This window comes from Bos mutus, chromosome 27, assembly GCF_027580195.1.
Source record: "Bos mutus isolate GX-2022 chromosome 27, NWIPB_WYAK_1.1, whole genome shotgun sequence".
Lineage (NCBI taxonomy): Eukaryota > Metazoa > Chordata > Mammalia > Artiodactyla > Bovidae > Bos > Bos mutus.
Genome location: NC_091643.1, coordinates 16,288,208 through 16,349,155, shown reverse-complemented (window position 1 = coordinate 16,349,155; position 60,948 = coordinate 16,288,208). Strand labels below are relative to the sequence as shown.

At 44.6% G+C, this 60,948-nt stretch overlaps 3 protein-coding genes and 1 non-coding gene across 5 annotated transcripts in view; 2 read left to right on the top strand and 2 right to left on the bottom strand.

The window, feature by feature from the left end:
- The first annotated feature begins 5,265 nt into the window (after positions 1 to 5,265).
- On the top strand, positions 5,266 to 16,579 carry MAK16 (MAK16 homolog). The gene is made up of 10 exons (XM_005893733.3): positions 5,266 to 5,384; positions 7,661 to 7,710; positions 7,803 to 7,912; positions 8,018 to 8,082; positions 8,279 to 8,430; positions 9,154 to 9,208; positions 11,958 to 12,032; positions 12,769 to 12,882; positions 13,857 to 13,922; positions 14,091 to 16,579. Exons 1-10 carry the CDS (start codon positions 5,370 to 5,372, stop codon positions 14,283 to 14,285), a joined length of 897 nt encoding a protein of 298 aa, XP_005893795.1. The 5' UTR covers positions 5,266 to 5,369; the 3' UTR covers positions 14,286 to 16,579.
- Positions 14,701 to 25,937, bottom strand: TTI2 (TELO2 interacting protein 2). Its single transcript, XM_005893731.3, has 7 exons — positions 24,935 to 25,937; positions 23,639 to 23,825; positions 22,956 to 23,048; positions 18,230 to 18,417; positions 18,013 to 18,156; positions 15,767 to 15,929; positions 14,701 to 14,914 (listed from the first exon to the last, which is right to left on the bottom strand). Exons 1-7 carry the CDS (start codon positions 25,579 to 25,581, stop codon positions 14,810 to 14,812), a joined length of 1,527 nt encoding a protein of 508 aa, XP_005893793.2. The 5' UTR covers positions 25,582 to 25,937; the 3' UTR covers positions 14,701 to 14,809.
- Positions 25,938 to 26,296: 359 nt separating this feature from the next.
- Positions 26,297 to 26,401, top strand: LOC138986005 (small nucleolar RNA U13). Its single transcript, XR_011462956.1, has one exon. It is a non-coding gene; the product is annotated as a small nucleolar RNA U13 (small nucleolar RNA).
- A 21,944-nt stretch (positions 26,402 to 48,345) lies between these two features.
- Positions 48,346 to 60,948, bottom strand: part of RNF122 (ring finger protein 122) — a 17,925-nt gene continuing 5,322 nt past the window's right edge. The window contains exons 2-6 of one of the 2 annotated variants that reach the window (XM_005893730.3): positions 57,648 to 57,804; positions 51,918 to 51,963; positions 51,631 to 51,672; positions 49,970 to 50,049; positions 48,346 to 49,482 (exon numbers count right to left, since the gene is read on the bottom strand). In XM_005893730.3, coding sequence (XP_005893792.1) covers positions 49,368 to 49,482; positions 49,970 to 50,049; positions 51,631 to 51,672; positions 51,918 to 51,963; positions 57,648 to 57,804 — 440 coding nt within the window. In that variant the 3' untranslated portion in view covers positions 48,346 to 49,367. Of the gene's footprint in view, positions 49,483 to 49,969; positions 50,053 to 51,630; positions 51,673 to 51,917; positions 51,964 to 57,647; positions 57,805 to 60,948 lie in introns of both variants that reach the window. The other variant, XM_005893729.3, reaches the window with a different exon arrangement.

The following is a 60,948-nucleotide window of genomic DNA, read 5'->3' as shown; positions in this document are numbered from 1 at the left end:
TTCCCAACGGTTCCCTGTTTTCACATCTGCCTCCATATGAAGCCAGGGTGATCTTTTCAAGTCATAAATCAGATCAGGCCCATATTCTGCTCGAAAAATACGGCCCGGGAAGATTCCACATGCTGAGGGACAACTAAGCCCATGCACCACAACTACTGACCTGGAGCTCTGAAGCCCACGAGCCGCAACTCCTGAGCCCACGAGCGGCAGCTACTAAGCCTGTGTGCTCTAGACCCCTCGTGCTCCGCAACAAGAGAAGCCACGGCAATGAGAGGCCCATGCACTGTCACTAGAGAGTTGCCCCCACTCGACATAACTAGAGAAAGTCCTCGCCCAGCAACAAAGACCCAGAGCAGCCAAAAATAAAGAAATAAGGAATTTTTAAAAAGAAGGGCAATCTCTTAACTGACTATGAGAAGACTTAAGGGACAGATGCGACATGTTGAAAAGTTCTAACAGCGGTGTCTTAAGTCAAATTTCTATTAATACTAATTGCAGTGATAATTCATTCCGTAACTTTTTCTTTACACACAGAGCTTTAAGATTATAGGACATTACAAAATAAAACTATTTAAATGTATAATAATATTTATGGTAGGGAATATGATAGGATAAAATACCAAAAGAAATAAATACTCAGGAATAAATTTAACCAAGAAAGTGAAAGATTTGTACACTGAAACTGTAAGACACTGATGAAAGAAACTGAAGAAAATGCAAATAAATGGAAAGATATTCTGTGCTTGTGTTTTGGGAGAATTAATATTGGTAAAATGTCCATACTACCAAAAGAAATCTATAGATTCAATGCAATCCCTATCAAAATTCCAAATGGATTTTTCACAGAAATGGAACAATCCTAAAATTTGTATGGAATCACAAAGACTCAGAATAGCCAAAACAATCTTGAGAAAGAAAAAAGCTTGAGGCATCATGCTTCCCAATTTCAAACTATATGACCAACTTATAGTAATAAAAGACAGTATGTTATTGGCTTGAAAACAAACACACAGATCAATGGGACAGAGTAGAAAGCCCAGAAATAACCAGTGCTTATACAGTCAATTAATTTACAACAAAGAGCAAAGAACACTGAATGAATAGAGGACTGTCTCTTCAATAAACAGTGCTGGGAAAACTGGCAGCCACATTCAAAAGAACAAAACTGGACCACTGTCTAACACCATGCACAAAAACCAACCCCAAATAGACTACAGACTTGAATGTAACACCTGAAATCATAAAATTCCTAGAAGAAAACATAGGTAGTAAGCTCCTTGTCGTCAGTCTTGGTGCTGATTTTTCAGATCTGACACCAAAAGCCAAGGCAACAGGAACAAAAATAAACGAGTCCACATTAAACTAAAACGGCTTCTGCATAGCAAAGGAAACCATCAACAAAGCAAAAAGGCAAGCTACTAAAGGGGAGAACATATTTGCAGATCATATGTCTGATAGAGGGTTAAGATCCAAAATATATTTTTAAAAACCTCATACGACTCAGTAGCAAATAAAACCCACAAACAATCTGATTAAACAATGGACAGATCTGAACAGATAATTTTTTTCAAAGACATACAAGATGGCCACAGATACATGAAAAGATGCTCAATATCACCAGTCATTAGGGAAATGCAGATCAGAACCACAATGAGGTATCTTTTCACACCTGTTAGAATGGCTGTTATCAAAAAGACAAGAAATAACAAGTGTTGGTGAAAATGTAGAGAAATGCTCAGTGTGGAGAAATGTTCAAGAACCCTTGGACACTGCTGATAAGAATGTAAACTGGTGCAGCCACCATGAACAGTATGGAGGTTCCTCCAAAATTTAAAAACAGAACCACTTATATGATCCAGTAATTCCACTTCTGGGTATTTATCCAAAGAAAATGAAAACATTAACTCAAAAAGATAGATTCACTCCCATATTCATTGCAATATTATTTATAAAAGCCAAGATATGGAAACAATCATGTCTACTGCTGGATGAATTTAAAAAGAAAATGCAGCATATGTACATACATATATATGTACAATGGAGTATTATGCTATGCTATGCTAAGTCACTTCAGTCATGTCTGACTCTGTGTGACCCCACAGACAGCAGCCCACCAGGCTCCCCCGTCCCTGGGATTCTCCAAGCAAGAACACTGGAGTGGGTTGCCATTTCCTTCTCCAATGTGTGAAAGCGAAAAGTGAAAGTGAAATTGCTCAGTCGTGTCCGACTCTTAGCGACCCCATGGACTGCAGCCCACCAGGCTCCTCCATCCATGGGATTTTCCAGGCAAGAGTACTGGAGTGGGGTGCCATTGCCTTCTCCGACAATGGAGTATTAATCAGCCATAAAAAAAACAAAACCTTGGCATTTGCAAGAATATGGATAGACCTTGAGAGCATAATGCTAAGTGAATTAATCCAGAGAAAGACAAACACCCTATGATCTTACTTACATATGGAATCTAAAAACAAAACAACAGAGCTCAGAGCTACAGAGAACACATTAGTGGGGAGGGGAGGGATGGGGTGGTGGGGTGGTGGGGTGGGGACAAAATGCTTGGAGGGGATATATATATATATATATATACTACTGCTGCTGCTGCTAAGTCGCTTCAGTCGTGTCCAACTCTGTGCGATCCCATAGACGGCAGCCCACCAGGCTCCCCCGTCCCTGGGATTCCCCAGGCAAGAACACCAGAGTGGATTGCCATTTCCTTCTCCAATGCATCAAAGTGAAAAGTGAAAGCGAAGTCGCTCAGTCGTGTCCGACTCCCAGCGACCCCATGGACTGGCGGCCTACCAGGGGTCCTCCATCCATGGGATTTTCCAAGCAAGAGTACTGGAGTGGGGTGCCAATGCCTGCTCCAGTATATATATATATATATATACACACACATATATATGTATATATACATGGCACCCCAAGGCAATAGCACCCCACTCCAGTACTCTTGCCTGGAAAATCCCATGGACGGAGGACCCTGGTAGGCCGAGGTCCATGGGGTCGCTGGGAGTAGGACACGACTGAGCGACTTCGCTTTCACTTTTCACTTTCACGCATTGGAGAAGGAAATGGCAACCCACTCCAGGGTTCTTGCCTGGCGAATCCCAGGGACGGGGGAGCCTGGTGGGCTGCCGTCTGTGGGGTCGCACAGAGTCTGACACGACTGAAGTGACTTAGCAGCATACATATATATTCAGCATGGTATGTATATGTAATAAATAGTATGGTATTGATAATTTATCACACTGTTGCAAATTTGAAAGTTGCTAAAGGAGTAAAAAGTTTTCATCACAAGAAGAAAATTCGTAACTATGTATAGTGATAAATGTTAACTAGACTTAAGGTGGTGATCCTTTTGCAACATAAACATCAAATCATTATGTTATAGTCCTGAAATTAATATGTTAATTATACCTCAGCTAAAAATATATTCACAGAACTCACCTGGTGGTGGTGAGCAGGGACAGAGTATTATACGAAACCAAACTGAAAAAAAGACACCATTTCTGATAGCCAAAGACCTATTACACAGCACATGGAACTCTACACAATGTTATGTGCCAGCCTCGATGGGCAGGGGGTTTGGGGAAGAATTAAAGCAAAAGTGAAAGTCGCTCAGTCCTGTCCGACTCTTTGCGACCCCATGGACTAAACACTCCATGGAATTCTCCAGGCCAGAATACTGGAGCGGGTAGCCTATCCCTTCTCCAGCGGATCTTCCCGACCCAGGAATTAAACGGGGTCTCTTGCAATACAAAATAAAAAGTTTGAAAAAAAAAAACCCAAACGATTTCCCCTACTGAATTCAGAGAGGGTGCTGTAGCCCAGGTGGTAAGTGTAGTCTATGTAATACTCAGCTTTTCAGTTCTTCCACATTGTTTTATACTTGATTTTACTAACCTAAAAGGGTACGTGTATTTATAGTATGACTTTCCTATGGTCTCTAAACCAGTCTTGTATAAGGCAGTAGGCTAGTGAGAAAAATCACTGTTCTTTAGGAAGCAATGTAAACCATACTTTTAACAGAGTCCAAGCTCCTACTGCTGGCTGCGAGACAGGCCAATGAATAAAAAGATTAATTGTTGAAGCAAGGAATAGCAATTTTATTTGGAAAGCCAGACAGGACTCAGGCCTTTTTTATAAAAAAGGAAGGTTAGGTTGGTTGTTGCCAACTTCTTGGTGCCAGAATCCTTTGTTCTTATAGCTGTCAAGGTGGGTCAGGTCATGATGTTCCCATGAGTGCCCAACAAGAGAAGTGTTATTTTCTGTTCTGCAACTTTTTCTTTCTTTATGAATGGGAAAGTGTTACACCTTTAAAGGTTTGATCCTTGAGAATGGGCCACCCTATATATTTCAGGCTATAGGCAACATCCTTTTAGTTATTAAGGAGTAAAAAGAGCAATGGAATACAGACGTGGGGGGGGGGGGAATCCAATATGAAGTCAGACTTGTTCTTCCCTATTGTAACACCTCTAGACCTTGCATACTCCCAAGTTTGCTAAAGGTTAAGTGACTCTCACCCAAATATCTAGAAAACTGAAGTCGGTTTTACTCTTTTAAGTTTGGCTTCAAAACCCAGTGCTATATCAATGCATTCTAACAGGGTGGTTCCAATTCCTGGTTTTCATCTGCATGCAACGAAGTTATACTATTTATGACACTGAATTATTTTATAACGTGGTATGCAAATCAAGGACCATCTTTATTCTGAAAGTGTGTCTTTGTTACTCTTCTCGTGGCCTTTCTTTTGGAAAACGGTATGAACTAGTGAAGATTTTCTTCTTTCCTTGTCAAAAGAAAAAGCGTGGAAAAAAACCTGTTGCTCTTGAAATATCTTCTGATGCATGAATTTCAAGTCAGGACCCAATTCCACACCAAACAAATGCGTGTTAAGTGCGGAAGAGAGGGTCTTACGTCCTAAAAGAACGCGTCTGAGGTCCACAGACGGGGCGAGGAAGCGACAGCCTAGCTTACCGCCCTGCACGTAGCCCGTGCCCGCGTCCAAGTCCCGGCGGCCGACTCTCCAGAGAACCGACAAACCGCGGGCTCGACAGGGGGCGCTCCTGGCGTCCCCGGTCTTCTCGCATCGGAATCGGCCGGCTCAGGAGCGGCCTCGCACGGACCCTCAGCGGGGCTGACAGTCCCAAGGCCAGCCGGGGACGAGAACCCGGCGGAACGAGCGTGTGGGGACAGTCCGGGGACTGGCGGCGAGCGTGAACGTCAGACCGCCAGGAGCCGCTGTTGCAAGGCCGTGAAATCAGAACTCTCGCGATAGGCGAGACTGGGCTTCGCGGAAGTGATTCTCCGGAAGCAGCATGGCGGCTCCCCTCAATTGATCCGGCACTACCTGGTGAACTGCTGACGAGATGCAGTCGGACGATGTGAGTCCTGATGCTCTGCCACCCAGGTTTTGCACAGGGTGTCTCGCCTGCTTTAGGAGACTCAAGAGCCCCCGTTAGCCTCGTGGGGCTCCGGAAGCGAGGCCTCCAGAGCCCTGATTTCGGAGCGTGGGGCTCTCACATGTCTACCCGGGTCCTTCGGGGTTAAGGGGACCGCTCACCGCCACCTCAGTCCCCGGGTTCGGTGTAAACGGCCCTTGATGCCTCGCAAGGGAGGCTTTCGCATGTGGTCCCTCGGAATTTGGGAGGCGGCGGGGCGAGGGGTGGGTGCCGGCGTGGGGGACGGTATGGTGAGCCTTAGACACCAAAGTTAAGCGTGCTTTTCATCCACGTGCGCGTTACTCTTCAGCCTGCTTTACCTGTATTAGGTTTTTCTTTTACCTTTGCTCCACTCTGTGCCCGCGTCATAATTTTGGAAGCATCCTAGGTTCATTCATTATTTGTATGAAATACACTCAAGCGCCTACAGTATGCCAGGCATTGTAGTAATTACTGGCAATTTGGTTGTTATTAAGCCAGGCAAAAGACCTCTGCTTTCCTGGAGCTCTGGCAGGGGAGACAGTAAACACGTGAACGAATTAAATACAACTGAAATGTGTAGTACTGCTGTGAAAGAAACACCGGGGTGATAGAGAGTGATGAGAGACCACTTCGGATCAGAGATTTCTCTGAATAGAAGATATCTAAGCCGAGATCTGAAAGATGAGAAGGAACCGCCACTCGGGGCTGAGGGAATAGTAATCAATCCAGGCCATAGAACAATATAGTACAAAGATCTGGAGGTAAGAAAGGAATGTGGTAAGGGACATTCGTGTGACTGTGTTACAGGAGTCAAGGGAAGAAAGGTAGTGAAGCTGGATGTCTTTGCGGGACAAGATCATGTAGAGTCTTGAAGGAGGTGTTTTAAAGGTTTTAAAGTGACATGACATCTGACTTGTGTTTGTGAACATTTCTGTCCTATGAAAGGAGAGAAAGAATGAAAGCAAGGAGACTACAGCGTGATGAAAGTAGGTTCCACTAAGGTAGTACTGGTCATGAAAAGAAGTGGATGGATTTGAGATCTGTTTTATTAGTGTAACTGGCAAGACTTGGTTATGGTGTGATGAGGAGAGGGAAGAAATCAAGGGGCTTTTGGATTTGAACAGGCTGTTCAGTGGTGATTCTGTTTATGGATGTGGGGAAAACTAGAGAAGGTATTCTTTTGAGAGGTGTGGAATTGGAACCTCCATTTGGACCTGCTAATGTGTTTGAGGCCTTTCAGGCAGAAATGTCAAGTAAGCAGCTGGATGTATATATGAATCTGGTGCTTAGAAGTCTGACTAGGAGATGACAGTTTGGGAGTCATCAACTTTGAGATGATATTTAAAGCCACAAGCCAGAGTTAGCTCCTGCTTTTCCAGTTTCATTTCCTCGTACCTGTTTCCTACCGCCCCTCACCAAACAGGTCCCATAAGGTTCCAAAAATGTTTCGGTCTTTAACTCTTCTTTGTGTTTTTCCCTTTAACTTCTCTAAAGCCCTTTCCCAGCTCCTGAAGGTGGCTCACTCAAAGGTTCTCAGGCGCTTATACACCCCTGTTGTGGTATTTAGCAACTACTGCTTCGTGATGTTTTGTATCTTTCTGACTAGATAGAGAACGCTCTTTAAGGACTGTACCTTCCTTCATTCAGCATGTGCTTGAGTACCTCCTGTGTGTCAGGACTTTGAAATGTCAGTGTCTTACGTAACTACTAAGTGGACATTAAATGCCGAATGAATATGGAGCACAAGAGTTAGCAGAAGATAGTAGATGATTTTCCTTGTCCTCAATGAGATAAAATCATGGAATGTATATCTAAAAACCTAGTACTGTGCAGCCTTTCACAATGGATAATGAACATATTAAGTAAAAAAGGAAAGTTACTATTATATATATATATAATATAGTTTATATATACATACTACAAACTCATATTGTTCAAAATATCCATGTAGGCATATTAGCTGGTATAACATACAACTATTTATAAAACACTAATGAAATTATATCTCTGGGCAGTAAGGTTATGGTTATTGTTAATTTGTATTTACTTTTCCTGTAAGAATCTGTTATTTGTGTAAAATAACAAATAAATCAGACTATTTTACAAAGCACTTTGTCCTCATTCCTCAGAGACTTTCTCAGTAAAGCAGGGCGCTGCCCTAGGGCATTGTTTTCTTGGATTAATGTGGTGTCTGTTAGGTGAGAGCAATTGAAATGGATTTTACTTTTGTCTTACAGGTTATCTGGGATACACTAGGAAACAAGCAATTTTGTTCCTTCAAAATAAGGTGAGTCTAGATTTTCAGCTTGAACAGAGATTCTTTCGGTTGCCCTCTTGGTAACCCATCTTATAATTTTCGTTCTTTCCCTCTTATTCTAGAACCAAGACTCAGAGTTTCTGCAGAAATGAATATAGCCTGACTGGACTGTGTAACAGGTCATCCTGTCCCCTGGCAAACAGTCAGTATGCCACTATCAAAGAAGAGAAAGGTAACTCCTCAGGTTTAACTTCATGGGAAGTACTCAGCAGCTTTTAAAAGAATGTTCTTTAGTGTCTCTGCAAATAATAATAGAAGTATTTACTGTATCCTGCAGGACAGTGCTACTTGTATATGAAGGTTATAGAACGAGCAGCTTTCCCCAGGCGTCTCTGGGAACGGGTAAGACTTGGGGTATTAAATTACCATGACCATTGATCAACAGCAAAAAGGCCACATGCTTTTTCTCCCTTCCTTGACCACATCTATCTTAAACTCCTGGAGTTTAAGGCCTCGAAGAGGCCACATGGGTGTCATTAACAGTGAAGACCTGATCATTTATCCTTGTTCATCATGCTTCCATTAATCTGTTCGACAGGTCCGGCTTCATAAAAACTATGAGAAAGCACTGGAGCAAATAGATGAAAACCTAATTTACTGGCCCCGTTTCATTCGACACAAATGTAAGCAGAGATTCACCAAGATCACCCAGTACCTAATTCGAATTCGAAAACTTACACTTAAGCGACAGTAAGTACTGATCATTCATTTTTAAGTGTCTTTGCATGCATCATATTATGAAAGCTGAGAGATGGTGAAACCTCTAGAAATGCTTTAAGTTCAGCTTTGGGTAATTTTTAATAACATGCTAAGCAGCAGCAGTTTTACCACAAATTAATATTGTGCCCTTTGATTTTTGCAGGATTTTAAAAGTGTATAGTACAACTTGATTATCCCCTTCCTGTCTGAAAATCAGCTTCAGCAAATTGTCTTTATAACCCTGAGGGAATCCTAAAATTAGAGAATCTAAAGTGAATGTTAAGAACCTCACTCTGGGTCCACTGAGAACTGATTTTTAACAGTGGTGTGAAGTCCACACAGTTAACTGTGCCTTCTTTAAGGAGTGGCAGCTTAAAGAAGCTTCACTTCTCTACATTGTGACCTGCAGAGAAAGCTAGAGATGTCACTTCCTAGAAAGTTCTTTTCTTGCAGTTCACAGAAGCATTAATCTTCAGCATTGTGAATGCCCTCAGAGATCTCAGAATGCCTCGAGAAACAAAAACAGCCATGTATGTGAAACATGTCTGTCAAATATATGTAAAATTGCTTGACTTTATAGCATTATCGAGGATATTTTAGTATATAATCTTGCTATATTGAGGTGAGCTCTACAAAATCAATTCCAGTCCTTTTTTCTTCTCATTTTTTAAATAAAGCAACATGTTTTCTGATCATGTGTTTTATTTCCCATAGGAGGAAACTTGTTCCTTTGAGTAAGAAGGTGGAGCGGAGGGAAAAACGAAGAGAGGTAACTTATTGTTCTGATAGTCACAACGTCTACACGTTCACTGAAGAGTAGGGATGTGTAAGCAGGGCTCATGAGAACCATTCAGTCACCACTGTCTGTGAACTGTTCATGCCCTGGTAACAGACAACAGTGTTAGCTGCATACGGTATCTGGTATTCTGTATCTGAAGATTATGACTCTCAGGGCCGCATAAAATGTGGGTGCTTCAGGGACATTTGTAATACAAAACAGGAGGAATACCTTCAACAGAGACCCATAGCTCCTTGTCTGAAATTTTTGAGTCAGGGATTTCAGATTTAGAATCCTGTTTTACCCATCTTATATTTTACATTTTACTCTCAGCTAATTTTGAGTATTCTGGTCACACACACTAGCAGTTGTACAGTGATATATAACAGTGTTTTACTAAATGAATTTACAGTAGGTGGAATTTTTTGAAAAAAACTTTTTAAGTAGCCTCATGCCAGTCCAGGTAATATTAGGCCTCTAAATTGAGCACTGTGCTGTGCTTAGTCACTCAGTCGTGTCCGACTCTTTGTGGCCCCGTGTACTGTAGCCCACCAGGCTCCTCTGTCCATAGGGATTCTCTAGGCAAGAATACTAGAGTGGGTTGCTGTCTCCTCCTCCAGGGGATCTTCCCAACCCAGGGATCGAACCTAGGTCTACCTGCATTGCAGGCAGATTCTTTACCGTCTGAGCCACCGGGGAAGCCCAAGAATACTGGAGTGCCTATCCCTTCTCCAGGAGGACTTCCCAATCCAGGAATCGAACCAGGGTCTCCCGTGGAGACCTGGTTGTTGGCGGATTCTTTACCACCTGAGCTACCAGAGAAGCCCAAATTGAGCTTTGGGGGTTCTGAAATTGCTGGTAAGGGATTGAGATTATTTGTTTCTCTGAACTAGTCAGCTTTGTTCCTGAAGTAGTCAACAGTGATGGTAATATTGTGCCAACCGTGGAAAATCTAGTCAGGAAATTCCAGCCTTTGTGGAAAAGAGCAGTCTCCCTGTCAACCTCATGGGACCTCACTCAGGCTGAACATTCTTACGCTTTTAAGACCCGGAATTAGGTCTTCCTGACAAGTTCACATTTTCAGTCAGTTTAAGTATTTGCTTTGCTTACCCTACATCCACAAACGTGTACCTCATCATTTGTCATATCCTATTAAGAAACAGCTTTAATAATCCTGATGCTTTGTTTCCATTAATCACATAGAGTTCTGCGTTTCAAGCCTCAGTCATTGGTCTCCAAACTTTTTTGATCACTCCATCAATAAAATTTTTGAACATTTGCTCCCCAGTATATTATTTGCAAATGTTATACATGTACACTTGTGCTGTAGATATATTTAAATAATAGTCTGTGATGTAGTGAAGGCCTAGTTCTCAGCAAAGTAAAATTTGCCTCTAAGGGCTGTCATAGGTGATAGAGCTCAAAGACAGAGAAAGGAGGGTATTGTTGAGTGCCTGCATTTCGTACTTGCTGTTCACTTTTCATTCTCCACCACCAATTATGCAGACACCTTTGTTTAAATGTGGCTAGCGAGTTTTCATCTTCCTTGTCAAAACTTTAAAAACTTCTTTATGTTACATACCACTGACAGCTATTTGTTATCTTAGAAAATGTTGACAAATCTGAACGGTGGAGGGGGTGTGTTTGTGTGTGTGTGTGTGTGAAAAATGCATGGTTCTTTAAGTTTTGAGACTCAAGTGCTAAACCATTAAATAACCAGCATATATAACTACTGCCTATCTTATTGCAAACTATTCACTATCATCTATAGAGCCACGTAACCAAGCAAACTTAACCAAATAGCTGTATGCTGCAAGAATCTGAATGAGATCACCACTTTCATACTCTTTGTGTAGTATTTTAAAGAAAAAATATTTACAGAAGTTTTGAGCATTTGGTTCCTACATCTCAGTAGATCACCCCTGAGGTGTAAGCACCCACTTTAGAGAAAAATGTAGAACATCACAATAATCTCTTCACTGCTTTGTGAGCCCCCATCTCCTTTGTAACTGATCCTGTGCACTATTCATTCTAACACAGCTTCAGAGTGTAAGGCTAACATCCTCTGAGATTTCCACTATCATCTTAATGCAGTCTTTGGGGAAAAAGGTAGATTGAGGCTACATTTTGGTTTTTATGTTTCAGTTTTGTAAAGGTAGAGATACCATGTATCATCACCTGTAAGAAGTCACTAAAGGAAGAGATTTATTTTGTTCAAGTATGATTTACAGTATTAATTTCTGCTGTACAGCAGTGCTTCAGTTACACATATATTCTTTTTCTTAATGGTTTATCACAGGATGTTTAATATAGTTCCCTGATTTATACAGTAGGAGAAGGAAGAGATTTTTTTTATCTTTTCTAACATGTTGTGTCTATGGCTTTAGAAAATGTAAATGAGTGACGGTCACTGTTCCTTTTTTGCAGCTTTTATAGTCTTGCTTCAGGATTGCTAATTTTCTGAAATATTTAAGTGTTCGTATACCAGTTTGCTTTATCAAAGACTCTTAGAATTTAATTTAGAAATCTATTCATAAAACCGTAGGAATTTTTTAAGTTGAAAGATTTCCAAGGTTTGACAAGGAAAAAAAATATCTATCTGGTTAGACAGGCAGAAGTTCCTGTTACAGCAAGAGGGAAAAGGCGATTACATCTTTCACATAAAAACTTGGTTTCTTCCCTTCTACAGGCTGAACAATGAGTACTAATGAAGTAAATGGGTTTGTTCTTTTTCTTATAGGAAAAGGCATTAATAGCTGCTCAGCTGGACAATGCCATTGAAAAAGAGTTGCTGGAGAGACTGAAACAGGATACGGTGAGAAAGCTAGAAACTTTGGGGTACCGATTTTATTTTTTAGGTGGTAATATGCTAGGAGATATGGGACTAGTTGGAAATGGGATTTATTTTTAAAGATGTTAGAAAGAGCCTTACCTCGATTTTATTCCTGGAATAAAATAAGTATCATTTTATAAAATAAGTACAAGCTCTGGCTTGTAATGCAAGCATGTAAACCACTGCAGTTAACCCTTGACACTCGAGTTTGGAGGCCTTTCCTTTTTTGCCATTATTCCCAACTCCTCCTCCAAACACAGCAATTCCACGTCTCTAAAAAGCCACACAGCTTTGATCCTCCTGCTTATTCATCCTAGTCTTTTAAGGTTCTTTAAAATGAATTTTTATTCTCTTTTGAAAAATGAATGTCACTTAAAGATACAACATGAATAAAATATGCTTTTTAACCCTTATTTCCCCTTTGTTGGTAAAACTACATTTGTTTCAATCCATGGGTTTTATATACTACTAAATTTTAACTGATCTGGCGTCCGTCCTTGATAGAAGTTACCAGTTTGGTGTTAACTGCTGATTATGTAAATTTCAAATATGGGTTTTTTAAAGACACCACTGGCTCTAGGCTTGAACATAATATAGTACTATTACTTATCAAACTAAATGTTCTTAATCACTGAGAAAAATAATATGCTGGTTGGACAGTGGTCTTGAAGCACACGGTCAAACGTGACGAAAACTGACCCGTGTTTCTTTTCTTCAGTACGGTGACATCTACAACTTCCCCATCCATGCCTTCGACAAGGCCCTGGAACAGCAGGAGGCAGAGAGTGACTCTTCGGATGCTGAGGAAAAAGATGATGAAGAAGATGAAGAAGTAAGCTTTGTCTGTCAAGCAGTAATCTGTAGGATTAGATCTATTTTTATGTAATAGAGAATATCATTTTCAGTTCCCTAACCAAAAAATAGTTAGCTGGTCACTCATTTCCTATCATTTTTTATTAATTTGGTTCAGTAGTGGCTTCTTTATTCTCCAGGTTCAGCCAATAAACCACATGTTGACAATTTAATCTTACTTGCTGCTGCTGCTGCTGCTGCTAAGTCGCTTCAGTCGTGTCCGACTCTGTGCGACCCCATAGACGGAAGCCCGCCAGGCTCCCCCGTCCCTGGGATTCTCCAGGCAAGGACACTGGAGTGGGTTGCCATTTCCTTCTCCAATGCATGAAAGTGAAAAGTGAAAGGAAGTCGCTCAGTCATGTCCGACTCTTAGCGACCCCATGGACTGCAGCCTAACAGGCTCCTCCGTCCATGGGATTTTCCAGGCAGGAGTACTGGAGTGGGGGTACCATTGCCTTCTCCGTAATCTTACTTAGTAGCCTTCTAAAATTTTTCCTGCAAGGTGACAAAGAGTCCTTATTGCCTAAGGGAACATAACATTAAGGAACCTACTGAAATTTACCAAGGGTTTAATCTTACTGTTACTATACAGGAAGTACTTAAGTGATAGTATTTTTGGGAAAGGGCAGATTTAACAAATTGATTTGCAGGAGACTCACATAGGGACACAGGTATACTTTTCCTATTAGTAATCTAGTTTTTAATATTTGAAATGAATAGTTTTAGTTGAATGTATAAAGAATTTTAACTGGTTAAAATGAGGCTGTTTTATCTCTGATGATTTAAATCAGGCATGAGAATTGATATCCCTAAAGAAATAAGTTGATTTGGTTGCCTAGTAACCATTCTCTCATTGTGTTTTTGTTACTGATGTACTTATCATGAGAATAAAACTAGATGTCTAAGCTGCATTCTCATTATGTATCTTGAACCTAATGGTGAGTTTTATTTTAGGATGTGGGAAAAAGAGAGTTTGTGGAAGACGATGAAGTGGACGAGAGTGACATAAGTGATTTTGAGGTGAGGCTCATGGGTAAAAACTGTCCTTTGGCTTCAACCAAAAATGGGGGGTGGAGGTTCAGATCACACAGAACAGGTCACTTATCTAATTTGAGTTCTAAATAGAACAAAGACAGGAGTTTGGGGAATGAATCTAGCGTCTTCTTTTTTTTCCCCTTCACGTGTTAGGATATGGATAAACTGGACGCCAGCAGTGATGAAGATCAGGATGATAAATCCTCCAGTGAAGAAGAAGAAAAAACCCTTGATGCCAAACACAAAGGCAAAACACCTCTGAAAGGGCCTTTGAGGAGGAAAAGAGCCTACGTAGAGATAGAGTATGAGCAAGAGACAGAGCCCATGGCCAAGGCCAAAACCACGTGATTTCCCTTCAGACATTTGTAAATAGGACTGAACACCTTCCTTTTTTTACATCTTAAACACATAACACTTCTGGGTTTTGCTCTTTCACAATATTTGTGTTTTTAATATTTATGCTAGTTTTGTGGGGCAAAAAATCTGGGAGGGAGTGGAGAAAGGCCTAAATAGTGAATATTTTTATAGCATTGTTACATGACATGTGCTGAAGTAACAGCTTGAGCCCGAGAAGCATAAGGGATGAGTCTGTGGGTATAAATATTTCTAAATTTAAGTGTTACCCACTCACCCCTGTTTCCTTGGCATCTTTCGCCTTGCAGGCCTCCCCCACCCCTTTATTTAGAAATGTCCAGATTCCATTTGTTCATATTCTCCTTTCCCTACTTCTGTGGGAGTTAAAAAGAAAGAAGACAAGAGAAGGTCTAAGTTATAATGTTTAGTATAAATATACCTTTTGCCTGAAATAATTCCATTTAAAACAACTGGAAGAGAAAGAAAATCCTTTCCTCTTCAGGAAAGTAATACAAGTCTTAAGTTGTGTCGCAGGGAGCTCCTTCAGAAAGCTGTTGCACTCTTCGGATGCAGTTCCCCACCTGACTGTCTTCACAGCTGCGGGGGATTTTAGCCAGGAGACCCTGAAACATGAAACCAAACAGGCTTGTTTTTTTTGATTGTTACTTCACCTTGGTGGTTCTTCCTTGGTATCAGACTCAAAGAAGGAAAGGACTGATGACACTAGGGCAGTTCACGAACTGGTGTAATGCTGGGAACTGGAAATGTGCTCCTGGCTCACGGAGCAGCAGCCTTCTACCAGCCAGGATGAAGCAGATTAGATCTAGGGCTTGAAAACTGCTTGAAGTTAAAAAGCCAAGATGAATATAGTATCCCTCAATATTTTTAGGATGTTAATTTCTTTTCGTGCTGCCTATAACTGTAAATTGAAGATTTTGAGACAATGATTTATAAATTATGTATACATGGACACCCAGCTGTTATATGAGATGGCTTGGAAAAGTAAACTTCTGTGGAATATGAGACCAAAGGAAGAATTCCCAAATGGATAAATAAAGTATGTGGAAAACATCATTGCCTCTGAAAAACTGGAAACATCTCTGTTACCTGAGTTACTTACTCTACCTAAATTATTCCTTGGTGGATGACAGACCATTATTTTAACTTTCTCTCTTCATTCAGACCACTAGAAGAGAATTTCCATTTTGCAGTCTTGATCATGATCTTTTTGCCCATTCTCTGTCCTAGCTCCAGAAGCACCCACTGATCCTCTTCCCTTTTCATCTAAAAAGTTCTGAATAGCTTTAAAGGGAGAATAAGGTATTGATCAAACTCTGCTGAAGGCTAAAAGACTCAGAGGTAGAGACTTGAACCTTCCACGTCCAATTACAGACTTGGTCAGGCACAAAACTATCACAGAAATTGCCTGAGGATGTCGAGGCCTAACCGAAACCGAGTGGTGGACTGTCCCTTACCTTCACCCGTCCCGAAGCACAGCGGTCCAGCAGAATCAGGCAGTCGGTGGCCTCTTCTAACAAGGCGCTCTTAACACACTCGGGTGTGAGGCTTGAATCCCTTGCTACATCACATATCAGTTTCAAGAGAGCCTTCAGTAAGACCACAAGTCTACAGGAGACTCTGGAATCAAGAAGAAACATGGTATTCATACTCTGAATCAGGATATTAAAACCGAAAAAGGCACCTGGGATATGAAAGCCCTCATTTCATAAAGGAAGGAACTGAAGTCCAAGTTTAAGACCATAGAGCTGGAAGCAGAATGAGACCAGACTCCAGATTTCTGAACTCCAAGCCTGTTGATTTTCTCTACAGCACACTGCCCACACACTCTGACACGCTGGCATACCCAAGAACACCTGGTTGCCCTCCAGAAGTTGGTGGTTTTACTGTTAGGAAACAGCCCTCCTGAAAAGGGAGAACTGGGCCCTCCTACCAGGGGCCTATACTTTTGGCCAGAGAACAGGAAACGGCCCACAGTTCTTTAGCTTGGATGTGGTCTTAGGCCTGGAGCTTAAAGATACAGTGAAGGAAATAAGCTTGGCTTCTGAGAATTCAGTGTTGATTTAACTTTTCTGTCACTTTAATGCTAGATCCTAGATTACCACCAGTTAGGCCGTGTCTCTATTTACTTCTGCTTTGCCTTTCTAAACATTTTTATGATGAGGATTACATAAAATCGTAAATGCGCTTAATGCCACTGAATCATACACTTGAAAATGGTAAATTTTATGTATTTTTTAACCACAATAAAAAAAACTAAAAAGCCCTAAGGAAGCTGAAAATTTTAACTTGCAGTGTGAAAATAAAAACCAACCACATTTCTGGGCAGAAATGTGACTGGGAGAAGAAAAGTGTACATCTTTCACCGTGATCTGAAAGCCACTAAGTGGTTTCCAATAACACGGGTGCTGCTCAGCGCTTCACCTGTCTTCTTTCAACACTGTCACTCCCCAGACCGCGCCCCTCCACATTCACATTTGTTTTCTGACCTCTCCACGTTTTCTTGACTTCTACTTAGTATCGGTATTGATTCAATTTCATTCATCCATCTATTCCAGTCACTTCGGAAATATCTATGTACTTGGTACTGGGCTTTCCCTGGTGGCTCAGTAGTAAAGAATCCGCCTGTCAATGCAGGAGCCTTGGGTTCAATCCCTGGCTCGGAGGATTCCCTGGGTTCTGAAGATCCTCTGGAGGAGGAAATGGCAACCCACTCCAGTATTCCTGCCTGGAAAATCCCATGGACAGGAGCCTGGCAGGCTTACAGTCCATGGGGTTGCAAAAGAGTCAGACACGACTTAGTGTCTAAACAGGTTCTGAGTAAATTTTGGAGTTCTTGGTATCCTAAAGTGATCTTCCATCTTCCTGGAGCTTAGAATCAGCAGAGGAGAGAGACAGTAAGTAAATAAATGCAAACTGGGTACAAATGTGATTCTGGAGTACATTATAAGGAGATGAGAGAATACAGTTCAGAACAGACACATACGTGTTGCTAAGATACTCGGACTCGTGCCCAATTAAGTCTTGTTATTTCATTCAGACTCACTAGAAAAAGCCCTGATACTGGGAAAGACTGAAGGCAAAAGGAGCATGGGGTGGCAGAGAATGAGATGGTTAGACAGCATCCCTGATTCAACAGACAAGAGTTTGAGCAAACTATGGGAGATAGTAAACGACAGGGAAGCCTGGGATGCTTCAGTCCATGGGGTCGTAAAGAGTCGGACACGACTAAGGAACTGAACGTTTCCTGCAAGAGAGCCTTTTGCAGACTCAATGTGTTTGGGTTCCAGCTTGCTGTTGAAGACACCTCCCTTGAGCCAGAGCTGGAATGCTAAGCAAAGGTATCGCAAATCAGCATTCTCCTGATCACACATGTTCAATGATGTGCTGGAAGGGCTCTGTTCTCAATGAGACCTAAGAAACCTAAGGGTGAACCAAGTCAAGTATGTCTACTGTAGCACTGCTCAACAGCCTTAAGATTCTAACAGGCCTTAGAGGTAGACATGTCCACCTGAAGGGACCTGAGTGTATATCGTCAATGCCACTTTCACAGTTTAAAGTCCAACTGGTATGGGAAATGGAAGGTATTCCATCTGTACAGCATGTCCTTAATACTTTGTACTGAACATACATCTGGGCAAGTTCTGCAGGGAGTATGGATGGAGTTTTGCCCCTTAGCACACCTGACTGCTGGCTGTCATACCTGGGCCAAGTATACTGCAGGAGAAGTTTTAGGGTTTCCAGTATCTTCAATCTGGCCTCCTCCTCAGGTCCATCATATACCTCCAAGTAACCAATGATAACTCGCTCCAGCCTTTTCAAGTGCCGGACAGTTAAGATCCCCAACCTGACAACAACAGAGAAGATGCGATGAAGAGTGAAGTTGAGGAGTATGGCCAGACCCAGCTGCTCAGACTCACCTTTTCACAAAAGCTGGTAGGTTTCTCGAGTAAGTCCTGCGTAAGAGAAGGCGGTGCTCGGGCTCCATGTGCGTCAGGATCAACTGCAGGACCTCATCACAGTGAGTGGTGGGTCGGGCCCCATCTCCCTTCCAGTGCTGGGCTTTCTCCAGGATGGGGAATAAATCCAGCAGACACAGGAGCACAGCCTAAGAGGAAGTAAGAGAAAGGAGCTGTAGTTCACCAGTTGGTAGTCATAACACTCAATGATTTCTCTTGCAACTTCCACTCATCTACCATCCTCAGTGTCCATGTCATAGAATCCTATTAAGTGTAATGTATTACTTTATATTTTCAAACTTTTTAAACATTCTTTATTTCCATCAGACAGTCTCAAGTTAAAATCTCCTAGGACTGTTCTTTGGAGAAGGCAATGGCACCCCACTCCAGTACTCTTGCCTGGAGAATCCCGTGGGCGGAGGAGCCTGGTGGGCTGCAGTCCATGGGGTTGCAAAGAGTCTGACACAACTGAGCGACTTGACTTTCACTTTTCACTTTCATGCGTTGGAGAAGGAAATGGCAACCCACTCCAGTGTTCTTGCCTGGAGAATCCCGGAGACAGGGGAGCCTGGTGGGCTGCTGTCTGTGGGGTCGCACAGAGTTGGACACGACTGAAGCGACTTAGCAGCAGCAGCAGGACTGTTCTTTGCTAATCTATAGAATGGAGCAGGGCTAAGACTTTAATCCAGAATTTAGGAGTCTCAGTCTATTGTCACTAAATACCTAAGTTGATAGTTACAAGTATAATATCTACTATAAGACCTCTCCCAAACAGAATCTAAGATGGCTCTATTTGTATCCACTTTTGACCTCCCTCTCTGAAGTTTCAGTGTCCATGCAATCCCTTTTAGCTCTCCCGTGATCTTTGTTTCTCTTACTTTTTAACCACCATTCCAAGAGCCCTAACCTTCCTGTCTTTTAGGATAGCCTATATTCTCAAAATCTAAAATAATATTTTAAAAAGAAAGGGGCAGGCTGAGGTAGGAGGAGGGAGAATATCTGGCCTAAAATAAGAAACAAGGTTATTTCTAACTCTAATTTTATGTAACATCTTGACTTCAGAATGGTCTTGGCACCCTTCCCCACACAATATCCCCCAGAAATTCTAATTCATTCTTTATAAGCAAATATCACCTTACCAGATCCCCTTCAGATCAGATCAGTCACTCAGTCGTGTCCAACTCTTTGCGACCCCATGAATCACAGCACGCCAGGCCTCCCTGTCCATCACCAACTCCCGGAGTTCACTCAGACTCACGTTCATTGAGTCAGTGATGCCATCCAGCCACCTCATCCTCTGTTGTCCCCTTCTCCTCCTGCCCCCAATCCCTCCCAGCATCACACTATTTTCCAATGAGTGAACTCTTCGCATGAAGTGGCCAAAGTACTGGAGTTTCAGCTTTAGCATCATTCCTTCCAAAGAAATCCCAGGGCTGATCTCCTTCAGAATGGACTGGTTGGATCTCCTTGCAGTCCAAGGGACTCTCAAGAGTCTTCTCCAACACCACAGTTCAAAAGCATCAATTCTTCGGCGCTCAGCCTTCTTCACAGTCCAACTCTCACATCCATACATGACCATAGGAAAAAGCATAGCCTTGACTAGACGAACCTTTGTTGGCAAAGTAATGTCTCTGCTTTTGAATATGCTATCTAGGTTGGTCATAACTTTCCTTCCAAGGAGTAAGCATCTTTTAATTTCATGGCTGCACTCACCATCTGCAGTGAATTTGGAGCCCAGAAAAATAAAGTCTGACACTGTTTCCACTGGTTCCCCATCTATTTCCCATGAAGTGATGGGACCAGATGCCATGATCTTCGTTTTCTGAATGTTGAGCTTTAAGCCAACTTTTTCACTGTCCACTTTCACTTTCATCAAGAGGCTTTTTAGTTCCTCTTCACTTTCTGCCATAAGGGTGGTGTCATCTGCATATCTGAGGTTATTGAGATTTCTCCCAGCAATCTTGATTCTAGCTTGTCTTTCTTCCAGTCCAGCGTTTCTCATGATGTACTCTGCATATAAGTTAAATAAACAGGGTGACAATATACAGCCTTGACGAACTCCTTTTCCTATTTGGAACCAGGCTGTTGTTCCATGTCCAGTTCTAACTGTTGCTTCCTGACCTGCATACAAATTTCTCAAGAGGCAGATCAGGTGGTCTGGTATTCCCATCTCTTTCAGAATTTTCCACAGTTTATTGTGATCCACACAGTCAAAGGCTTTGGCATAGTCAATAAAGCAGAAATAGATGTTTTTCTGGAACTCTCTTGCTTTTTCCGATGATCCAGCGGATGTTGGCAATTTGATCTCTGGTTCCTCTACCTTTTCTAAAACCAGCTTGAACATCAGAAAGTTCACGGTTCACATATTGCTGAAGCCTGGCTTGGAGAATTTTGAGCATTACTTTACTAGCGTGTGAGATGAGTACAATTGTGTGGTAGTTTGAGCATTCTTTGGCATTGCCTTTCTTTGGGATTGGAATGAAAACTGACCTTTTCCAGTCCTGTGGCCACTGCTGAGTTTTCCAAATTTGCTGGCATATTGAGTGCAGCACTTTCACAGCATCATCTTTCAGGATTTGAAATAGCTCAAAGGGAATTCCATCACCTCCACTAGCTTTGTTCATAGTGATGCTTTCTAAGGCCCACTTGACTTCACATTCCAGGATGTCTGTCTCTAGGTCAGTGATCACACCATCGTGATTATCTGGGTCGTGAAGATCTTTTTTGTACAGTTCTTCTGTGTATTCTTGCCATCTCTTCTTAATATCTTCTGCTTCTGTTAGGTCCATACCATTTCTGTCCTTTATCGAGCTCATCTTTGCATGAAATGTTCCTTTGGTACCTCTGCTTTTCTTGAAGAGATCCCTATTCTTTCCCATTCTGTTGTTTTCCTCTATTTCTTTGCATTGATCGCTGAAGAAGGCTTTCTTATCTCTTCTTGCTATTCTTTGGAACTCTGCATTCAGATGTTTATATCTTTCCTTTTCTCCTTTGCTTTTTGCTTCTCTTCTTTTCACAGCTATTTCTAAGGCCTCCCCAGACAGCCATTTTGCTTTTTTGCATTCCTTTTCCACGGGGATGGTCTTGATCCCTATCTCCTGTACAATGTCATGAACCTCCGTCCATAGTTCATCAGGCACTCTCTATCAGATCTAGTCCCTTAAATCTATTTCTTACTTCCACTGTATAATCATAAGGGATTTGATTTAGGTCATACCTGAATGGTCTAGTGGTTTTCCCTACTTTCTTCAATTTAAGTCTGAATTTGGCAATAAGGAGTTCATGGTCTGAGCCACAGTCAGCTCCTGGTCTTGTTTTTGCTGACTGTATAGAGCTTCTCCATCTTTGGCTGCAAAGAATATAATCAATCTGATGTCAGTGTTGACCATCTGGTGATGTCCATGTATAGAGTCTTCTCTTGTGTTGTTGGAAGAAGGTGTTTGTTATGACCAGTGCATTTTCTTGGCAAAACTCTATTAGTCTTTGCCCTGCTTCATTCCGTATTCCAAGGCCAAATTTGCCTGTTACTCCAAGTGTTTCTTGACTTCCTACTTTTGCATTCAAAAACACCCCAATACCACCAAACCTCGTTAGCTGCTTATTGCTAAACACCTACCGCATTTTATACAAACCTCTTTTAATAGATTACTCTGTACTGTATTTATATTTACAGTATATATATTTACATAAATGTGTCTGCAAAGGATTTCTTACAGCCAGAAACCTTGCCTGACTCATTCAATCTTGGAACCTACAATGGTTACTCAGTGGTTACACATAATAGGTTACACACAATAGGTACTCAGAGTGTACTGGATGAAACAGCAAATGACACTCACCCAACATACAAAGAGTTCCCCGTGTCTGTATTGATATAAAAGCAGCCCAGAAGGAAGGACACTTAATAAAAACAGAACTTACTCAGGAGTTCCTTGGTGGTCTAGTGGTTAGGATTCTGCACTTCCACTGCTGGGGCCAGGGTTTAAGCCCTGGTAGGGGGAACGAAGATCCTAAAAACCATGTGGCTAAAAAGAAAAAAAATGGAGGCACAGGGAAGAAAGAACCCATCTTTCTCTCTTGTTCATAAATAGGTGAGAGACTACAAAAAAAAATTTTTTTTAACTAGAACTTTTTCAGACATAAAACTGCCCCCAAGTGATATATAATTGACCCAGATGAAGCCATTTTCACTCGCCATTTGCTATCCCCATTTTCTTTTTTTAAATGTATTTATTTTTGCCTGTGCTGGACCTTTGCTGCTGCTCAAGGGCTTTCTCTAGTTGCAGACTGTAAGACTGCTCTTCATTGCAGTAAACTCACTTTTCAATGAGGCTGAGCTCTCTTGTTGCAGAGCACGGGCTCTAGGTGCATTCAGTAGCTCCAGCCCAAGCGCTCTAGAGCGCAGGCTCAGGGACTGTGGCACAGGGGCTTAGGTGCTCTGCAGCATGTGGGATCTTCCTGGGCCAGGGATCGAACCTGTGTCCCCTGCATTGGCAGGCAGATTCCTGACCACTGTACCACCAGGGAAGTCCAGCTATCCCTGTCTTTTCAACTTGTTAGTGGCTCTCAGTTATCATCCCCACCTTCCAAGAAGAGAAAAGTGCCACCAACTATTCTTATTCACATAATGCCACCTTCTCAAATTTGAAAGCTTAGACTTACCGTTATGAGCAAATCTTACAATTACCTGAATGAGGTGGTGTTCCCGTGCGTACAGGTGGTTGAAAAGGGCGTGGTAGAGGACCTGAGCCCTGTTGTACTGCAGCAAATCAGCAGCTGGCTGCAATCAGACAAATTACCCAATTAAAGCTTCCCAAGGTTGGCACAATGTTGATAAATTTTGAGACTGAACATGGTATGTGGGTTACACTACTCTGTGTATATTTCAAAAGCTCCATAATACACAGAAGCAAAAAAGTTTCCTTGAGTAATAGCTTACACATTTGGATATAATCCCTTTGAGCTTCTGAATTTTTTGTTCCTTGAAAGTCAGTTGTTAATTAGTCAAAGTCTGGTTCTTCAGTCTGACAATGGTCTGTGTTTCTTATACATATCACCTCTGAGATACAAGCTACTTGTATTCTTGCCTGGGAGATCCCGTGGACAGAGGAGCCTGGCAGGCTATGGTGTATGGGATCACAAAGAGTTGGACACAACTGAGAGACTTTCACTTCACCTCACAAGCTACTAGGTTGGTAGAGGAAAATATAGGCAAAAATATAAATTATTGAATTGAGTCACATAACAGCATTAATAGTTAATAAAAGATATAAATACAAGCAACAATAAATTGGTGATATCGTGAATGAGGAATGGCCAAGACTCAGTGTGTGCCATCAATACACATGCCAGGGAGCAGAGGTCACTCACCACGTTAAGCACAATGTGATGGAGGCAGTGGACACCCAGGATTTTGTTTTCAGTCTGATAGTCATCTGAGATGAGCAATGACGGAGGAAGTGTTCTTTCCAGATGTTGGCTCAGCCAGGGTCGAGTGACCTTTTGCAGAGTCCATGAGAAAACATATTTGGTGGCTGGGTTATTCTTCCAGGAGTCCCTAAATGGAAATGTGAAACCACATTAAGTGACATGGTGTCCTGGTGAAGCGCAAATGTATTTTCTTGGACTTGAAAAAAAAATGTCCTACATAAGATAACCCTTGATGTTATAACATACGTTTTTAAGATTTAGATCAAAGTAACTTACAGAACTTACACTAAATACATTTATTACCCAGGGCTCTGGGCCTAAAGCATATCCAAGGAGAAGTAGCCAGTTACAGCCACAGCTATGTAAACAATCTGTGGTGATGGTGGTGGTGGTTACAGTGAGAAAGTCTTGAGAAGGGAGAGAGGTGGAAAGGAAATGCCTTCAGTAACATTATTATTATTACTATAAGGGAGCAAATGATTCAACATTCAAACAGCAATTTATAACTTATAAAGTGAGTTTATATACATTACTCAACCAATCTTCAAATCCAGTCTAACAGGTAATGTTATCTTTATATTACAAACAACGAAACTGGTCCTATTCCAAAGCAATGAAAACCAGCACTAGACTACGTCAAAACTGTCTTTTAACTCCACTGTTGTTGTTTAGTTGTTGTGTCCGACTCTGCAACCCCATGGACTGTAGCCCACCAGGCTCCTCTGTCCATGGGACTTCCTAGGCAAGAATACTGGAGTTGGCTGACATTTCCTTCTCCAGATCTTTCCCACCCAGGGATCGAACCTGTGTCTTCTGCGTCTCCTGCACTGGCAGGCGGATTCTTTACCACTGAGCCAGCAAACATCACTGCCACATCTAAATAACAGCGATGAGTTTCAATAGTTTAAATTTAAACCTTACCTTTAAATTTCCAACTCCCTAACCCCACCTAACTAAAGAAAGTTAAGTCTAAATAAATAGGACAGAACTTCCAATTGCAGGGCAGTTGTCAAGAGGACTGGAAAATCGAGTACGAAGACCTAGGTTCTAATGTCGAATTTGCCACTACCTACTTAATGTCATTTATAGCAAATCACAATCTTTCTGGGCCTTAAGAGGCCTGCTATTAAACGCCCTCATCTTAGTGATGAAAAAACAAGAGTCCTTTGAGCTCTAGCCTTCTAAAATATTAGGCTGAAGCTCAAGTTGATGGCCTTTATTGGCAAGAGTACTCACTTATTCAAATCGGGTTTGAGAAGCCCCATGATCGCAGTAAATCTCCCTTTCTCGTCTTCATTTTCTCCGTGGAGGAATCCAGCCACAGAACCACACTCAGTGACCTGAAGCAATAAGGCGAGCACCTGTCCAGCGACCTCTTGAGATCTTGGGCTGGTCCACGGTTGCTCCAAGCTGTGTGTGACTGCAAAAACATAGATGGGTCCTGCCAAGGGACGGAGGCTTGTCTTCCATGCAGGGCAAACCAAGGAATTCTTGGCGGCCTCGACCTTCCTCAAGAGCTTAAGAAACAGTAACGCAACTGCCGCCGCTTTCTCCGCCACGTCGGGGTGGCGGTCACCTCTCCCTTCCGGCTCCTCGGCAGGGGCTGCATACTTCCCTAGGGCTTTTGCCACCTGCCCCAGCATCTCGGGCATTCCACGGAGCGAGGCGTCACTCCCCTCAAATAACCGATCACATTCTTTAGCTTCGAGCAGAGCAGCGAGGTCCTCAAGAGCTGCACTTCTGGCCTTGCCCCGTCGGGATTCCTGGCCGGCAAACTGGTGCAAGATTTGGGAGAAGGCCTGCCCGAGGGCGGAGGAAGACCATGCTCCGGGCAAGGAAGAACCCTCCCAAGGTGGGGATTCCCGAGGGCCGTGAGGCTCCATCCCTCAGACCGAGAACGCGGACGGAGGCGGCCGGGGATCCGCTCAGAGCGGGAGGAAAGATCACCGCGGGGCCTGGGATTCTCGAAAAGCACAGGGAAAAAAAAAAAATCAAAACGGTAAGACGTCTAGGAGGACCGCGGGGAGAGACGGTCTAACCGGCAGAAGAGTAAAGATACAAATGAAAAGATGCGGGGAAGAGGTCTCTCTGGAAGTAACAGAGTCTGATTCCCAAAATGGAGGGGGGAAGTTACTCTTGCCTTTCTGAAGACTTAAAAAAAGAGTTTAAGAAATAAACCCTGTATGCACGACATTCGCACGGCCACCGTTACCTGAAGCCCTTCCGACGCGCCTGGGCGTGTCAGGATCCGACTCAGCCAACGTCGTTGCCGCAAAGCAGAAGCCTAGCTTCCGCCATTACCGCGGCAACGCTCCGTCATTTCACGACGGATGATCGTAAAGCAATGGCGTCCCCGGGTCAAAAAGGGTGGAGCCGTGAGAAGGATTTTTGCATGTGGAATAACCCCCACCTAGATATTTTCTTTCTGTTTCCGCCTACTAAGGTAGAAACAAAAGAAATATCACGGAATGTCGGTGACGGTGATAAAATATACAGGATTTTATAGGCAAGTATAAATAAGTAAGCCCTACACCTGTCGTCCTTCGTGAAAAGTTAGTGGTCCCGTCCCTGGAGCGCCTTAATCCGCTAGTCAAGCTGATCCTTTTGTAGTTCATGAGCATGATGATTGGGTGTTCATGCTGCTGCGTGATATGTGCCTCCCTGCAAACCTTGTTACGACACTGGCACATTACCCGTCTGACGTGAACTACAAGGGTCACTTATAATTACGAGGAAGTTTTATAAACTAGTTATACCTTTGTGGTTGATGTTTTTTACATGTTTAGTACTCGCACTGTTGTTTTTATTCTGGTTTGACGTCAACTTTTGAGAGCCGTTTGGCGCGTGTAGTCGCAGTTCTGTGGGAAAACTCACCCGCAGGGGACGTTGAAGGGTCGCGAGGGTAGATTGTCAAGACGTGCTTGCCGGCCTGTGTCCCCGCTATTGTGGGGGCAGGGCCGCCACCCGAAGTTGCCGGAAAAGCGCCGGCCACTGACGCAGTGGGTTCCCGGCGTGAAGGTTAGTTCCCGCGTTTCTCAGCGGCCGGTCTGGGAATTTGCCGGGTGATTTCCTGTAATTTCCATCGTGCAGTAGGAATCCGGGGAAGCACACTCCGTTTATGCCCAGACGTGGGCGGGAGCGCGCGCGGAAAAACGCGCGGCGGACACCCGGAGGGGCGTCGGAGAGCCTCCTTGGCCGCCTCTAGAGGGAGGCCTGGGGTCCCTGCGCAAACCCACGCGGCCCCGAGGGCCGGCTTAGTCTCCGCGGTGTGCCCATCAGGTCGTCTCCGGTCTCTCGGATTCCTCAGGGTTCTGAGCCCCTAGGCTGTCCTGAGGCAGATCTCGGGGCGTGGGACGGTGTCAAGAGCAGGTTCCGATCCCCAGAGCGTGATTAGGGTGAGGGGAAACTTGAACTTTCATTCCGCCGTGGACAGGACAGTTGTGCCATCGCTCAGTTTTGTCCCGCTCTGCGACCGCATGGACTGCAGCACGCCAGGTGTCTGTCCATCACCAACTCCCAGAGCTTGCTCAAACTCACGTGCATCCAGTAGGTGAGGACATGCAACCATGTCAACCCTGTTCTCTCCTCTTCCGGCCTTGTCTTTCCCAGCATCAGGGTCTTTTCCATGAGTCCGTTCTTCGCATCAGGTGGCCAAAGTATTGGAGCTTCAGCATCAGTTCTTTCAATGAATACTCAGGATTGATTTCCTTTAGGATGGACTGGTTTGATCATTTTGCAGTCTAAGGGACTCTCAAGAGTCTTCTCCAACACCACAGTTCAAAAGCATCAAACACCCTATCTGTAGATGTTGTCTGCAATTCTTTCCTGCTTCCAATCCCCTCTTTCCCCGACCCCCACCCCCGACCTTGGCCAAAATTTCAGTAACTTCTCTGTGGGTTGTAATACTGCCTACTTAGGAATGTTATGAGAAATAAAGAAGTTAAATATACGTGGCTCAGAACAATCCCTAGTCTCTTGTAAATTTAATACAGGTGTTCTTATTGTTAAACCACAGCTTCTGTATTAACTTTTATTTCCTCCTTGTAGGGGAATTTTATGGTTAGGACCCTTCCATTCTTCCTTTCACTTGACCTTCTTTTCTCTGACCAATTGGTGGCACTGATGGTTTTCTTAGCAATATCCAACGTTGATTAAGAAGTCCTCCCAAGGGGATTCTCCCATATCAGATATTGGCCCCTATGGGAGCAAGATGGCAATCCGCAGACCATTATTGTACCCCTCATCTGCTAGACCCTGTCTGCTCTGTTCCACATTCCCCTTGTGCTAAGTGGATCCAAGTTAATTCCTTATGAGGAAAGTACTTGTATTGCAAGAGCTCACCCTCTCTGCACACTGAGTTTCCGGAGGCCAGAGACCATGGCTTTATCTCCAGTGCCTGGCACAATTTAGTCATGCAATAAATGTTTGTTGAACCCACAAGTCCATCCGCAGAGGACTGGCTGAATAGAGCACCGTACATCCACACAGTGCAGTTCTGTGCAGCTGTACAAAGGAATGAAGACCATCTCTGTGGAGGCCATGGAACCCTAGGATATATTGTTAAGTGAAAAAAAAGCAAGGCTGAGGGACTTCCCCGGGGTCCATTGGTTAAGACTGCATGTCCAACGCAGGGGGAGTGGGTTCCATCCTGGGTGGGGGAACTAAAATTCCACATGCTGTGCAGTGCCGTCAAAAAAAAAAAAAGCATACATCACATATATGTGGCCTATTTCCTAAGAAAGCTGTGGTGCATTTGCTCACATTTTTTAAAAGCAGCAATGGAAGAAGAAATTGCACACATTTTTAAAAGGGCTACTTATAAGAAGAGAACAAGGTGAAGACCATGGGTGTGGAAGCTAGACTTCTTTTGATCTACTCGGTCTTATACTCAGTTTTGACTTTGGGATCTTGTAAATATGTAATTATTTTTAAAAGAAAATAACAAAGCACTTCCCACAAAGGAAAAAAATGCCAAGAATCAAAGTATATTTTAAGTTACTGGCATAATCACATGGAAAAATAAGAAACTGACTTTAAAACTGATGATTTTGGCTATACATCCTTAGTGTGATATAGCCTAAGAACAGAAAAGAATGGCAAAAAAAACCAAGCTGCATTCAGTAACAGTAGTTGTTAGTAATAATACTGGTATTGTTATTTAGATGCTGTTGCATGTATATTTTCGGAGAAGGCAATGGCACCCCACTCCAGTACTGTTGCCTGGAAAATCCCATGGACAGAGGAGCCTGGTGGGCTGCAGTCCATGGGGTCGCTAAGAGTCGGACACGACTGAGCGACTTCACTTTCACTTTTCACTTTCATGCATTGGAGAAGGAAATGGCAACCCACTCCAGTGTTCTTACCTGGAGAATCCCAGGGACGGGGGAGCCTGATGGGCTGCCGTCTATGGGGTCGCACAGAGTCAGACACCACTGAAGCGACTTAGCAGCAGCAGCAGCAGCATGTATATTTTACTTATTTTGTGTATATAAAATAGCATAAAAGTCTTAATGTTGTTAGAAACCAGATCTTCAGTGACAGATAAAGATATACAAGTATGAAATCAATGAAGTTAGGTGAAAATTTCATAAGCGAATATTTGAATCGGCAATGGTAGTGTGATTAAAGATTAATTTTTCTTATTCTATAAAATAAATATATCCTAACTGTGTTCACTGAAAAGGCCAAGAAGTAATGATAATCCAACGGTTACGAGCAGCTCTTGTGTCCACATTCACAATTTAGAGGCCATTGTCCACTGAATAGCCAGGATTCCTTGAGGAAATGACTGATGTTAGAACTGGGGCAAGGATTGTATAAGATGAGCTTGAGGTGTTTTATAATGACAGAAAGCAAGGTAGCCATCAAATGCTACTGAAGTTATGTGAAAAGAACCCAAGAGCAAGGATGAAGGGGGACCCTTTAGCCAAAGATGGAACAACTTGGACTTAAGAAAGAATAATGACTAATGGATTGAAACACATCTAATATCCACAAGTCCATGAATTCACTTATAGTAATACTAAAAAATAAAATAAAAATCTCTCATCATTCACGCTTGTATGACCTAAGGAACCAAATCTTTATTTTAAAATTGGTAAAAGGGGAAAAAAACAAGCGTTTATTCTACTATGGATTTCAGGGTACCCAGATAGTTTGTAAGGGCAGCAAATGTCACAGAACTAGTAGAATTAGGAAGTTACTGTTCACAGCTCCTAATAAAACTCTGGGACTAGGCAACAGTCATTCGTGGCTATTGGAATTATGAAGTGGAACATTGATGGGAAACTTATAATGGCTGGATCAAGCTAACAAAACCTGAACCCACTGATTATCTTAACATCATTGAAAGGGAGACAACCAGATGCCATGTGCCTCGATGCAATGCAACAGGAAATACACACCGTCTATGAAATATTCTTGCACAAAAACTGACCCTAAATATAATCAAACCTCTAGATCTAACTTTGTGAAATGGCAAGAAACATGGAGGACACAGAAACAGATCAAAACACCAAGTCAATATGAGCAGCAGAACTAAGGATACGGGAAATTTCACAAATTATCTAGTTTCTTCAATAAGTAACTAGCACAAAGGAAATCGGATAGAAGAGAGAATTGATATAGTTTTTAGAGACACCTCAGTCAAATGCAATGTTGTATCTTCTTTTCAATAAACATATTGTAAAAAATACATTGAAGACGATTGGGGAAATTTGAGCATAGTTCTATTTCAGCGTGTTCATATAATTTGTCATCTAAACAGGGTATGTTGAAGTTAAAGGAGACACTTCTAATAGTTATGCTGGTACAAAGGTGTAAATTGGGTCTGTCCCAGGCAAATTTGATTACCCTAGTATCATACAACTTTGTGGAATTATTGTTAATTTGGTAGTGTTATTATGTTTATTTTTTAACATTAGTTTCAGCTGTACAACATAATGATTAATATGTATTGCAAAATGATCACCGCAAGAGGTCTGGTTAATGTTCATCACCACACAGTTAAATGTTTTTTCTTGTGATAAGAACTTTTAAGATGTACTCTCTTAGCAACTTTCAAATAAATAATACAGTGTTTTTTAATTATAGTCACCATGCTGTACATTACATGCCCAGAACATATTTATTTCAAACCTAGAAGTTTATTCCGTTTGACCACCTTCACGCATTTCATCTGTGCCCTTCCCTGCCTCTGGCAATCACCAATCTGTCTTGTTTCTATGAACTTTTATTTATACAAATGCTTTTATGTTTTTTTTAAATTATTTGTTAGAAAAGCAGTCCTCAAATTTTTTAGCCTCAGAAGCCTTTACACGCTTTAAAAACTATTGAGTCATACTCACAAAGATAACTGGAATCTAAAAGACTGAAAATAAATTTTGGTAAGGATGTGGAGATGGTGAAACACTCAGACAGTGGTGGTTGAAATGTAAAATGGTGCAGCTGTTGTGGAAAGCAGTTTGATGGTTTCTCAAAAAGTTAAATATAAACTGCATGGATGCGTGCATGCCAAGTCACTTCAGTTGTGTCTGACTCTTCATGACGCTATGGACTGTAGCCTGCCACGCTCCCCTGTCCATGAGATTCTCTAGGCAAGAATACTGAAGTGGATTGCCATGTCCTCCTCCAGGGGATCTTCCTGACCCAGGGATCGAACCCACATCTCTTAACATCTCCTGCATTGGCAGGCAGGTTCTTTACTACTAGCACCACCTGGGAAGCCCCCTAAATATAGAATAACAAAGAATTAATCATATGAGACCCAGAAACTATTCCTAGGTATGTAGCCGAGAGAACTAAAACATGTATTCATACAAAAACTTAGATGTAAATGTTCCTAGCAACATTATTCATAACAGCCAAAAATGAAAACAACTTAAAAGCCCATCCACTGCTGAGCAAAACGTGGTATGTACATTCAATGGAACACAATTCAACCATAAAAAGGAATGAGGTTTTGATATCTGCTGCAATATGAGTGAACTTTGAAGACATTATGTTAAATGAAATTAGCCAGACACTGAAGAATTGATGCTTTTGAACTGTGGTGTTGGAGAAGACTCTTGAGAGTCCCTTGGACTGCAAGGAGATCCAACCAGTCTACCCTAAAGGAGATCAGTCCTGGGTGTTCATTGGAAGGACTGATGCTGAAGCTGAAACTCCAATACTTTGGCCACCTCATGTGAAGAGTTGACTCAATGGAAAAGACTCTGATGCTGGGAGGGATTGGGGGCAGGAGGAGAAGGGGACAACAGAGGATGAGATGGCTGGATGGCATCACCGACTCGATGGACATGGGTTTGGGTGGATTCCAGGAGTTGGTGATGGACAGGGAGGCCTGGCGTGCTGCGATTCATGGAGTCACAAAGAGTTGGACACGACTGAATGACTGAACTGAACTGAAGGATTTCATTTATAGGAAATGTTCAGGGTAGACACATCAGTGAAGTCAGAAAGGGATTGAGGAGGAACTTCCCTGGTGGTCCAGGGGTTAAGACTGTGCTTCTAATGCAGAATGCCCAGATCTGATCCCTGATCGGGGAACTAGATCTCACATGCCTCTTAAGTGCAGCCAAAAAAAGAAAAAAAATCTGGTTGAGAACAGAGAATTGTCAGTGGCTGTTAACAGCTTTGGGGTTTCTTTTTAGAGTGATAATAATGTTTGAAAATTAGTGGTAATGGTTGCCCAACTTGTAAATATACTAAAATCTACTGAATTATATACTCTAAATGGCCAGTCCTATGGTATATGATGGAGGAGGAGATGGCAACCCACTCCAGTATTCTTGCCTGGAGAATCCCCTGGACAGGGGAGCCTGGCAAGCTATAGTCCACAGGGTTGCAAAGAGTCAGACACGACTGAAGCAACTGAGCACCATGGTATGTGAATTAAATATCAATTTAAAAAATAATTTTAAAAAGTATTGAGGATTCCAAATTGCTTTTGTTAGATAGTATTTTGATAGATATATTTTTTCTATGCAAGAAATGAAAACTGACAAAATTTTCATTGAATTGCAAAAAATATGGCAATAATAACCCCATTCATTATATGTTAACTAAAATTTATTTTATGAAAATCAATTCTATTTGTCAAGATAAAACAAAAGTCAAGAAGAGTAGAAATCTTTACTTTTTTGTAAAAAGTGAAAAAGTGTGAAAGTGCCAGTTGATGAGTCATATCTGACTCTTTGCACCCCCATGAACTGCAGCCTGCCAGGCTCCTCTGTCCATGGGATTCTCCAGACAAGAATCCTGAAGTGGGTTGCCATTTCCTTCTCCAGGGGATCTTCCCAGCCCAGGGATCAAACCCACGTCTCCTGTGTGGCAGGCAGATTCTTTACTGTCTGAGCCACCAGGGAAGCCCATATTTTTTGGTAAACATTTCTGTAAATATTTTCAGCTGTCATATCTGGTTTAATAGGAGAAAGCTGGATTCTCAGATCTGCTGCTGCATTCAGTCTGTTGCAAAACTCCAAAATACTTTCATGAAAGAATGAGAATGAAAAAGATAGACAATATATTAATATTATTATAAAAATAGTTTTGACCTGGCAGACCTCCTAATAGAGTCTTGGGAACCCTCAGGGGGCTCCAGATCATACTCTGAGAACAGCACCTGGAAATTCACACGAGAGTCGGACGCAACTGAGGCGATTGAGCACGCATGCATGAACAACTGATATCAGTTGATATATAGGATTCACATTGAAATATTTCAGAGAGGGGTGGTGGGAAGAAGTGATTGAGAGAGATGAAACAAGATGGTCATGTTGAATCTGGGTAGTGGATCATGGGTGTTCTTCTTAGCAGCCTCTCTAATGTAAGTCTGAAATCTTCCCTGATAAAAGATGTGCTGTTGCTCCTATTTTAATCAGTGTCGCTTTAAGGGCTTCCCAGGCGGCCCTAGTGGTAAAGACTCTGCCTGCTAATGCAGGAGACACAAGAGACTTGGGTTTGATCCCTGGGTCATTAAGAGTCCTTGGAGTAGGAAATGGCAACCCACTCCAGTATTCTTGCCTGGGAAATCCCACAGACTGAGGAGACTGGCAGGCTACAATGCATGGGGTCACAAAGAGTCAGGCACAACTGAGCGTGAGTGTGCGTGCACACACACACACACACACACACACACACACACACACTATTGAGCAAAAGACCTTAAAGCAGTTGGTAGGAGAGAAAACCAAGTGAGGGATTGGATAGATAAAAGTGCAAAGATGTGGGACTTGGCTGGCAGTCCAGTGGTTAAGACTTTGCCTTCCAAAGCAGAGGGTGTGGGTTTGATCCCTGGTCAAGAGCCTCCCAGATGGCTCAGTGGTAAAGAAGCCACCTGCCAATGCAGGAAACATGGGTTTGATCCCTGCATCGGGAAGATCCCCTGGATAGGAATGGCAACCCACTCCGGTATCCTTGCCTGGAGAATTACATGGATAGAGGAGCCTGGCGGGCTACAGCCCATTAGGTCGCAGAGTCGACATGAGTGAGCACACACACACAGGGAGCTAAGACCTTATATACCTCTCGGCCAAAAAAAAACCAAAACACAAAACAAGAACAATATTGTAACAAATTCAATAAAGACTTTAAAAAGTGGTGCACATTTGAAAAATAACAAATCTTGGGACTTCCCTGGTGGTCCAGTGGTTAAGACTCTGTGCTTCCAATGCAGGGGATGAAGGTTTGATCCCTGGTCAGGGAACTAAGATCCCACATGCCATTCGGTCAAAAAATAGAAATAGATACTTTTTTAAAAAGGATACACAGATGAATTTGATGAAGTTCCTGCCTTCAACAGCTTTTCATCTGCTGAGGGAAGAGCTATAAGCAAGGCATTTGAGAAAAAGTGACACCTTTAGGGGGCACCAGGCATTCTGCTCTGGGCCTCAAGCCCGATGTTTCCTCCTCACAGTCACCCTACGAGGCTGGCATCATTATCTCTGTCCTGCAGATGAGGAAACTGAAGCTTTGAAACTTCAAAGTTTAGAAACTTACCCAAGATCTCACAGTGGAAAGTGGTAAAATGCGATTAAAACTGGATCTGATAAATCCCCAAGTCTTTGCTCTTCCTGGCTCTTCCTTTTCTCTGTAGACCCCCCGGGTACCCAATCCTGGAATGTCACTACCCCTGTGTACCTCGTGAATGGGCCCCCTCGACAGAAGCCCAGGTGGTGACGTGGGGAGCTCCCAGTCTCTAGGAAAAGAACTAATAATAATGTCAACTGGACTGGTCTTTACTCTCCACCTGTCCCCTCATTCAATCTATACAACTTCATTCCTTGGAGTAGGCACGCTGTCCACGTTGCCTCCCTCTCCTCAACTCTTTCTCCTCCCCCAGCTTTTGGAAAGCAATCTGGCAACACCCCTTGAAAGAATAACTGAATTCAGTGGCAACTGTAGTCTTGAGACTCCATCAAATACAAATAACTCTATATAAGGATATGGGTTTAACACCACAAAGGAACAAGAAGGTTCCTTGTGTGACTGTTCGTAAGGCAAAACCCTGAAAACAAAATGAAAGCTCATCAAGATGCATCCTCACTGGGGAATTCCCCAGCCATTTATTAACAGAATGAAATAGAGCTAAACCAGAGGACCAGGCAGGAGGGGTTTCCACAAAGTGTTGTGCAGTGGCGAGTGTAAGATGCAAGAGATGGTATGATCTCCCAGTTATCAGACAGTGCTTTAAAGTTAATGCCTTCAGGTCTAAGAATATTTGCATAAGGAAGACATATGCCAGTCTATATCCCACAGTCTCTGCACAGATGACCATGGATGCTGACATGGGGTAAAGAAGGAGCAGAGGAAGATGCATGAGCTTAAGAGAACCAAACAGAAAGGGGAAAAAATGGCCACATCTTTTTACAAAGCTTATCCATGATGATATTTATATACTTAAGTAAAATTATGTATGAATGTGATTATGTATAAAGAGATTAGAGTTTTAAACCTTTCTTTAAGGAGAAATGGAAGAATGCAGTAAATTCCAGGGATTTTGTGGCTAAACATTTAGTAGTGCCTCTCAGGTTTTCCAAGACCATAGATCTGATGACTTAATGAAAATGAAGTTTTTGCTCCCGTTTATTAAATTAAGTGTAAAAGCTGATGTCAGAAAGTGAAGAGGAACTAAAAAGCCTCTTGATGAAAGTGAAGGAGGAGAGTGAAAAAGTTGGCTCAAAGTTCAACATTCAGAAAACTAAGATCATGGCATCTGGTCCCATCACTTCATGGGAAATAGATGGGGAAACAGTGGAAACAGTGTCAGACTTTATTTTTCTGGGCTCCAAAATCACTACAGATGGTGACTGCAGCCATGAAATTAAAAGACGCTTACTCCTTGGAAGGAAAGTTATGACCAACCTAGATAGCAAATTCAAAAGCAGAGACATTACTTTGCCAACAAAGGTTCGTCTAGTCAAGGCTATGGTTTTTCCTGTGGTCATGTATGGATGTGAGAGTTGGACTGTGAAGAAGGCTGAGCGCCGAAGAATTGATGCTTTTGAACTGTGGTGTTGGAGAAGACTCTTGAGAGTCCCTTGGACTGCAAGGAGATCCAACCAGTCCATTCTGAAGGAGATCAGCCCTGGGATTTCTTTGGAAGGAATGATGCTAAAGCTGAAACTCCAGTACTTTGGCCACCTCATGCGAAGAGTTGACTCGTTGGAAAAGACTGTGATGCTGGGAGGGATTGGGGGCAGGAGGAGAAGGGGACGACAGAGGATGAGATGTCTGGATGGCATCTGACTCGATGGACGTGAGTCTGGGTGAACTCCGGGAGTTGGTGATGGACAGGGAGGCCTGGCGTGCTGCAGTTCATGGAGTCACAAAGAGTCGGACACGACTGAGCGACTGAACTGAACTGAACTGAAAAGCTCATGTGATTACAGCTTGACTGTATTCCAACTACGTCTTTCAAGGCTTGGATGGTCTAAACATGGCTAATAACAGGATTCTGAAACACACTGTAAAATAATTACTGCTTGCGCAGAGAGACTTTTCTGCTTATAGGCCAAATAGAAAATGATAATATAATATTTAAACCCTTGAATACCCACAGAGAGTGAGGCAACCACTATATCCTTTTGTATATAAGGCTATAAAATTTTTAACATTGATTATGACTATAACTCTTGGACTAAGAATATACTAATTATTTTGAAAGTACATACATTCATAAAACCTGTAGAACAAGCACCAAATGGCTCTTAATGAACCAAAATTCTTTTGAAACAGTATCAGTTCAGTTCAGTCCAGTCGCTCAGTCTCAGTCGTGTCCAACCCTTTTTGACCCCATTGACTGCAGCATGCCAGGTTTCTCTGTCCATCACCAAGTCTCAGAGCTTGCTCAAACTCATGACAATTGAGTTGGTGTTGCCATCCAACCATCTCATCCTCTATCGTCTCCTTCTCCTCCTGCCTTCACTCTTTCCAGCATCAGAGTCTTTTCCAATGAGTTGGCTCTTCACATCAGGTGGCCAAAGTATTGAAGTTTCAGGTTCAGCATCAATCCTTCCAATGAATATTCAGGACTAATTTCTTTTAGGATGGACTGGTTGGATCTCCTTGCAATCCAAGGGACTCTCAAGAGTCTTCTCCAACACTACAGTTCAAAAGCATCAATTCTTTGGCAGTCAGCTTTCTTTATAGTCCAACTCACATCCATACATGACTACTGAAAAAAACATAACATAACATTACAGAGAACTATAAAGCAAAAGAGTCTTGTAAATATGGATTGAACCCAGGTCTCCTGCATTGCAGGCAGATTCTTTACTGTCTGAGCCACCAGGGAAGCCCATAAACACTGAACATCCATCAAAGTAACAGTTGTAGTCACATTGAAAATGTGACTAAGTGAATTAACTTTCACTATGATATGAGCCCACGGCATCTCCAATTATATACCTTTCTCCCTCCTAAAATTTAGGTTCACTTGGCCTCCTTTTTGTGCCTGTGCTCTCAGTGTAATACGTCTACAATCATTTCTTTTGTTAAGGTGGTATATGATCAAAGAACATCTTCCCCACGTGCTGTTCCTTCCACAAGGGTGTGGATCCCGCTTACTTGTTTTTCCTCGAGGACCTCGTTCCAATGGCATGACCTTCCTATGTTCCCTACTCCATCATTACCGTTAGTTTCCAAAAGGCTCACTCTGTTCCACTGCTAAAACGTCCTCCCTGATGCCGTATTCCTCTGGAGCTACCCTCTTTCTCTGCTTAGCAAAAGGTCTATTTATTTGTCTGCACCAGGTCTTCATTGGGGCACTGAGGATTCTCGTTGCATCTGTGGGGTCATTCGTTGCTGTGCACAGACTCTAGTTGTGGCTTACCACCTAAGTAGTTGCAGAGCATAAGCTTCGTTGCTCCATGGCATGTGGGATCTTAGTTCCCCTATCAGGGGTCGAACCTGCATCCCCTTCAGTGGTTAAGGTGGAGTCTTTTAAGGTGGAGTCGTAACCACTGAACCACCAGGGAAAGTCCCTCAGCGAAATATCTTACAAAAAAAAAGAAAGAAAACAACAAACCTATTCGTGTTGTCTCCAACTCCCCACTTAACATTCACTCAGATTTTTTTTCTTAAATTATGAAAAGTTCACATCTGGTTGTATCCCTTAAGTTTTTAATACTTTATAATACTTCTCTCTTTACAAAAACAAACCAAAAAAAAAGGGCCATTGAAGAAGAAGGACCATTTCTTCCTGTAAAGGGACCAGAGCTCTGAATTTGGCAGATTGCTTCTGTTTGGCGTCATTTAAATTGTTCCTCTATCGCCCCCATTTCCTGTGAAGAGCTAGTTAGATCTAGAGGCAGGACCATGGCCAGGAGCAGCCTTGGGGGGCAGGGCTGTGTCCTGACTGTATCGCAGGAGGCACGTCACTTCCCACTATTATTGATAAGAGAGAAATATCTGACATAAACTTCCTTATCAGCCTCTCCCTTGGTGGCATTAGCAGCCATAGATGATCTCTGCTTTATTAGGGGTTACAAAATGGTAATTTTCTAATTTTATTTATAATTTCACTTTGAAGATAGTGCTTTTTTTTACAAACTGAAGGTTTGTGGCAAACTTGCGTCAAGCAAGCCCATCGGTCCCGGTTTTCTAACAGCGTTTTTTTCACTTTCTGTCTCCTCATCCCCTTTTGGTGATTCTCAAAGAATTAGAAGTAAAGCCTGAAGATGGGACTGAATTGCTGCAACCTCATGAAAAAAAAAACTTTAATGGTTGAGGAGTTGCTTCCTTACGGATGAGCAAAGAAAATGGTTTCTTGAGATAGAAGCTACTCCTGGTGAAGATGCCGTGAAGACTGTTGAAATGACAACGAAGGATTTAGAACACGAGATAAACTCAGTTGGACAGAGTTTGAGAGGACTGATTCCAGAGTTAAAGAGGTGCTCCTGTGGATGGATTGCTATCAAACAGCTGTGCCTGCTAGAGAGAAATGATTCATGAAAGGAAGTCAATCGATGCGGCCCACTTCACTAATGTCTTATTTTAAGAAATTGCCACAGCCATCACAACCTTCAGCCACCAGCACCCTGATCAATCAGCTGCCATCAAGATGCCAGTCACTTGAAATAAATTTCCTTTTCTTTATGGCTATGTGACCAATTTGATATACATTTAGATCCACTTATTTCTTTTCTGTTTTTTAACAATAGCTTCTTTCTTGCTTCTCATTCACTTTTCAAGATGCTCAACCAAGCCTGCACCCCCCTAAATCCAGCAAAACTGCTCTTGTTCAGGCCGTCAGCGTCCCCTTCACAGCCAGATTCAGTGGACACTTTCACATCCCTCTTACCTGATTCCTAAGATACACCCGGCTCTTGACCTTCCTCTCCTTAGCACCATCTTCTCTTGCTTATGGGGAGCCCACCCCTCCTGGTCTCTCTCCTGTCTCTCTGTCACTCCTTTCCGGGATCATCTGCCTTTTCCTGATCTTGACAGTCTCTAGTTTCTCAGAATTCAGCAGGTGTCTTTTTTTTTTTTCCATCGCTGACCCTCTCTCCCGAGGTGATCTCATACTGCCCACAACCTTCAACACTGTGGTTTAGGGTTAGGGTGTCCAAACCCCACTGTGGATGTCCATACCCACCACTGACCTTCAGAATCACACACTCAAATCTCTACCTCCTTCTGTCTCCTTTTGTAGGTCTTGTGGGTAAATTTAATATTTAAAAAAAAAAAAAAAAAACATATTTCTTTCTTTCTTGTCTGTGCTGCAAAGCCTGAAGGATCTTAGCTTCCTGACCAGAGAGCCAGCCCATGCCCCCGAGAGTGGAAGCATGGAATCTTTTTTTTTTTCAAATGTGAACCACTTTTAGAGTCTTTATTGAGTTTGTTACAGCACTGCTCCTGTTTTTTATGTTTTGGTTTTTTCGGCCGGGAGGCCTGGGAGACCTTAATTCCCCGACCAGGGCTAGAACCTGTGACCTCTACAGTGGAGAGTCCTAATCACTGAACCATCAGGGAATTTCCTAAACTTAACATTTCTAAATTAAAATTTGAATCCTCCTCTCCAAAGCTTTTCTTTCCATCATCTTGCTCCTTTTGAGCAAGCAACCCTCCACCCACCAAGTCCTTTAGGCCGAAACCTGACGGTCATCCTGGCTGTTCCCTCCCTCCCATCTGGCCACTGGCGTTCGTTCTCATTCAGCACCGCGTCTCCATTGAACCACTACCTCAAGTCAGTCACTTCTGCGCTTAAATCCCAGTATCATAAATTAAAACTCCTCACCCGGGCCCTGACGTGATCTGACCCCTGAGTCCCTTCAGCCTCATTTTATACTGTCTTCCCCGACTTCTCACGAAGCTCTAACCACACTGGATTTGCTCTCCAATAACTCAAGCCCTGTTTAGCCTCAAAGTCCTTACAGATCCTCTTCTGTCTGGTCTTCCTCTACGTCTTGTCATTCTTCTGGTCTCAGAGGGGCCTTTCCTGGACTCACCTCCACACCCGGGCCCATTAATTTAGGAGGCACTGCACACTTTGTCGTGGTTGCTGTGTGTGTCTGTTCGGTTTGCTTTGTCTCTGTCTTTCCCGTTAGACTATAAGTGTCTTAGGAGTAGGGACCATACTGGTTTTGTGGGTTGGCGCCGGGTACAGTGGCTGGAAATGGGAGGCACTTAATATGCACTGGCAGTTGAATAAAGAGGAAAATTTTGAAATATGTACTTTTCAACATGTGACTCTAAGTACAATGATCCATATGACTTCTCTATAAGTGGCATATTCAATAGGTCTCAGCTATGTCCAGTGAAGTAAAGCAAATCTTCTTTATACAAAATAAGTGCAGAAAAAGAAAAACAAGTATCATATATCAATGCATATATGTGGAATCTAGAAAAATGGTACACATGAACCTATTTGCAGGGCAAGAATAGAAACACACATGTAGAGAATGGACATATGGACACAGTGAGGAAGGGGAGGGTGGGATGAACTGGGGGATTAGGGTTGACATATACACACTACCATGAGTAAATAGCTAGCTAGTGGGAACCTGCTGTTTAGTACTGGGAGCTCAGCTCAGTGCTCTGTGATGACCTAGAGGGGCGGCATGGGGCAGGCAGTAGGCGGGGAGGTCCAAGAGGGAGGGGATATATGTATACAAAGAGCTGATCCACTTCACTGTACAGCAGAAACTAACATGACATTGTAAAGCAATATACACCGGTTTTTAAAAAAATTAATGCAATATCTGCCACACAGTCTCTGCTCCGTAAAGGATGCTGTATTCATTAGGACAACTCGGAGAAACCCACAAGACTTTCTTATTTCTGAGACCTCTGTCTCTTAGTCCCCTTATCTGGAGAGTTGACTTTAGAAACATAAAGAGCTTATATTTGAAAGTGACTTTGAGCCTTATTATGCGTTCTTTTATGTACTCTTCCTGACCACACTCGCAGGCATTTCCCACGAGCTCCATTTTACAGAGGCGAAAAGCAAGGCTTTAGAGAGAGTGAGAAATAAGGCCAGTGCCTCCCAGCTAATTAGAGGCAGAGTTGGGTTTAAAACCCATTCTTTGGATTCCGGTGCTGGCTCTGTTTATTCCACTCAACAAATTAACCTCATAATGAGGAGCAGAAGGGAGAGGACCCCCGGTTTCCTAAAACACAGACCCAGTTCATCGCTGACTCTTGCCAGGCAACCGTTTGTTTCTCAACCCCTGAGCCCTTACCCCTTTTAAAACAAATCACTATGAGCAAAACGCGTTCATTCAAAACGGCTCTTTCTTGATCTGCGCTAGCTTCCTGCACTGTCAGCCAGGCTTTAAAGACATTTCTTCTAATTTATTTTATTCTATAGGCATGTCGTACTTAAAAAAAAAAAAAAAAAAGATTTTATATGAAGATTTTTGTGTTTCAAAGTATATGAATGAAAAAGTCCTTAGATCTCCTTTTAAAGACTTTCTTAGGCATTAAAAACTCAGACAGAGAATTCCTTTTAAATAATGAAATCCGCCTGGCACACTTAAGGCAATTATTCAATTCAGTGTGCACCGTGGCCAGAACACACAAAGCCTGGAATGCATGGCCTGTTTCTTAATCTGAATGTATATGTTTTTAATCTTACAAACCTGTAATGAATTTACTGCGAGACTGTTTTTGCTCTACCCTCAGCATACAATAAAGGAGGAGTCTGAGTCTTGGCCGAAGAATTAAATTGAGACCGAGGCATCTTAACCACAAGGAAATGCAGAATTCCGCAGCCCCCAACCCCCTAGCTTCTTCCTTTCAAAAGAGTTGCTTCAAGTGGCGCCTTAAAGATAATTCTAGCTTGCTAAATTTAGGGTGTGGAAAAAGTCCAAAATGAGAATATTCCATGGGTAACTGTGCAAGTAAGGTTAATATGTGCAGGAAGAGAAGGATGTCTCACACTTTGGATGCATAGTTCTGTCTCTCTCATCCTCTTTTTGCCTGGACACCCAGTGTATAATTTAGCAAGGTGAGATGTTACCTGAGGCAGTGAAAGGTGCTTTATGGCCACGATCACATTTTCAATATAAAATGATTTCATATCTAAGTTATTTCTCAAACCAACCTGAGTCAGAGTCATTCATCACCATGTATCCACAAGTTTTCAGAAAATGCTTATCTTCTTCATATGCGAGGCAGATTTCTGATTATACTCAGTTCACTTGTTTTAAAAAAAAGTTGGCTATACAACTTAATATAAGTATACTGGTATCTAAGGACTTCCTGGTGGTCTGGTGGTTAAGACTCTGTGTTTTCAATGCAGGGTACAAGAGTTCAATCCCTGGTTGGGGAACTAAGATCCCACATGCCACAGGCTGTGGTCAAAAAAATTTTTTTTGTTAAAGTGTACTGGTATTTGAAGCTTGCTTTGAAATGCAATTGAATAGCATATGAACAAAGGCTAGACGGATAGATATGGGATAAAACAGAAATAGCAAAATGTTTGTTGTGGAATGCAGGTGACTCACTCTACAACTGACTCTTCAGCCTGGAGAGGATCAAAGTGGCTGGTTCCAAGGTTACTGGGCACCTGCCTCTTCGTTCCCAGGTAACTTCCAGAGATGGTGCCCATGAAGGCCGCTATGTGGGGCTTGGACAAACGGCGCTCTCAACATCCCAACAAGCTTCACACATAACAAACTGGACACGGACAGTGATGGAGGCAGGGTCTCTGGGGACCGGAGAATAGACATCTCTGTGGCTGAATCATCTTTTCAGAAGGATGGAGGGAGGGGGTTGATTTGTGTGAGACTGATTCATGAATATTCTGGGGAGGAAGGCAAGCTCTGCAGATGGAGAAAAAATTGGTGGCTCAGGGTCAAAGATAACTTAAAGAAAACAATACATTTCTGGAAGGTCAGAGTCCATGATAGAGATGCATACTTGCAACATAATATTGAATGTCACAACTAAGTTCTTGCCCCTTGGTCTTTATCCATCCACACTTAAAATACTCCAGCTTTTTTCTCATGGTCCTTTTTATAGCTTTTTTGGTTTTGCGCAGACATAAAATATGAGCAAAGTAATCCCAGAGAGATTTGCTCAATACTGAAGAAGGCTGGGAGGATGAGTCCCGGACTGTGTATAGCTTCACTATTACATTTTGGATTTGTATGGATTTTTTTTTTTTTTTTTTCTAACATGCCCAACTTGACAGCCACTATGTTTCCAGATCCAGGTCTCCCACTGAAGAAAGCCTCGTTTTTCCTTCTTTGGGGTTTGGATTTCTTGGCTTCTCTCACACTGCATCATGTCCTTAATTTATCAGCATCAGCATGGATCTTTGAGGCTATCAGCCGCCTTCTTGAGACTTAATGAACACATGTAATATTAAATACATAGAAACTCAGAGCTGGTCCCTGGGGTTGCTCATACAACCATTTGGCTATCAACCCCTCAGAACTGGTATATCTTTTGAATCACTGATGACAATGATGGCCCATCATGAGGGTTCTGCAATGGCTTTGGGACTCTGTGTCATACCAGAGAACAGGCTGGGATGGAGAAAAAGAGGGTAAAGGGAGGAAAGTGTTAGTCGCTCAGCTGTGTCCGACTCTTTGTGACCTCATGGATGGCAGCCCGCCAGGCTCTTGTCAGTGGGATTTCCCAGGCAAGAATACTGGAGTGGGTTGCCATTCCCTTCTCCAAGGGATCTTCCTGATCCAAGAATTGAATCTGCCTCCCACATTGCAGGCAGATTCTTTACCGTCAGAGCCACCAGGGAAGCCTCAAACAGTGGAAGAGGGAGAAAGAAAGGAAAGAGAAAGAAGAGAGGATGGATAAGAAAAATGTGCTGGGGATTCCCTTGGGGTCCAGTGGTTAGGACTCTGCACTTTCACAGCCAACGGCTCGGGTTGGATCCCTGGTCTGGGAACCAAGATCCCACAAGCTGAGAGGCATGGACAAAAAGAAAAAATGGAAAATGTGCTGGGCTGCCGCACCAGTGGGGAGCTGATAGGTGGTGATGAACGGTCAGAAGCCGTCATCCTGGGCCTCCGGGTGCTGTTGGTTTCCCCTTTGTCTGCCGAGCACAGGCTCTGGTTTGTAGCTGAGACTGTCATATGGAGACAGATCGAGGGCTATGACAAAGCACGAAGGTGACATCGGTGGCATCCTCCCTGTCTAGAGTCTGCCAGTTTATCAAGGAGGAAGCCTATGATGCTTTATAAAATCGGATCAGTGGGAATCGAATGCCATTGTTGGCCTGGGGCATGGTACACAGCTTGCCTCTTTTCCCATGAATGGCTTTGTTGTACAGGCTTGCATGACTAGTCATCCGTTTGTCCTTTTCGCCCCCAATTCGGTCACATCTGTCCCTCTGAAACCATGTGTATGGCTTTAAAAGAAGCTTCACCTGTGAGGGATATGGTCAAGGGCACTCCAGGTGTTATTCTGATGCCCAGAGAGACAGAACAGAGTGGCAGAGTAAAAGGCAGGGGTTGCGTTAGGTTTATAGGGGAAACATGGCACAATCGAGCAGGCATCAAAGGACCCAGTGAGAAGGGGGAAAGGGCCAGTGCGGATGGAGGAACTGATGGGAGAGAGGGGGTATGGGAGGGCACAGTTCATCAACATCAGTTATCCCATGCAAGGGCATCCCATCCAAGTCAGTGCTTTTCAAATTCTGCTCTGAGTTTAATTATGCATTTTGTCAATGGTGGATCCATAAGATTTCTTTAAAAGAAACAATCCATTGCAGAATTTCAAAACATCCACAAACCATTTGACAGTGACCTGGACTTCCTGTCCTCCACAACTGCATCAGCCCAGGAGCTAAAAGCACCTGCTCCTTTTGATATCTTCATAGCAAGCAATCTGCTACCAAAGCTATGCGGAGCATGAAAATCAACGATGCTTAGATATGCAGGATTCAAGTCTGTGCCTTGGTTTTGATGCTTGTATCTGTAATTATGAGTACGAAATTATGTGCTTTCAACATTCCTTTCCTGATCCCAAACTCAGAGGGATATACGTTGAAAGAAAAGCAAAATGTATTTTGTGAAAGAACTTGGTGGGTAAGTGCTCCTTATCTTTTGACTGATGGATGGTATTTGCTCACCATAGATACCCTCACTGAAGTCATAATCCTGGTATGTATGATTATCACTCAGCTTCCTTCCTTTATTTTAACTCCTTGAAACACATTTAGGGTGCAAATTTTCAGTAATGGGAACTACTCAGCACAGTAATTGCCCATGAATATTTTGTGCTCAGATTAGAAAACCATTGACTTTGCTGCCAACTGATGTCCAGGTTCTTTTTTTTGGCTATGCCACAGGGCACGTGAGATCTTAGTTTCTCGACCAGGGATTGAACCCACGCATCCCAGGTTGGAAGGGAGGAGTCTTAACCACTGGACTGCCAGGGAAGCCCCCATGCCCAGATTTTTAAAGAAACTTCAGGATTCTGTGGAGAAGGCAATGGCACCCCACTCCAGTACTCCTGCCTGGAAAATCCCATGGACGGAGGAGCCTGGTAGGCTGCAGTCCATGGGGTCGCTAAGAGTCGGACACGACTGTGCGACTTCACTTTGACTTTTCACTTTCATGCATTGGAGAAGGAAATGGCAACCCACTCCAGTGTTCTTGCCTGGAGAATCACAGGGACAGGTGGGCTGCCATCTCTGGGGTCGCACAGAGTCGGACACGACTGAAGCGACTTAGCAGCAGCAGGATTCTTAGGCTATCGAGTTCCAGATTTCTAGCGCCATAGAGACCTTCCTCATCCCCAGCCTTCCCTCACCCCAACTTCACATGGATTTTGTGGTCTCCGGCACCTACAGGTGGTTAACCCTTGTATTCTTTTCTCCACGTTATTGGCAAGCCCCACCTTGCAGGCACTTCTGCAGTCACTTCCACACCAGGGTCTAAGCTAAGGATCTATCAGACAAGCTCCTGACCCAAATTACAGTGCACTTACGCCCTTCCCCAAGGCCAAGGCTGTCCTGTCTTCCAGCAACACCTGACACAGTGCCTGGCCTAGGGAGTAGATCTAGAAATGCTGAACTAACAAGACCACACATGACTATGGAGTTGGGACCTGTGACTATTTTAGCTGGTGATCAGCTACTGACCACATCCCACCTGATCAGCTAAAAACTAGCCGGCGTTCCCATCTCTGCTGCAGCACCATCCTACCAAGCTGCATGGAACCCATGAAGGGCATACCTTACCATTCCTAGCATTGTTTTGACTTCAGGACAATGCTATGCAAATCGGCAACACAGACAATCCCGTGTTGGCACTGGTTTTACTTCAACCCTGACGAGCTTTCCTTGAGATGAAGTGGGGGTGGGGAGAGAGGAGTGGGAGATGTCGAGACCGCCCCTCCTCCCCCCACCTCGAGACCACCTGTTTCCCACCTCCTTCTCTTGATGCGTCCAATGGGAGGCTGAGGCAAGAGTGAGGGGGAGGACTCTTGTTTTGCTCAGGAAATACATTGTATTCACAGTACTACAGCAAGTGGGCGGAACTAGAGGAAGTGATGCTCTCAATGAAGAAGAGATCCAACCCTGTTAGAGCGTGGTAGCAATGAGCAACAGTAGAGGCGTTACCCAGAGTGTGAAGGAAGAAGTGGCAAAGGAGAGGTCCAGAAGTTAAAACTGCACCCTTCCAATGCCGGGGCCTTGCAGTCCATCCCTGGTTGGAGAACTAAGATCCCACATGGCTCAGGCAACTAATGAAGGTCACGCACGGCAATGAAGAGCAGGCCCCAGTTTGCCACAGCTGGAGAAAGCCCACATGCAGCAACAAAGACCCAGCACAGCCAAAAATAAATAAAATTTGTTAAAGTTAACAACGTAGTATTTCTAGATGTGGCGCAGGCTGGGATGGGTCAGTGATTCTCAGCTAAGGTGAAGGTGAGGTTACTCAGTCGTGTCCGACTCTGCGACCCCACGGACTGTAGCCTACCAGGCTCTTCTATCCATGGGGTTTTCCAGGCAAGGGTACTGGAGTGGGTTGCCATTTCCTTCTCCAGAGGATCTTCCCGACCCAGGGATCGAACCCAGGTCTCCCGCATTGTAGGCAAACGCTTTACTGTCTGAGCCAGTCTTAGCAGCAAAAGAAATCAAGCCTTTATGGTAGCATAGAGGCTTTTTTTTTTAAAGAGTTCAGTGAGTTACAAGGACAATTCTATGAATGACAAGTCTTGGTAGCTGGAATGCTCTGGTGCCATACACCGGCTTTAAAAAAAAAAAAAAATTCTAGTGATCACTTGAGTGAGCCTGGCTTAGTCAGGTTTTCAAGCACATTGATGTTAGTCCTAACCTATGCTAAAAAGATAGATACTACATGCTTGTTCAGTTGCTTAATCATTTTCAACTCTTTGGGACCCCATGGCCTGTAACCCACCAGGCTCCTTTGTCCATGGGGTTTCCTAGGCATGAATACTGGAGTGGGTTGCCATTTCCTCCTCCAGGGGATCTTCCTGCCCCAGGGATCAAACCTGTCTCTCCCGCATTGGCAGCAGATTCTTTACCACAGAGCCACCTGGGAAGCCCAGACAGATACTAACCTGATACCAATTCTCCTTGGCAAGGATTAGGAACCTCTGTGTGCGTGTCCGCTCTGGGAACAGGGGAAGTGGGAGGACGCTGCTGGAGGATTCTGTTCCCTCTGCTGGCACCAAAAGGCCAACAGACACAGGCCACAACCACAGGCAGGAGGTTAGAGAAACTTGTTATTAAATTTAATTTTCTTTAAATACATACCTTTTTCCCACCCTCACCCAGTTGGGGGGAGGAACAGAGAAAGCCCCCAGTCCTTCCATTTGGGGGATTCCATGTATAAAGCCTGAGATGGTGAGGATGAAGTATAAAAATACTATTTACAAAGGAAAAGAGGGTGTCCGTCGCGACCTTAACCTTCAGACAGCCCCTCATCCCCAGGCCCCTTTTTGCTCCTTTAGAAAAGAAAAAAGAAAAAAAAAAACCCTGGGGAATCCACCTGGGTGTAGAAAAGGCCCTTCCTCTGGGAGGGGAGGGGAGGGGCGCTCAAACCCCAACATGGAATAGGAAGCTCTGAGATCAACCGAGGAACAGTGAACGGATTAAGCACCTCAGATGCTAGGAGAGGGCTGGGGCTGCCCCAGCCACCCCCCCGACCCCCACACCGTAGTCAGCAGGCCGGCCGGCCAGCCTTTGTTTCTGCAGGTCCCGTGTAAACATTGACTCTTCTGCATGTCCACGCACTTCCCGATTTCCTACAGAGCCTCCGCGGCTTCCACTGGAGGCGCCTGGTTCCTCCGTCTTTCCCCCCTTGCCTTCTAACCTTCCTCGGGAAGTGGTGGCAAGGAGGTGGGGGGGATCACAGGCGGGGCACAGCTCATCACACCCCTTCTTCGAGATCAGGGCAGCTCGTCCTCCTCGGGGAAACCCTCAAGGCAGGGTGAACTCCAAGTTCTTGGCTAAACAGGATTGGATCTCTGTTCCCAGAGCAGGGACAATGCAGGCAGAGTCCAGTCCCGGCAAGGCAAGGCCATCAGCACGGGGTAACAGGGAGGAAGGCTTCGGGAGGCAGAAGTGGGTGAGCCTGGTCTCACCCTACAGTGGAAGGCCAGCCTGGCATCCCCTCCCTTCCAGGTGACTGGGACCCTCACCACCCGCCAGTCTTGTTCACCGTGGATGCGAGGAAGGACCAGGCACCCACGAAGCTAGAGGTCTCCTTCAAGCCTGGTACGGAGGCAGCGCTCACACCAGCTCATCCAATAGGATCCCGATGCTCTGGGAGGCCTCGGAGGGGCCAGCGATGGGCTTGTTACACATGGGGCAGACACAGCGCACCTCCAGCCACTTCACCAGACACCTGCGGGCAAAAGCCGACCTGTTACTCCCTAAAAAGATACCAGCGTGCTCCGGCTGCCCCTTCATAGAGCCCCACTGCTTCCCAAGACAAGAACCTCTCCATCCCTGCCCTGGTCTAACCCTTCCGGCTTGCCTGGTGTGCAGACAGGATGCAGGGCATCAGCAAGGGGTGTGTGGGAAGGGCAGGGACTGGAGCCTCTAGAAGACTGTTGTTATTGTTCCATCTCCAAGTCATGTCCGACTCTGCAACCCCACCAACTGTAACCTGCCAGGGTCCTCCAACCATGGGATTCTCCAAGCAAGAAAACTGGAGTGGGTTGCCATGTCCTTCTCCAGGGGATCTTCCCGACCCAGGGATCGAGCCCGAGTCTCCTTCTCGGCAGGCAGGTTCTTTACCACTGTATCGCCTGGGAAGCCCCCCTCTAGAAGATGCTCCCTGCTTTCTTCGCTCCAAGGTATCTGGACACAGCCCCACGATGGACACTTACTTGCGGTGAAAGGCGTGTTGGCACGGGAGGACACCTAGCTCGTCCTTGCCCCTGAAGTCTTCCAGACAGACGGCACAGGTCTGCTGTGGGAAGAGAGAGCCGTGTGAGAGGAGACGGGGAGGAGCCTCCCCCTGAATCCTCAGTCACGTCAACCCCATCTCCACCCAAGAGAGGACTAACCCTGACACGTGGCAGCCATGCTCCACGGCAGACTGATCCAAGTAGATGAAATTAAATGGTTAGTTCCTCGGTCACGGCAGCCACATTTTAAGTGCTCAACAACCACAGTGTGGCTAGTGGCTCCCATGCCAGATAATACAGATAAAAAGCATTTAATTGTTAACGTGTTAATTTCTGTTGTGCAGCAGAGTGACTCAGTTATACATGTTATTTTTCATATTCTTTTCCATTATGGTTTATTTTAGCATACTGAATATATGCTATATATATTCAGTATATAATATATATATATGTGTGCTATATATATTCCCGGTGCTATACAATACGACTTCGTTGTCTATCCAGCCTACATATAACAGTTTGCATCTGCTAATCCCAAACTCTCAATCCGCCCCTCTCTACCCTCCTTTCCCTTGGCAACAACAAATCTGCCCTCCGTGTCTGTGAGTCTGTTTTTCTTTCGTAGATAAGTTCATTTGTATCATATTTTACATTCCACATCTAAGTGTTATCACATGGTATTTATCTCTCTGACTTCACTTAGCATGATAATCTCTAGGTTCACCCGTGTTACTGTAAATAGCATTATTTCATCCTTTTTTGTAATAGTCTTTCTAGCCTAGGACTTTCAACCAGGGGGCATTTAGCCATAACTAGAGGTAAGGATGGGGCTCTGGTATATGGTTTCCATTCTTTAAAGCCAGCCTTGCATCCTAGTATATTAACCCCTCAATCCCAGCTGAATTTCCTCTTCTGGAGGAGAGCTTAAGAAACATCAGAACTTGGGGACATCGTGACTATGGACCCCAAAGAGACAGACGAAATGAGGCCATGTCCAGGTTAGTCTTATGCATGATGAGATCCATGATTCTTCCCACACCCGGACAACCATACACACGCTCTCTGCACGAGTGCATGTGGTTATGGACGGAAGTCTTGGGACAGGAGTTAGGTGACCCCAAAGGCACAGGTGGGAAAGGAAGAAGTAATGGTCTAGTCCTGAAGGAGTTGGGAGTTGAGGGGTCCCAGAAAGTGGGTGTGATGGGTGGGTGGGGGGGAGAATGGAGGGGAACAGGGGAGAACTAGAGGGTTGGACCTGCATGTCAGATCCACAGTCGCCAGGACAGAGCACACACAGAGGGGACCCCTTTCGGACCCAGATGGGGACACCGAGCAGGGAAAGGTAGTGCAGTCTGGCCCGGGGTGGTCATACTGCCTTCCCAGTAAGACTACGTCTAGCAGGTTTCCTGGGGTCACAGGTCACCATGTACCCAAACCCTTTGGTGACCCCTTTGTTTTCTGCCAGCCCCAGTCCCAGACATAACAGATCCTGCATATTGATCACCTCCTGGGATGTGTCTTCTATTTGGCCCAAGGAGACCAGAAGGCAGGGACTAAGAAGGTTCCTAAAAAGGTCTTCAGACCTGGAGAAGGTTTGCCTTACCCGCTGGGCGCCCCGCCTGCTGCCCCAGGGCACTCACCCCATATAACTGCAACTTCTTGGCATCTCCTTTAAGCACCACCTGGGAAAAAAGAGGGGAGACCTGGGGTCAGAAGAAACCAAACACGGAGCCAGGTGGTATCAGCCGAGGAAGGGAGCCCCCAGCTCCACCCAGGGAGACCCCCGCTCTCCCTAGGCACGAGGGGAGAACAGGCCAGCTTCATCTTGCCCCCGCCCTGTTCCCTCCACCTCCCCCAGCCATCTCTAGCTGGGTTAGTAGTGGTGGAGCGGGGAGAGGTCTTAGGACAAAATGAGGACTTTATTTACCTCTTTATATCCATATCGTTCGCTCTGTGCCTGGTTCCGGAGTTTGCTGGGGGGAGCAAGAAAGAGGAGAGAGAAGAAGTCATTATGCTTTTGCACAAACAGCCATTCAGAGCAGGAGAGACAGGCCGGTGGCTTGGGACTTCCTTCTGGGGGTGGGGAGGTGCGTCCCGTAGACACGAAATATGCATAGAAGTCTCTGCAGGTCACCAGTGTGGGGTTAAGGACTCAGACTCAGGTTCAACTGCCTCAAAACTCACTGTCACCTACCCTCAACTGGGGGTGGGGGTTCTGGCAGAGCACCCTAAAAGTTCATTCACCTTCCTTCCTGGAAGGTCACTTCCTTTGGGCTCCCCAACTAGACAGATCAACCATCTGCTTGCTGAGTGTGCAAAAGTTAGTTTTGTTTTTGTTTTTTGGTCATACCACGTGGTTTGTGGGATCTTAGTTCCTGACCAGGGACGAACCTGCCCCCTTCAGCGGCGAAAGCGAGGAGCCCTCACCACTGAACTTCCAGGTAGACATTCTTAAGAGGGCTATTTCCTCCAAGCCCAGGCAGCAGGAGAACATCTGTTGAGCCTGGGGAATTTTCCACCCGGAGAACACAAGTATTCTGGAGGCAGAGCACACTCTTCCCCCTTCACAGCACCAGGCAACACAGGCAATCCCTTCTTTGTTTTCCTCTTTTTGTTTCAAGCTGGTGGCCTGCATACAGCCGGACTCTCAATGGCCAGAACACAATGGCCAGAACATGCCGTTACTAATGGCAGGAGCATAACTGTGATGGGGGATTTCCTAGGCGTCGATCTCTACCGATATAGATCCATATCCGCACTCATCAATTTCAAACACCTTCCAGAGGGAGAGACGTGCTTCTTGGCAGACAAGGAACACGGAGTCCAAAGAAGCTAAGTAACTTGCCCAAACTTCAGAGCTGCCTGGCAGCAGAGCTGGATTCTAACCAGTCGACCTGATGACAGAGCCCGAGCTCTTTAACACAAACTGTGGCCAGCCTCACAATCAGGTGGCACACACCATGCTCCTGGGCATAGCATGGGGTTTTGGAAAACACCCTTTCAATCAACAAGCCACCAACTTTCTGAATGGCTCACTGTGCCAATGGCCGAGACCGAGATGATGCACTGATAACTTTTTTTTTTTTTTGCTGTTTTATTTTCAGTGAGAGAAACCTTCTGAACTGTGCAGGGAGCTCTATGGTCTCCTGTACCTGGGGACCAGATAGAGTTTTCTCTCCCAGGAATCATTTCTACCAAAGATTTGTGTTATTGGAAGAAGACATCAGAGAACCACCAGGTTATGACCGGGGTGGCCAATCATGGTTTCCTGAGGGTCAAAGCCAGCTAACCATTTGTTTCATAAGGCCCAGAAGGGAAGAACTGTACTTTCCTATATATATATAATTTAATTTATTTAATTTTTGGCTGTGCTCTGTTGCTGCTCGACGGCTTTTATCTAGTTGCGGGAACGTGGGGGCTACTCTTCGCTTTGATGCTCAGGCTTCTCCTGTTGTGGAGCAGGGGCTCTGGGGTGCACGGGCTTCAGCAACTGCAGCATGTGGACTCAGCAGTTGCAGCTCTCAGGCTCTAGAGCACAGGCTCAGAAGTTGCGGTGCACGGGCTTAGCTGCTCCACGGCATGTGGGAACTTTCCGGTTCAGGGACCAAACCCGTGTCTGCTCCACGGCAGGTGGGCTCTTTACCACTGAGCCACCAGGGAAGCTCTGTACTTATTCTTTTTTTTTTAACTAAACTTTTTATTTTGTCATGGGGTATAGCAGATTAACAAACAATTGTTGTGATGGTTTCAGGTGGACTGCGAAGGGACTCAGCCATACATATCCATGGACCCATTCTCCCCCAAACTCCCCTCCCATCCAGGCTGCCAGGTTACACTGAGCAGACTTCTGTGTGCTGTACAGTAGGTCCTTGTTGGTTACAGAACTGTGCTTACTCTCATAAATGGTTGAAAGCAGGAATTGAAAGAATATTTCATGCCATGTGGAAATTATATGAAAATCAACTTTCAGTGCTTGCCATAAAATTTTACTGGAGCACAGCCACACTTATACTTTATGACTGCTTCTGTACAGAAGGGCTGGGTGGTTCAGACAGATATCATATGACCCGCAAAGCCTGTAATAGCTGGCATGAAAAAAAAAAAAAGCTGGTCTGAGTTAGAGGAAGAAAATCTTCAATCACTAGCCTTATTTGAAGGGCATGCACAAGGTAAGATGCTCCAAGAGCAACGCAGAGATGCTGGAACCAGAGCAAAGGAGGATGCAGAAAGCCTGGTGCACAGCCTGGGGGCAGATAAGATCGGCGGCCTCCACCTTCACGGCTCCTAACAGGAGGTCAGGGGACGGGTGGGGCCAGTGTCCCTCGGCCTCGAGGCTGGGCACCAGGCAGCACCGCCGCTGTCTGCCCCCCGACCCTCGACTCCTCTCTTATCGGAGTGGGGTTTCTGGTCCTTGGAGGGACAGGCTGAGGGTCTAACCAGCGCTCCCACTGTTCCACCCCTACCTGCACACGTTCCTGTACACACCTGCATCTGTGTTCCCACTTCTAAATGAGAGGGGCGGGGAAGGATGCACTTAAATGATCAAGGGCCACCTGCCTGATACTGGGTTCATCTGGGGAAGAAGAAACGTGCTCTCGTTGCCAGGCCGCCCAGAGCTGCCTTCTGAGGGACAGACTGCTGCTCTTTTAGCAGGTATATACAGAGTAAATAAGGAAGTGGCGAGAAGCCTGCCGGCTTCCTGGCTCAGAAAGAGGGGATGTCACATCTCCAGAGCCTCGCCTACTTCGCCTGCAGCGTGGCTACACTTAGGCAGTACACGCAGTGCCTTTCTGCTTGCTCTGTCATAGGACGCCTGGGGGCCCTTCTGTCTGGATGGCTCCATTTAATGGTCTTACCCAAGGAGTCTCCAGAAGCTGACTCTGAGAGCCCAGGACCATCAATTGGAACAGTGAAGGCTTCAGAGTCACGCTCTAGATTCACTCTGCCTGTAGATTTCCATATCAGGAAGGTAGAGGTTGGGATGAAACGGGGCCAAAAGGGTTGCAAGGAAAACGAGAGCAAAAAAGCAGAGATCCTGGGCCATCCCAGCGGGGATGGAGTGCCAACAACTCGGGACAGGTGGCCTTCTCAGCTGCTGGGGTGAGCAAAGCAGCTAAAAATACCCTGAATTCAATGAGCCCATTTCAAGCCACTGCCAGTGGGCGCTTCCTGGCTTTTCCCCTTTTGCAACAAACAATGCGGGTAAGTCCTGCAAAGAGTTGTTTCTTTCCTGCCCGATTTGTATTTCACGGGGCCCCTTCCATCCTGTGTAGGGCAGAGATCAGCTCCTGCTCCTGGCGACAGGGTGGGGCGGGGGGTGGCGGGGGGTCAGGGAAGACGGAGTGAGGGGGAGTTGGGCCGATGAGCTCAGCAGGTCAGGAGCGGGGAGTCACAGGCCTATTTTGGCTGAGGAGGAAACCGAGACGCAGGCAGAGGAAGTGGCTTCTGTGCTTGTGTGTCTTTCTATATATAGGCGCTCCCAGGCTGCCACATACCAGCAAGGCTGAGGAACCATGAGACGCCAGGGTCACACCGGTTTTGGGCTGCAGGACAGAGGGCGGGGTGGTGAAGGGGCAGATGACTGCAGAAGGAAAACAGGTGGCGCCAAGCAGCCCCACGGCAGGGGGAAAGCTTCTGGTATCATGTGGTCACCAACTCCAGCCAAGCAAAAAAAAAAAAATAAACCCGTCGTACCCAGAGCTCCCAGCCCGTTCTGCAACACCACTGCGTCTGGCTGCTTGGGGGTGGCCACGGGAGCCCCAGATGATCCCGTTCAAGGAATAAGAATCTGGGAAGGCCAACATCCGGAATCCGAAAGACCCTTGCTAACTGTCATCGGACAAGCCCATCTCACCATTTTTCCGGATACAGGACTTCATCTTTAACCGCCTGAGCATGAGTTTCCTCATTTACGAAGCAGACTAATACTGAAACTGGAGGGCAGTTCTGAAGACTAAGGCAGATGAACATTTCATAAGGTGGTCAGCACGGTGCCTAGCACACAAGGAAGTCCTGGGCAAAGAGGAGCTTAAACCCCAAGATCACACCTGTTAATGGCAGAACTGGGAAATGAAGCTGGGTCTCCCACCTACCGGCTCAGAGTGATTTTGTAGAATTTCCTCTCTTGACCACCTCTGCAGCCTGGCAGGAATGTGCATGCATGCGTGTGTGTGTGTGTGTGTGTGTGTGTGTGTAGGGGCCAGACACAGCCTGCTTTTACAGCCTCCTGCCAGCATCACACATAAATCTTGGGTATGCCTCCACCTTCTGTCTCCGGGGAGTTGCATACATTGCTTCATATGCGGAGAGTGAGGTGGTTATTGGTCAGGAAGACGAAAAGTTTGAGGAAGAAAACTTCAGCTGGGGGAAAGGGGCGGGCGGGTGTGGAAGAGGGTGTTGAGATACCGGAAATCTACCCACACCCTCACTTTACTAATGAGATGCAAATTTCAGACTCAGTGGTACAAGAGGGGAAAATAAACCACTACCTTCTCTGCAAAAAAGCCTTGTAAGTGGAAAATTCCAGTCCTGGGGACTTTTTAAAGTCTGGAGAAAAGAAGGAGGGCTGAGGCAGTGGATGAGAAGCAAAGGAGAGCAGGGCCCCAGGGCACTTCCCCTTCTTAAGAAGGGGCTCCTTGGCCTGAGGAATCTGAACAAGCATCTGCTAAACAAGCTTCTGATAGCCCTCCAGCCTCCCGCCAGGCGAGCCATTCAAACCCACGGGGATATCTCTGTGGGGAATGGGAACTCCTTTGGCCTTCGTCTTAATTTAATCTGTTTAGGTGATCTGATCAGATACTAGACACCCCAGGGGACGTCCGTCTACCCAGGTGTTGGGTAATCATATGCTTGTGTGTGGGCGTGTGGCTTGGTTTTATCACAATGGCTCCATGACATTCTACTGGTCAGGGGTGTGCAATGTTCCCCAATGCACAGGACAGACCCACACAATGAGGAATTGTTAATACCCATAGGGTGCCCTAGTTCAGAAACACTACTGTATTTTCCACCCTGAATACCAGGCATGCTCTACATTTTTGATAGAAGATAGCCACCAATTCCCTTGTCTAGAAGCAAAGAAAACAGTTCCTGGAGCTTGGCTCGCCCTGCTAAGCTCCAATCCTTCCCTGGACCCCTACGCGATAAGAAGTAACGGTTTTCAGTTTTTATTCCCTCAAACGTAAGAGGCAGTACAAACAGGCAGCTCTGCAGACACCAGCTTGCTAATATTAGCATCTGGAAGGATGATAACAGGATTTCCCAGGAGGGCAGAGGGTCATGCCACTGGTGGAATGATACTCCCTTAGCCCTGGCCACCCAGAGGGTGTGAGTGGGTGGAGAGAGATGGCGAGGGACCACTGATGATATTACTTGGTCATTCTAGGCAACATGAGAGGAACTGGCCAGCAGGCGGGATGCAGGCTGATCCATGCTGACCTTGTATGTGCTGGACAACTGGATAGGCTGATGCAAATAGAAACAGCAGGCCTCAGGGGCCCAGCAAACGGCAGGTTAAGTCTTGTCCTCAAAGCAAGGAGCCCCGGCTGGAGGCTGGTGACTCTGCAACAGGAGGCTCGCTCGGTTCACCCTACCTACGGCCGCCACCTCCTGGACCTCCCCCTCCCTGGGACCCCAGGTCAGACAGCGAGCCACCCACCTGATAAAATAGCAGCAGAAGATGAGGCTCAGCATGAAGACGAAGATGCCCGTGCCGAAGATGACCATGTAGATGTTGAGGGGAAGGTCTTGGAAACTGATGGGGGGCATTGAGCAGGACTTGTTGGTGCTCACCAGTCCCAGGCCACAGAAACACCCTGCAGACAACAGGAGAGGGCAAGTGTTATGTTAGTGGGAAATTTACTACCGAGGCTGATGCCACTCTGCGTGAGCAAGGATGCAGCGAGACATGGCAAGCCTCTCCCTCAGGGACTTACTTTTTTCTAATTGAAGCATAATTGATTTACAATGTTGTGTTCACTGCGGATGTTCAGCAAAGTGATTCAGATATCCATATACATATATGTATTCTTGTTCATATTCTTTTCCATGATGGCTTATTAAAGAATATTGAATACAGTTCTCTGTGCTTTGCAGTAGGTCCTTGCTATTTATTTTATACACAGTAGTTGGTATCTGTTAATCCCAAACTCCTAATTTACCCCTCCCTCATTCCTTTTCTCCTTTGGGAGCTGTAAGCTTGTTTTCTATTGTTTCTTCGTCTGTGAGTCTGTTTCTGTTTTGTAAACAAGTTCCTCTGTGTCATATTTTAGATTCCACATATAAGTGATATTGTATGGTATCTGTCTTTCTCTGTCTTTCTCACTTCACTTAGTATGATAATCTCTAGGTCCATCCAGGTTGCTGCAAAGAGCATTATTTCATTCTTCTCTTTTTATGGCTGAGTAGTTTTCCATGATTATATTGGATTGGCCAAAGAGTTCGTTTGGGTATTTCCTGAAACGTTGTATGGAAAAACCCAAATGAACTTTTGGACGAACCCAATATCATGTGTGCATGTCTGTGTGTGTGTATGTCTGTGGGTATATGTGTGTGTGTGTGTGTATGTGTGTGTGCATGTCTGTGTGTGTGCATGTCTGTGTGTATATGTGTGTGTATGTCTCTGTGTATGTGTATGTGTGTGTGTATGTCTGTGCATGTGTGTAAGGTATATGTGTGTGTCTGTGTGTGTGCATGTCTGTGTGTGTGCATGTCTGTGTGTATATGTGTGTGTATGTCTCTGTGTGTGTATGTCTGTGTGTATATGTGTGTGTATGTCTGTGTGTGTATGTGTGTAAGGTATATGTGTGTGTATGTGTGTGTGCATGTCTGTGTGTATATGTGTGTGTATGTCTCTGTGAGTGTATGTCTCTGTGTGTGTATGTGTGTGTTTGTGTGTGTATGTCTCTGTGTGTGTATGTCTCTCTGTGTGTGTATGTGTGTGTATGTGTATATGTGTGTGTGTGTGTGCATGTCTGTGTGTATATGTGTGTATGTGTGTGTGCATGTCTCTCTGTGTGTGTATGTCTGTGTGTATGTATGTGTGTGTCTGTGTATGTCTCTCTGTGTGTGTATGTGTGTGTATGTGTGTGTGTGTGTATGTGTGCGTGCATGTCTCTGTGTGTGTATGTCTGTGTGTATATGTGTGTGTATGCACGCGTGTATGTGTATATGTGTGTGTGCATGTCTCTGTGTGTATGTCTCTGTGTGTCTATGTGTGCATGTGTATGCGTGTGTGTATATGTGTGTGTGTGTATGTCTGTGTGTGTGTGTGTGAACCACATCTTCTTTATCCAGTCACGTGTTGAACATTCAGCTGCTTCCATGCCCTGGCTACTGTCAATAGTGCTGCTATGACGTTGGGGTACAACCATCTTTTTGAAGGCGTGGTTTTTTTGGGGGGTAAATACCCAGAAGTGGGACTGCTAGATTATGTGGCAGCTCTACTTTGAGTTTTTTAAGCAATCTCTACACTGTTTTCCATACTGGGTGCACCAATTTACATTCCAGGGACTTACATTTACACCCTCGACCTAACACTAGTGGCATGATCTTGGGTAAATGATTTAATCAGTCTAGGAAACGGGATCCTACACGTGGTACTTCAACCTGCACCTCCTTCTAGGGGATCAAGGAATCGGGCAGTGGGTGGAAATGGAAAACTCACTTCTGTCCGGTAGAAGCCCCTAGGGTACACTAGCAAGACGAAGAGCCTCAGGTGAGGAAGCATCCATCTGGGCTCCAATCCCACCTCTCCCTAGCTACTCAATCTTTGAGAAATTACCTTGCTGAAAAGCTCCCCTTTGCCACAGGAAAACAAGCAAAGTGCAGAGGCGACCGAAGACTATGGTGTAAGAAATATGCTTTGTAAATTGCAAAGCGAAGTTGCAAAGGTCATTTGTCATTATTAAGCCACCTGCTCCAGAAGCCAGGCTGCACCCAGACCAGAATAGAAATTGTTCACTCTGAGTCTGGGCCCGCGTTCCAGAATGTGGCGGGGGTGGGGGAGGGGGAGCCACTGCTCATTTTTCCTGGCCACCCTCCCCTTTTCTACTCAAAGCCTCACCATGCAGTCTGCTAATGGCAGTGGTGTCCCCAGAGCTTGCAGAACACAGAATCTCAAGCCAGCCTCCATCAAAGCGAATCAGAATCTACGTTTCAACAAGGTCCCTTCAGTGTGGGAAGCACAGGTGGCCACTAGAAGCTTCACTCACGTGACTCAGGAATAAACCCTGATTGATCCGAAGGTGACAATCACCTTGCTTTTGCCAGGGTTTGGTGTTGGGGTAGGTATGTGATTGGGCTTCCCTGGTGGCTCAGCGGTAAAGAATCTGCTTGTCAAAGAAGAAGATGGGGGTTCGATCCTTGGGTGGGGAAGATCCCCTGGAGAAGAGAGGGAAATGGCAACCCACTCCAGGATCCATGCCTGGGAAATCCCATGGACAGAGGCACCTGGTGGGCTATAGTCCATGGGGTCACAGAGACTAAATGACACCACCACCAACAAAGGTACGTGATTAGGTTCTGGCTGAAGAAAAACAAAGAAGAACATCTGCTATAAAGACAAGATTTTCCTTTCTTGGGTTACATCTCTCCGAAGCATTTGGAATGGTGGAAGCCAAGTTACAGCTGGTAAGAGGGAAGTTCAATATAAAGCTGGTGGCAGAAAAGACAAGGAAAGAGGAGGAATGAAAGATGTTGTCTGTCAAGTGGCTGGAAAAATCAATCCTGGAGCTACTTCACGGGACCATTGGTCCTGAGGGTTAGAAAATTGTCTATTATGGTTATAAGGGGGAAAAAAGAAAAAGGAATTAACCATAAATCAGGTGAGTGGTTTTTCTTGCTAGCAGGCAAAAATATCAGTGATCTGAAAGGTAAGCCTCAGAGTCTTGGATTTCAGAAAGTGTTGGGACAGGAAGGCTAGACTTCACCATACGCGTGTGTGTGTGTGTGTGTGTGTG

What these genes read in the sequence shown, in the direction of transcription:
- MAK16 (XM_005893733.3), top strand. An exon ending in CCAGGCGTCTCTGGGAACGG is followed by an intron (nt 8,083 to 8,278) that starts GTAAGACTTGGG and finishes TCTGTTCGACAG; the next exon opens with GTCCGGCTTCATAAAAACTA. An exon ending in ATGATGAAGAAGATGAAGAA is followed by an intron (nt 12,883 to 13,856) that starts GTAAGCTTTGTC and finishes GTTTTATTTTAG; the next exon opens with GATGTGGGAAAAAGAGAGTT.
- TTI2 (XM_005893731.3), bottom strand. Translation starts at nt 25,581, where the DNA reads ATGGAGCCTCACGGCCCTCGGGAATCCCCACCTTGGGAGGGTTCTTCC. An exon ending in CTCAAACCCGATTTGAATAA is followed by an intron (nt 23,826 to 24,934) that starts GTGAGTACTCTT and finishes ATTTCCATTTAG; the next exon opens with GGACTCCTGGAAGAATAACC. An exon ending in GTGCTTCGGGACGGGTGAAG is followed by an intron (nt 14,915 to 15,766) that starts GTAAGGGACAGT and finishes TTCATGTTTCAG; the next exon opens with GGTCTCCTGGCTAAAATCCC.